Source organism: Phyllostomus hastatus, unplaced genomic scaffold, assembly GCF_019186645.2.
Source record: "Phyllostomus hastatus isolate PE091 unplaced genomic scaffold, TTU_PhHast_1.1 phas_contig_402, whole genome shotgun sequence".
Classification (NCBI taxonomy): Eukaryota; Metazoa; Chordata; class Mammalia; order Chiroptera; family Phyllostomidae; genus Phyllostomus; species Phyllostomus hastatus.
Window position 1 is genome coordinate 17627251 of NW_025333873.1, and position 70523 is coordinate 17697773.

At 45.8% G+C, this 70523-nt stretch overlaps 2 protein-coding genes across 10 annotated transcripts; both read right to left on the reverse strand.

Moving 5' to 3' along the window:
* Nucleotides 1-10913: 10913 nt before the first annotated feature.
* On the reverse strand, nucleotides 10914-49568 carry LOC123822499 (histone-lysine N-methyltransferase PRDM9-like). Of its 8 annotated transcripts, XM_045844514.1 has the most exons (10): nucleotides 49471-49565; nucleotides 23316-23383; nucleotides 22219-22265; nucleotides 21721-21783; nucleotides 20011-20167; nucleotides 19293-19394; nucleotides 18822-19093; nucleotides 18340-18407; nucleotides 17016-17209; nucleotides 10914-14923 (listed from the first exon to the last, which is right to left on the reverse strand). In XM_045844514.1, the coding sequence occupies exons 6-10, from the start codon at nucleotides 19375-19377 to the stop codon at nucleotides 13302-13304; spliced, it is 2241 nt and encodes a 746-aa protein (XP_045700470.1). In that variant the 5' UTR covers nucleotides 19378-19394; nucleotides 20011-20167; nucleotides 21721-21783; nucleotides 22219-22265; nucleotides 23316-23383; nucleotides 49471-49565; the 3' UTR covers nucleotides 10914-13301. The 8 variants fall into 8 exon arrangements, with proteins under 8 accessions (XP_045700470.1, XP_045700465.1, XP_045700463.1 ...); XM_045844509.1 differs by lacking the exon at nucleotides 21721-21783 and having other exon boundaries at nucleotides 23316-23429; nucleotides 49471-49568; XM_045844507.1 differs by lacking the exon at nucleotides 21721-21783.
* On the reverse strand, nucleotides 37385-48284 carry LOC123822498 (histone-lysine N-methyltransferase PRDM9-like). 2 transcript variants are annotated; one of them, XM_045844505.1, is made up of 9 exons: nucleotides 48176-48284; nucleotides 47238-47284; nucleotides 44969-45194; nucleotides 44325-44426; nucleotides 43854-44125; nucleotides 43388-43455; nucleotides 42058-42251; nucleotides 40035-40103; nucleotides 37385-39757 (listed from the first exon to the last, which is right to left on the reverse strand). In XM_045844505.1, exons 4-9 carry the CDS (start codon nucleotides 44347-44349, stop codon nucleotides 37800-37802), a joined length of 2586 nt encoding a protein of 861 aa, XP_045700461.1. In that variant the 5' UTR covers nucleotides 44350-44426; nucleotides 44969-45194; nucleotides 47238-47284; nucleotides 48176-48284; the 3' UTR covers nucleotides 37385-37799. The 2 variants fall into 2 exon arrangements, with proteins under 2 accessions (XP_045700461.1, XP_045700462.1); XM_045844506.1 differs by lacking the exon at nucleotides 44969-45194.
* Nucleotides 49569-70523: the final 20955 nt, after the last annotated feature.

Sequence of the window (70523 nt, forward strand, 5' to 3'; positions counted from 1 at the left end):
TGTCTGCTATAAACTCTCTGTGTTTGGTTGAATCCTTTGTCTGTGATCACCAAGAACCTGGTTACCTGTGCCCACCTGTGACAGGTTGTGGGCCAGGTCCCCAGTTGGGAGCATGTGAGAGGCAAATGATAGATGTCCCAAACAAAAAATAAACCAATAAATTTTAAAAATTAAAGAAACACAGTTTCTATGTGGATCTGCATGTATTAATGGACCTTCTATTCTTTTCCATCAATCTGTCTATTCACAGGGCATTATTCCACTCTTTTACTTACTGTAGTTTAATAATACAATACACCTTTTAATCCTTCCTTATTTTAACAGGTAAACTTAAATTGGTCTTGTTTTACTTTACAAATTTTTGCTGAGCCCTGGCCAATGTGGTTCAGTTGGTTGGAGCCTTGTCCTGCTATGTAGCAAACCAAGGAAAGAAGGAGGGAGACATGTCTCACCCACTTACTCAGCTGTCCTGAGCCTGATCTGACCTTAGTGCCAGGTGTTCAGAACATCACAAGAAACACCATGGCGGCACAGGAAGAGGGAGCCCTTGAAATTCTAGGTATTGTTTCCACTGCCTGGGAAAGAAAGCCTTTGAAACTGTGCGTTAATTCCAAGGTCTGGTTGGTGGGTGGGAGGGGGTCCACAGAGCCCAAAGGAAAAGCCCACAAAACAACTTTGGTTACTTGCCCACCTCTGGTCACCATCTGTTTTTTGAGGGAGTCCCTAATGTTTGCAGAAAGAGCCTGTAAATAACTTTGGGTGACTGCCCCAGCTTTAACTAGCTCCTGTCACTCATCTGTTTTACAAGATGAACAAATGGGGTCTAAGGATTCAGGCTAACAGACCCACACACCTAAGTTTGGATAGTCATGTCTCCCGTGGAAGCTGGCATCACCTCTATCCACCAATCAATATGTAAATTCTTCGCCCCCATCCTGCCAAGTACATAAGTTCTCAGGACCAAGGACCTGAGGCTCTTGCCACCCTTGCCCTTGCCTGTTGCTGCCCTTACCTTGCCCTGCCTGGAATCTATGCCTTTCACACCATCTCAGCAAGGCACGTTCTTTTCCATGAGAACATATCACTAATAAACCCTGCTTGCTCACTAGTACACTGGCTGATCTGTATTTCTTTGTTGTGTCAACAAGGAGAACAGAGTTTCTCCCATAAACTGAAAGGCTATAGTTCAAGCTCTAGTCAGGGCACATGCCTAGGTTACGTGTTCGGTCCCTAGTGGGGACACATACGAGAGGCAGCCCTTCGATGTTTCTCTCCCTCTCTCTCCCTCCCTCCCTTCCCTTCTCTCTGAAATCAATAAACATATCCTCAGGTGAGGATTTAAAATTTTTTTTAATCTAGATCATATTACCTTTATAGATAATTGTGGGAAATGGAGATCATTGTATATTTTTCTATCCAAGAACATGCTGTTACTTTCCTGTCGTCCAAGTGTCTTTTTGAAAAAAAGATTTTATTTACTTTTAGAGAGAGGGGATGGGAGCGGGAAAGAGAGAGAGAGAGTGAGAAACATCTATTAGTTGCATCTTGCATGCGTCCCCAACTGGGGATCGAACCCTCAACCCGAGCACAGGCCAGGACCGGTAATCGAGCTGGTGACCTTTAGGTCTGCGGCACAGCACCCAGGCCACTGAGCTACCCCAGTTGGTGTTGTTCAGGTATCTTTTATTGGGTAGCGTGTTATAAATTGGTTCATACTAATCTTGCACATTCTTGTTAAGTTTTTTCCCAGGCATTTTACCTGTTTTGTTGCTACTGGGTCTTTTTAAAAATTGTGTCTTTAACTTACTCTTTTGTAAATAAAGGATATTTAATTATGCATGTAATTTCTCCTACATATTACTTAATTCTATTATTTGTAATAATGTAAAAGTTTATTCTAATGAGTCTCAAGGTAAGCAAACTATCATGTAATAATAATCACATTATTTTAGTTATATATAACTTAAAAATAACTAAGGCTTGGAAAAAACATGAAGAAATAAGATAATGTGAAGTGTTAGAAAAATTCTTTTTGTTAGTTGTAAGTTCATTAATGATTAAATAAAGTAGTAACAGCATTCTTAGCATTTTAAATGAGTTAGGGCCTAGATGCATGGTGTTCTAGTACTCAGAAATCAGAAGTATCTTGTAAGTGAAGTTGTGCCCCTGGTAGGTAATCTAAGGAACTTATAATATGGCAGATGTGCACATTTCCAAAAGGGAAATTTTAGATGATGAATTCTAGAAACTAAAAGATTCAGATTATTGATTCTAGTTATGTAGTAGAACAGCTATTAATGAGTGATGTATGGGCAATGAAATGAAGCAGTGACCCTCAGATGTGCACCGTGGCGTATCACAGTGTGGTTCCGTCTCCTAAGGTGTCAGACCTTTTTTGCTTCCTGAGAGCAAAGTGACGTGCGGTTTCCATCGTGGTGGACTCTTCTTTGAGTTCCACGCAGAGCAGGGCTTCTCATTCTCAGCACTGCTAAGCAGGATAGGTAGCAAACCAAGGTTGCGGGGGAGGGGGACATGTTCCACCTAGTATTTCAGCTGTCCTGAGCCAGGGTCAGGTAAGATTTTCAGAGGTTCCAAGGTCACAAGAGAGACCAGGATGAGCACACCAGCAGCTGGAGGGGAGCCTTTGAAATTCTGTGTACCGTTTTCTCCAACTGGGAAGGGAAGCCTTTGAGATTGTATGTTAATCCCAAGGTTGGGAGAAGGAGGAGGAGGAGGAGGAAAACCCTGGAGGCTTGCTGCAAGCATGAAAGCCCTGAAACCCCAGCCCGCAGGGCACTCAGACTAGCTCTGTACAAGCTTGCAGGTTCCTGTCAAGTGCATGTCACAAATAAACCTGCTACCTCACTTTCACTGTGCTTGTTGTCCCTTGCCTGAATCCATTCTTTCAGGCAGGACAAGAACTGAGGAGGGGAAGTCCCCTAACCTGGGTCTTCCCAGTAACAGTACTGTGGACCTTTTGGGCCACGGAATTCTTTCTCCTGTTTTTTATTTTGTTTTGTTTTGTTTTGTTTTCTGCATTGCAGGTGCTTGTTAGCACCCATTACCTCTATTCACTGCTTGACAGTTATATCCTCCCTCACCTGCACCCTCACAACAATCTGAAATGTGTCCCTGCTTTACCTAATGTCCCCTTGGGGGCAAAATCACTTGTGCTTGAGAACCACTGACCTAGACCGTTTGTGGAACCTGAATGATCTGGCTTTGGCATGCGGTATTTTTATTATCACTCAGTTTATTTCTAACTCCAATTGTGTTTGTTTTGGGGGGTTATTTAGAGGTGTATTTTGTAATGTACAAATAAAAGGACTTCTAGTTACCCTCTGTTTCTGATTTCTAGATTATCAGCAATGACAGTAAGTAACATACCTTATATAATTTGATTGAATTGAAATTTGCTGGAACTTGCTTTATAGCACAGTATGGTTAATTTTTTTATTTGTGGTATTTTATTTTTGCTCTTTGTAGTCCAAAATTATAACCATGGGCATTTAGAGTTGTCACAGGTGGGCACCGGTAACCGGGTTCTTGGTGATCGCGGACAAAGAATTGAACTGAACACAGAGAGTTATAGCAGACAGAGAGAGCGCAGATTTAGTAAGCGATAATACACTCCACAGAACATGGGAGTGGGCCAACTCTGAGCAGAGGTTGACCTCAGAGGCCAGAGGGATTCTGTTCTTATAGGGCGGATCCTTCTTGGCTAGTTTTGATGGGCTTTTATTGTGCATGTACAAATAGTTGTATTATTTTAAAGCTACTGTGCATGTGGTCTCCCATGATTTTCCTTCATTGGCCACTGCAGAAGGGGGTTGCACAAACCCCCATAATTTATTATAATGCTATTATGATGAAGCAGGGGTCGTGTAGCATCTTCTGTGCAGGTGCATTTATGAATCACCATGATTCAGTGCTTTGCCAGAAAGCACGAACAACCCGTCTTAGAACAGGGTCTCTGTCCTGCATGGATGTTCTTTATCTCAGCCCTGGGGCACCTCCAGAGTTTCCTCCTTCCTGACTATCTCCTGCCTCAGAGTTATACAAATGATACTGACAATGAAAACAAACAATAAAATACCAATACACCCAAGTGAGATGCTTGGTAGAGACAAACCACAGTCAGGGGCATTGGCAGGGGTAGGGCTGGGAGCCAGGGATCAGGGGCTGGGTGGCTTCTCACAGGCTCCTGGCTGACAGTCAGCTTCATCCCATCCCAAGACCCAGAGTCCAGTCAGGCAAGGAGCACTGATCCTCCAGCAGGGGGCGAACACCTCACAGCCCTGATCCCAGGTGGTCCGTTGGCAGAAGGAGGAGGCCGCAGTGTTTATAAGAGGCTGTGCCAAGACTGCACACCCTCAGGCCCCGAGTCTGGCTGTCAGCCCTGCAGGGCTGGGAGTGGAGCCAGAAGTCAGGCCTGGAGTGTCCTCTGCTGCCAGTCCCGCCTACCACCGCCACTACCTTCCTGTCACAGCCCCTCTGACTGTGTTTCCAAGGGGAGCAGATTTCTCCGTCCTGAGCCAGGCCTGTGCAGTTTTCAGGAGAGTCCAGCTGGAATGCCTCACCACCCCAGGTGAGACCCTGACATCCGCCTGTCACCTTGGGGGCAGTGCTGGGTTTACTGCTCGGGACCAGACATGCCTTCACATCTCTGTCACTGGGAATAAGGGCACAAACCCCTGCCGTTCCTGTCTGTGTCCTGGCATCTCTGTCTTGGGATCAAAGGACACAAACAGTGGCTTCATCCAGAGTGGGGAGGGCTTCCCAACTGTAACAAGCCCTGCAGTAGCGACCTCCCAGTTCAAAGAAAACTGGCTTCCACCCTCCTCGCTCCCTGTCTCTGGGACTGGACAAGTGTGACGCTGGAAGTGCAGGAGCCCCTCGCTACAAGGAGGACAAAACTCAGGCCCAGGAAGACAGAGCAGAAAGACAGCTGAAGCTGTGTGCCTGGTGCTGCTGCTGGGCTGCCTGGCAGCCGGGTCTCTGGGCCTGGACCATGTGTTGGAGCCATAGGCCTATAGTGCTCCTGAACCATCTTGCTGGCAGACATTTCTGGGCACGTGGCTGATGGCGTTTCTGCCTCATAGACTTGAGACCATGCAGGTAAAACACACAGCACATGTTGCTCAGTAACCTGGAACTGACGGTTTTTCTTGCTCAGCCAAGGCCCTGAGCAGAGATCTGAGAACTTGGCTGGTCTGGCTGCTGTCTGGACAAGCACTGACCACAGGGAGGCTCACGTGTCACGGTGGCTGGACCATCACAGGAAGGATGCCTGTGCCCATCCCTGATGCCACTATGAGGGGAATTTGTGGTTAGAGTCAGAGCCCCTCGCCTTACCCCAAGACAACCACATCCAGATTTTGTCATGGACTCTGCCTGCTGCTCTTGTCTCCCCATTTGAGTAACTGTCCAGGCCACAGACAGCCACCCTTGCCCTGGGACAGAGGGTTGATCAATGTGTCCCAGTGAGGCCCAGAGGGTTCTAACAAGCCACCTGGCTGAGGACCATGGGCCTGGGTGACACAGCTCAACATAGTTTATGAGAACACAGTTCATGGGACTTAAGTGAACACAGTTTACAGAACATGAGCTGGCCTCTGCTGGACATGGTCAGGCTGGAGATGGGAGGGTGGCTGTTGCCACCAGTGAGTGTGAGTCCAGCTGTCACTGCAGAACTTGACACCTTGGAGGTCGTCACCTTGAACCGTCGGGCTGTACATGGATACGCTCTGCAGACAGACACACGGTACTCTGCCCTGGGGATCAGAGGCCAGTTGGGCTCGTCCACCCAGTGCCACCCAGAGAGCAGATGAGGAGCCCCTGAGGCACCCACCTAGAAGGACCATCCTCTCCGTTAAACGACCAGCTTCTGGGTTGGGTCCTGTGAGGTGTTCAAGGCAAGGTTGACAGGCAGCTCAGCTTCTGCCCTGGCCCCCTGCTCCACAAGGAGGCAAAGTTTGGTGATTTCAGACCATCCTGTCCCAGAACTGACCTGAGGAGACTTTACCTGGATTGGGATCTGACCCTTGTATTCCCAGTCCCAGCACCAGATAGTGGGTTCTGAGACCCCTTCAGTTATGTGTTCCACCCTTATGGCGGTGGGTGATGCTGGGAGTGTTTTCTATTTTCAGGAGAGATTGTGGTCTGATTTTGCGAGAGGCCATTTCATCCTGCTATGTACAAGGCAGTCTTGTGAGCGCATTTCTGATGTACTCTGGTGATTCCTTAGGGCTTACTCTGCTCAGGGCTCTAAGTCAGCCTGTGGGCACCAGCAGGACCCAGTCTGCAGCAGGTGACCCTTCTGACTGGTTTGTGCATGTTCTAATTAAGAGCCTGTTCTGATTGGCTGGTGTCTACTTGATTGGTTGGTGTCTGCTCTGATTGGCTGGTGTCTGTGCCCACCAGCTGGGACAAATATACATGGACCACACCACCCAGTGGCCCCTCCTGGCTCCCACCCTGTCGGTCCAGCCCTGAAGTGAGCACATTGATGATGCCCGTGTGCTGGTTGATGGTGAGCGTGCGGTGCTGAGGCACCAGGATGTGAGCTGTGGCTGCATCGTAGGTGTTCTCATCGTCAGCTGTGTCCATTGCTGTGACTTGCATCCTGGCTGTGCCTGCAGGGAAACGCGGAGGGGAGTTGATATCCCAACAGTGAACAACCAGCATGGCAACAAAATTAGAGCAGAAGTCTGACGTGCAACATTCTCCCGTTTTAGTCCACTCACCGTGCAGACGATAGCACTGCCTGTGAACTGATACAGCAGCATAGTCCACCACATTCCTGTAGCGATTTCAATGTTATTTGTTCACTCATTTGGAAAGATTCAGGGCTTCTTCTGACATGGCTGCAGCTGTGGGAACACTGTCCCTCATTCACCTGAAACTATCAGGGACCTGAGGGAAGGGCATGTGGCTGTCCCAGGTCTCATCCCTCCACCTGTCCCCCTGCTCCCAGGTCCTTGTCCCTCTTTCCCTGACAATGTCAGGAGAGTCCTGTCTGGACACTGGCCCTCACAAGCCAGAGGGGAGAGCTGGGTGGAGGGAGTGAATCCTGATCGTTTAGACCAAGACTTTGGAGTTTGGTCCGTGAATGGACCTGAGGTAGGTATGCCTGTCATGTGGTCATCAGGAGATGGTTGGTGCTGGCTGGTGAGCAGGGGTGTGCTGTGGGGACAAATCCGCCATGACAGAAAAGGAAGGAAAAGGGGGAGAAAACAGCAGTGGCTGCCACTGGAAGGAAAGGGGGACAGGAAATCAGTCCATCAGAATGTCCTTTCATGCAGAATTTTCAGTTTTGTTTATTTTTCAGCTGCTGCTGTCTACTCTGAGCTCAAAGGCTGGCCTGCCGCGTAACCTTCTCGCCCAGTGAGGCCCAGAGCTTGTCCATGAGCACACAGCTCAGATCTGTCCGTGCCCAGCCCTGCCCACCTCCACCCTCTTAACCTTTGTGTGCAGCCCCTGGAATGTGAAAAGGGCCTACAAATGCGTCATGAATAACTTCATAAGACAAGTGGCCATCTGAAGTATCTGGAAAGTAAGGCAGCGACCCCTGGTTCTAGAACCCCCTGAAGCCACACAGGAGATACTTGCAACGTCAAGGATCGCTTCTCCCCATCCAGGGTTGTCGTCCCCTGCAGCCATCGACTTTCCCTTCTTACAACAAACACCAAAGGAGGTTTGTCAGCCTTGGCCACATGCTCAGTTGGTTGGAGCATCGTCCTGTAACTGAAAGGCTGAGGGTTCCATTCTAGTCAAGGCACATACCTGGGTGGAGGGTTCAATCCCTGGTCAGCATGTGTATGGGAGGCAACCAATCATTGCATTGATGTTTCTCTCTCTCCCCTCCCCTCTCTCTAAAAGCAATGACAAAAAAAAAAAGGCCTTGGGTGAGGATAAAGAAAAAGAAAAGAAGTGAGTCAGTGCCTAGGCCAACGATGTTGTAGGAAACCTGGACTTTCTCGTCCTTGTTCGATTTGATCTGAAGATGACACAGAACAGAACCTGCAAAGAACAATCCCCATCAGGTCTGAATTCCCTCAGCGGGGCTCCTTGGATGAGACCAGAACTTGCCCTTTGCCATTCCTGTGAGGTTGGAGTCGTTCAAGAAACCAGACAGATGCAGTGAGCTAGGGAGCAGGGTTTATTAGCAGGAGAAAATGGAGCCAACCCAGGGAGGTTGGGACTTGCTTGGTTGTTCATAGGGCAGGGTTTTTAAGCACAAAAACCAGCAAAGGGTAACTGGTTGGGGTGTCAGAGTCTGATTTGCTAGAGCTGGTGGCTGGGTGCCATTTCTGCTGACCATTGTTCTTGATACATCTTGTCAGCCTCAGGTTAAAGCTGCACCCTGTTATTGCCGGATAGGCCGACCCCAGACCCCAATCTTAGCTGAGCGCCTGTTCATCCTGGGTAGGGTCAGCAGGCAGTTTCCCAGGCACTCAGTTTCCCGCAGTGCAGTTTCCCACCCGGTGATTTTCCATTCCTCCTAGGCCTGCCTAGGTCTGTCAATTCCTGACCTACATTTTTGGGAATGGGCCTCAGTCATTCTCTGGGAAGTAGATGGGAGGGATAGCCCAGTCTCTCTTTTGCCTCTTGAGACCAAGGGGGGCTTTAGGGGACAGCAGTAGTCCATCTGGTGCCCAGAAAGAGCTTCCTAAAAGGACAACAGGAGAGAGACCACAGCACAAGCCTAACTGTCCAGTAAGCCCAGAGGCTGTCAGCACCACACTGACCTGTGGGAAGGGCTTGGTTTTGCTGCGTCCTGACCTTCCATTACCAACCACAGTGTCTGAGGCATCTTGGGGGCCCTCATCAGAAGGCATCACCTGGGCAAAAAGCTGCAAAGCCAAAGAGAAGTAGGCCAGGGCACAGAGGACAATGCCCGTGGTCCCACCTGAGAACCACCACTCAGCGTCGTGTTTCTCCTCTGCTCCCCAGAAAGCAGTGCCCCCACCCCCACCATGGTCTCAAGGATTTTGAAACACCTTCCTCAGCAGAAGAAGGCTGAGAGGAGGAGGTTGACATCCTGCGAGGCCTGAAGGTAGAGTGCACTTTCCCCTTACATGCGGGACACTGGAGAGCTCTCCTGGGCCCCGAGTGCACTGCACACACTGCACACTCACATCTGTGCCGGAACTAGGCTGACATGTGCTATACAGACTCTCCCTGAAAACACCATTTTTGTCCAACAAGGGGGGTTGGTGAAACCTCAGCCCAGCCCGGGCTGTGGGACCCAGTGTAACTGTGGAAACTGAAGGAAGGTGGTCAAGGCATGTGGAAGGGAAAGAGGCTGCTGAGGAGGTCAGACCGGGCTCTGTACTGTTTGTAAAGGAAAGGTGTGTGGGTGTGCCCATGTGTGCCTATGTGTGCAGTGAACAGAAAAGTCTAACTCGCTGTGTTAATTGGTGTGCCTTCTGGATTATGGAATAATGGGTGCTTTTATTTTCTGTATTTCCCAAACTTACTTTTTTAAAACAATAACTCCATATCGTCAGAAAAAAAAATGTTCCCATCAAGCATGAGAGTCTGCAAAAGAAAATCTTAAAGTGTAAATTTCAAAATGTTACAGTTTTCTCCAAGTGATGAGATTAACAATCTCTTACTGTAAAAAAAAAATTATAAAAGCTCTCTTCAGTAACTTTTAAGAGGTCTGATATTTGAGGACAGCACCTGTGGGTAACATACGTCCCCAAGGGCAGCTCTCAGAAGCTGAGTCAGGGACTTTCCAGGGCAGTTAGGACCGGGGCCAGACCAGGGGTCAGACCAGCGACAGACAGGGCAGGGTCTGGATGTCAAGACAAATCTGCCAAATTTGAGAAAGGCTTACCTGACCCCAGCTTGGCGGGCAGGGAGCTGTTCCGTGTTTGTAGCTGACCATTCTGGTGAGTAACCCCCTCAACAACCCAGTTACGGTCCCCAAGCCAGCCCACAGCTCCCCTACCTGGGTGGCATACAGAACATAAACCAGGTAGGGCTGGCCACAGCAGTCAGAGTCAAATGTGTGATGGAGGCAAGTGGCCATGCCGTCCCATCACCTCAGCCACTGATGTCCTTTTTGCCCAAGGTCTATTGACTTGCCCCATCCAGGTTACTCACAGTGTCATGTGGAGGAGTTGGTAAGCCAGCAGGTGCAGCTAGCATGGCCTTGGAGGCATACCAGGTGTCATGGGGACAGGACAGTAGCCTCAACTGCCTGTCAAGGACAAGAGACTCAGAATCCAGCAGATGTTAGGCTGCACTCACTCCTTGGAGCCTCCACTTCAAAACAAGGATGGTGGCTGCCAGCCACTGGCAGGTGGGAGGGAGGGGTGTGTAAACACCTAGCTCCCTGCACAAGGTGGTCTGAGACCGTGTGAACTATGCAAGCAAGGCTGAAACAAAAGGGCTTGTTTATTACTTAGCTTTGAGGGCCACACACCATTTTCACAACACAGAGCAGCCTGGTTGTGTGAAGGAGGGACTGTACAAGGTCAGGGGTGAGAGTGTGTGGACTTGGGGGACAACTTGGAGGCTGGCAACTACACTAGGAATGTGGTTTGCTGCTGAAAGGGAGGGAGAGGGAATAGAACTCTCTCTACTCATCTTGAATTGCTAAGCCTTCTGGGAGAGCTCCAGGGTCTCTCCTGGTGGGGGGTCATGGTGACCATCACATGGCAGTCTGTGGGTTCCCCTTCCCACTGTATTCAATGCCAGCCCCTCTGCCAGCACCTCATAGGACTCTGCCCCTCTCCCATGGGCCATGCTGAAAGCCACAGAATATTGAGTTTATGGTGTTCTCTCTGGGCTGTGGTGGTGGGGGGAGAAACAGGGAAGGGAAACAGAACCCAAGAAATATACCTTCCTTTAAAAAAGCACAAAAGAAAATAATAGTGGATATTTATTATTGAAACCCACATAATTTATATAGACACTCTTCACAAGCCTGGCACTGGGACAGAAAGGTCATCATTTCAGGTCATGGGGGTGGGTGTCCCTGTTTGGTGAACCCACCCCAGCAGGAACAGGGTGGGTCATGCTTAGGTCTCCCTCATGCAGGAGAGGGTACGACAGGGTCCTCATGAGTTGTTCACCATCTCTCTGTATTGAACTCAACTCTGGTTCTAAGAAAAGTGTGACTTCTGGGAGCTGTTAGCACCAGATGTAGGTGTTTACCCTGTTCTCACCCTGAGTCTTGCTGGACTCCCCCGAATTGGGTCCATGGGAATTTTGTGCTCTTGGGCCATTGTGGACATTATCTGTGAATGGGTGGCCAGGAATGACCAACATCGTGCATGTCCATTACCCCATTAGGCTTTAATTTACAAACAAAAGTTTAAAGATACAGTAAGTACTAGTTTCAAGATGGTGTCATTGATGTATGAAGCCCTGTGGGTCCCAGGTACAAGGAAAGTGCATTATGGAAGCTCCTGTGTTGGGGGCTTCATGAATGCCATATGTAGATTGGGTGCACCTGTCACAGGAGAAACTCGGTTCTTCTTGCCAATGCTGTAAAGGATTACAGATCAGCAAGTGTATTAGTGTGCAAGGAGGGTTTATTAGTGATACGTTCTCAAGGAAGAGGACAGGTCTTGCTGAGGTGGGGGTGAAAGGCAACAGCTTGGGTGTCAAGAGCACCAGGTCCTTTGTCTTCAGGACTTATATAGTTGATGGGATGGGGGCGAAGAAGTTACATATGGATTGACAGGTAAAAGTGGTGCCAGCTTCCACAGGGGATGAAACTACCCACACGTAGGTATGGGTGGGGGTCATTAGCCTGAATCCTTATCTGGCTTCAGACACCATTTTGTCATCTTGTAAAATAGATCCATGACAGGGAACAGTTAAAGTTGAGGCAGTTACCCAAAGTTACCTATAGGCTTTCTGTAAACATTAGGGACCCTCTCATAAAAGATAGTAGGCAGAGGCAAACAATTGCCCAATTTTGTTTTATGGGTTCTTTCCTTGCTGTGGACCCCCTGCCATCTTCTAGGCCTTGGAATGAATCCAGTTTGAAAGCCCTTCTTTGCCAGATACTGGAAATGATACCTAGAAGTTCAATGTGTTAGAATAGTTTCTTGTGATGTTGGGCCATCTGGCAATAGAATTGGACCAGGCTCAGGACTGCTGTTAGTGGGTGACACATCTTCCTCATCCTCCCTGCCTTGGCTTACGATCTATCCTACCTAACAGACCAGTGCAGGTATGTGCTGTTCCCAGTGTCAGTTCTCAGCAAGGGATGGGTGAGGGTCTTGTTTCACAGGTCACTCTCAGTAGCACCTGCCTGTGTTGAGGAGGCTGTGAGGATGCCCAGGCTCAGTGAGAGGGTGGTAATCTGGATGGAGGCACATCCCCACCTCATGCTTCCTTCTCAGAGCAGTTGAGTCTATGTGGGGAAAGCAATGGGGTTTGCTCAAAATCTGAATTTGGCTACAGATCCCGACCCTGTCCTTATCTTCCTTTGTCCAGTGCTAAAGACCCAGAAGACAAGGGCACTGAGGACTGTTCACCAGGGCTTGTGATTTCAGTGATCCTCTTGCCAGATTCTGTCTGTGCTGACTCAACTTTGAATGTCAAAAAGGCTGGAGTTCCCATTTCCATTGTACAGACTAGGAAACAGGCAGAGAGGCGTTGAGAATCTTGCCTTAGGTCACACAGCTGGAGAAGACAGAGCTCAGAATCACACCCACCATGCACCGATGTGGAACTGGTATGCTGTGCACCATGAAGTGCTGACCCTGAAGGGGCAGCAAGGAGAGTGAGGAAGACCAGGTGCCCAGACTGAGCCAGGCTCACATCCATGCACAAGCATACATCCCTTGCTGCCGTTCACCTCTGAGGCTCCAGAGGTTGCAGGAAACCAGAAGAGCCAAGGGAAGCCAAGGGAGGAGGGTAGGGAGCCTATTAGGAGAAGAAGGCCCCCATCCCAGGAGTCTGGGGAATTCCCTTCCCTGGTGAATCTGTCTCAAGACTTCCCCATTTGTAGGGGTTGAATTTCTGTGGCTGAGAGGATGAGTTCTTTGTGGCTCTTCCCGAACTCTCTGCTTTCAGTGATGGGGGAATGTGGGATGTGGGTTTCATATTTGTATGGAGACAAAACTGTTAAGAATAAGATGTCAAAAAACCATGGAGATTGGTGCTGACATTCCCATATCACTTATGGAACTGTTTGTCAATCTCATCTCTTGTCCTGAAACTGGAGGGTTTGTTTAACCAGTTACTGCTGTACTAATTAGAATCTTAGGGAGAGTAATGGGCCCTAGACTCCCAGTGGCTGTTGATAATCCAACTTAATGCTAATGATTCACTCAGGTTACCTGCAAACATAGGCTTTCTCCCGAGTGTGTCCTCTGGTGTGTGATGAGAATTGACTTCCGTGAAAAGCCTCGCCCACATTCCCTGCAAACATAGGGCTTCTCCCCTGAGTGTGTCCTCTGGTGTGTGATGAGATTTGAGTGCTGTGTAAAGCCTCGCCTGCACTCCCTGCAAACATAGAGCTTCTCCCCTGAGTGTATCCTCTGGTGTGTGATAAGACCTGACTTGCATGTAAAGCCTTGCCTGCACTCCCTGCAAACATAGGGCTTCTCCCCTGAGTGTGTCCTCTGGTGTATGATGAGAACTGACTTCCTTGTAAAGTTTCGCCCACACTCCCTGCAAACATAGGGCTTCTCCCCTGAGTGTGTCCTCTGGTGTATCATGAGAACTGACTTCCGTGTAAAGCCTCTCCCACACTCCCTGCAAACATAGGGCTTCTCCCCAGAGTGTGTCCTCTGGTGTGTGATGAGATTTGACTGCTGTGTAAAGCCTCTCCTGCACTCCCTGCAAACATAGGGCTTCTCCCCTGAGTGTGTCCTCTGGTGTATGATGAGAACTGACTTGCGTGTAAAGCCTCGTCCGCACTCCCTGCAAACATAGGGCTTCTCCCCTGAGTGTGTCTTCTGGTGTCTGATGAGATGTGAGTTGCATGCAAAGCCTCTCCCGCACTCCCTGCAAACATAGGGCTTCTCCCCTGAGTGTGTCCTCTGGTGTATGATGAGCACTGATTTCTGTGTAAAGCCTCTCCCACACTCCCTGCAAACATAGGGCTTCTCCCCTGAGTGTGTCTTCTGGTGCATGATGAGACCTGACTTGCATGCAAAGCCTCTCCCACACTCCCTGCAAACATAGGGCTTCTCCCCTGTGTGTGTCTTCTGGTGTGCGATGAGACCTGACTTGCATGCAAAGCCTCGCCCACACTCACTGCAAACATAAGGTTTCTCCCCTGAGTGTGTCCTCTGGTGTCTGACAAGATGTGACTGCTGTGTAAAGCCTCGCCCACACTCCCTGCAAACATAGGGCTTCTCCCCTGAGTGTGTCCTCTGGTGTGTGACAAGATGTGACTTCCGTGTAAAGCCTCGCCCACACTCACTGCAAACATAGGGCTTCTTCCCTGAGTGTGTCCTCTGGTCTCTGATGAGATATGACCTATCACTGAAGCCTTGCCCACACCCTCTATGCTTATTTGTTACAATTCTTGACATTCCTACTTTAACAAAGAACTTGCCTGTGTCCTCTGGACTCTCTTTCTGGTCTTTGTGGGGCTCTCCCTCCATCATTTTCTTATGCCCACTAGAGCTCCTCATTCGTTCTTTGGAAGGTTGGAAAAAGGGTCTTGAGATTCTCCTCTGACTGATTGTTTTAAGCAAAGGTTTTGACCTCTCTTTGACCTCTTGACCTTCAGTTTTATCATTCCAGTTGTGTGTGTTAGTATGTTGCTGCTGCTGATTCTCATCCTCTAGGCAGGGTTCCCCCACTTGGAGGCGTTTTCTTGCAGATGTTCCTGGGAGAATCTGAGAGGGATGATTGACTTTCACATGTTGGCTGAGGAACTTCTGACTGGAGAAGGCCAGAGAGCAGGAGGGACATGGATGCATCTCTGGCTTTGGTTTTGCTGAAAGAGAAAGGTTTGGTCAGGACAGGTGTTGATGAGAATGCCTGGGCCCTATGATTAGTTTCCTGATAAGACCTGCCCTGTGAATCATTCTTACTATGGTGACAACACAAGCTCTGTCTCCCACAAAGTGTCCACTTGCCATCTATTTTCCTTTTTTATTTTTATGCAGTGCATCTTCTTCAGAAATCGAGAAAACCCATATCAAGGGTCTTTTCTAATACTGCCCAGACTAGGGACTTATGAGGAGCATGAGAGGCCATTTTACTCCCTGTGTGGATGGAACTGCAGTGACCTTTTCCATTTTTAGGTACCTTCTAAGTCATGTTAGAGAGGAAAACCAGAAGCCCCAACTAGGAATTGCTTCTCTGTTCTCTAAAACAATGAAATAAAATGTCCTTCCTGCCCTTGCTTGTGTGGCTCAGTGGGTTGAGTGCCAGCCTGTGAAGCAAGGAGTCGCTGGTTCCATTCCCAGTCAGGGCACATGCCTGGGTTGTGGGCCAGGTCCCCAGTAGGGGGCGTGTGAGAGGAAACAACGCATTGACATTTCCCTTTCTCCCTCTTCCCCTCCAAAAATGTCCTTCCTAAAGCCTCACACCAAATATTTATGCTTCATTTCATTCAATGTTAGCCCATTTCAAATACACTAAGAAATTATGTTTCAAAGTATTTCTCCAACCACACTTATCACGCCTGACTCCTGTTCCTCTCTGCCCAATCCACCATGTGCTCACACTTGGAAATGAAGTAATCTCAGGGGATTCCCTACTAGGGTTTATTTTCTAAAAAGTAACAAAGCATAATCAGAACAGAGGACACACCACTCTACAGCTGATGACTGCACACTTGTACTCAGGGAACTCCCAAGTGTCTCAACTTGGGCCATCAGCACTGCATGTCCACGTGGGTAAGTATCTGAACTCTGTTCTTACCCTCTGTGCTGAGACTGAGACCTGAGTGACACTCGGCCAATTCAACGCCCCACCTCTTTTCTTCCCTGAACTAGGTCCTCCCTAGGTCTGGGATCCTCTGCCTGCGGGTATTTTTCTAAATGTTATTTCCTGAGGAGCCCTTCCCAGACCACCTGCCACACTATACCTCCCCTCACACTGATCCCTAGGCACTTGTCCTGGACTAGTTTTTATCAAAGCACTAACCACTGTGTAGTGTTATGCACATGCAAGTACATGTGCCTGGGTTTCCTTCCTTTACCTGTCAGCTCCTCAAGAGCAGTGATTCTCTCCTCATGGTAATCTGTATTTCCATGTCCTCTGTGTGCCACAGAGTAGGAGGATTTCACATAATTCACTGAAATGATGAACAAATGTGCTCTGCCTGAATGGTGCAGCTCGGTGGGTTGGGTGTTGTCCCACAAACTGAAAGGTTACAAGTTCGATTCCCAGTCAGGGAACATAGCTAGGGCTGTGGGCCAGTTGGGGGTGTGCCAGAGACAATGGACTGTTTCCCTTGCACATTGACTATTTTTCTCCTTCCTTTTCACTCTCTGTAAAAATAAATAAAATATTCTTTTAAAAGATTTATGTTCAGAAAATGGGGAAGGGAGGGAGAGGGAGAGAAACATCCATGTGTGGTTGCCTCTCATGTGCCCTCTACTGCCCAGCCATGTGCCCTGATGGGAATCAAAGTGGTGATCCGTTGGGTCACAGGCTGACTCTCAATCCTCTGAGCCACACCATCCAGGGCAAAATCTTTAAAAAATAATGAATGCTTATAAAGAAAAAACATTTTATTTAGAAGTATGGAGGAAAATTAAGAAATAGGAATGAAAGTATCAGAAAAAGTGCCTTGGTGACAGAGCTGGTTAGTGCTTGAAAACTTTTCCTTTTTTGCCTCTCAGCATTTTAGCATTATATAAGGTTGTGTATTTTGGGCATGAAATATTTTAAAAATAAAGTATAAAAATGTTGCCTACGAGTCAAAGATATATGAATGCATTGTGAATTTCTGAAGCATTTGATTTGAAACTTTAGTTACTTTAGAGGGGACTTTTCTCTACTTAAAAGTTGGATCATGAATATTTCTATGGAGAATTCTCTCTTTTCTTTCTGTTTTGAAGAACAGTGGTGCCTACCTCTCCTGGCTGCAAGCTCTCTCTTCCACTTGCTGCCCCACTTGCTGCCCAGCTCCTGGCCATACTCGTCCCCAAACCAGACCAGCAGCTCACAGCCCGGCCTGATGACCTGGCAAGTTCGGTAGAAAATCTGCCCGTGGTATTGAAAGGCCACCAGGTTCTGCTCTTCATCATCCCGGGCACAGTTCACATACCTGGGATTGAGGGCAGAGGAAGGGAAAGAAAACCTCAGTGATGAGTTCCCACTACCTGTTACATCCATGTCCAGCTGCTCGCTGATTCTTAAGGCCCTCAGGCTCTGGTGTTGCCCACTGCCCCTCATGCTCCCGGGGAACCTTCTGTTCAGTGTCTGAGCCTGTCAGCATGTCATGTGAATTTCTACCTCCAAGTCCTGCTTGCAGTGCTAATCCTGCCTAATACCATTTTCTAAAACCCAGTTCTAGACTTAACCTCCACCCTGACTGGCCATAATATCCAGTGATCTCTGGCTTCCCCAAGCTCTAAATCAAGTTGTCTCACACAACAGAACCTGGTGCTTGATCTAGGGCTCTGCTTCTAAATCAGCTCACTAATTTCCCAGTACTCAGCCCACATCTGTTTTCTCTTGAGAGGCCTTTGTCCAACCCCCCTACACTTTATTTAGGGTACCATTCACTTGCCTGGCCCAAGGTTACTATAGAAAACTGGAGGTCCTTTTGTCTTAGTAAAATAAAACAGAACAATAGTAGTTGGTTCACATTGTTATCCCTGATAAAAAGAGAGCCCCTCTCAGGAAAGGGGCCCATGACCATTCCTCTGCAGGTTTCAGAGCCCAAATCTAATTAGAAGTGAGGCTGGAATGGTGTGCTGCCCTCACAGGTTTAGGCCACACTTGGTTTATGCTATTTTGACACTGTGTGCCTCGTGGAAATGATAGTTAAATGTTTCTAAAAGCAATTGTTTTGTGTCTGTCTGCAAGAAGTCCTTCATAAGGACATGGGTTGTGTGATCTGTGTAAGTAATGTATTCCTTCACCTAAACTGGAATATAGTCAGTGCTTAATTAATGTTCATTTCATAAATTCAAGTGTAATCCAGTGTCCCTGGTGAATCTAGGCTCTTCAAGGTCCTTTCCAGAGCACAAGTTGTTTCTAGTAGAGTTTTATATTTTGAAGACATATGTTATACTTTTTTCCTAAATGTCCCCTGAAATGAAAAAACACTATATAGAGAAAAAGAAGAAAAAAGGATGGAGGGAGAGCACTGAGCAAGGCATGAGAGGGAAAGATTTATGGGCTTGGGGGGATGAGTGTCCCCTCTGGCACCCAGAGACCTGTTGACCTCACCTCATCCAGTTGGCCCAGGATCTGTCCTTTCCATCCACATACTCATAGCAGTTTCTTGCTTTGGCGATCTGTGTGTCAGAAAAGAAGTTAAAGACCTTTTATTTCTTTTGTGGGGAGGTAGTAGTCAGAAGAATTATTTTACTCTATTGTCATTAAAGCTCTTCCAGCGTGCATGGGGATTCAACTGCCAGTTGTCACCACATGATGTTTTTCTTACTCACCATCTACACATTCGAGTCTACCTGTCCAATCAGAGTGGGAGCCCCACAAAGGAGGAGCCACTCTTTTGTGTCTGCACCACTTTGCTCCCACTCACCTTCTGATCCTTAAACAGGAGCTCTGTGTTTATGTAAAGTCCAGTCAGTATACAGAGCTAATCATATTGTCCCCTCCATGACTAGCACATAAGAGGAGAGTTCCCTCCAAGCCTCACTAGGAATGTGGGAAGCCAGAGGGCAGTGGTAGAGGTAAACAGTTCTCACCAGCCAGGAGTATCTGCTCTTGGCTGCCTCTCCATCTTCTGTGATGTGTCCTTCATAAGGGCCAAAGTGCAGACCCACTGGCAAGTCTGCTGCCTCATTCCACACTCCAAGCCCAGCCTCAGGGATGCCTGATGGCCCAATTCTCAACCCAGAGGGCAAGGTGAGGGCTGAGTGGTGGGGATGTCCCTTGTCCACTGCAATGTCCTTTACAAATGTAGGGGGTCCGTGCACCGCACAGCTGTCGATGAAGAAGTTCTGACACTTCTCACAATCTGCAGGCGAGAGGAACAGGGGTTAGGGAAGGTATAGCACATGTTCGTGGACACAAAGAACTTCAGAGGGAGTCCGGCACTGACATCATTGAGACTCAATCCTGTACTCCAGGTCACTAGAGGAAAGGAATGATTTGGAGACCAAAGGATCAGATGAAATTATTGTAGCATAATATACTTCTTAGTGAGGGTCACTTACAAAGGTAGTCATCATCCTGGGGCTTGTTGACCTCTTGGTACACACGGCCCTTTCTTTCTCGTAGGCTGTACATCTTCCCGTCCATTTCCCTTCTCCTGAGTTCTAAGTTGGAGAAGGGCAGGTGAGCGAAGTTGGTGGGGTCTGGAGTGTTAGTTCCCATTTTGTCAGATAACACAATCTCCTCCCATCAAATTATTACCCATCCTTTTGCATACTGTGATATTTTACTCCATCAACTATTGATTCAGAAGACTAAGACTCCACACTAACTACAGATGACTGATTCAATTTTAGTTTCTAGATCTCCCCATTACCAGGTTTACTTGCCAACCTTTAATCATTCATAACATATTTACTGAGTGCACTTTGTGTGTTAGGCATTGAGGAAAGGCCTGGGCACACAACACCAATAAAGTGTGGTTGCTATTATCACAGATGGATTTATTGGACAAGTTGCATGTGTCAATTGTTTCAAATTTAATTTAACATTTTCAAGTGATATATGAGTGAAGTATCCTTATCTTCACTTTACACATTAGCATTCAGGAGCTCAGAGAATTTATAGGATTTGTCCAAAGCTCCAGTGATAACTTCAGTCTCGGCTTAGCCCAGCTTAAATCCAGGCCCATCCAAAGTCCTCCCCACATACCTAGGTCATACTTATCAGCCCTTCCACAGGACTTAGAAGAATGAAAGTTTCCACATTTTTTCTCTTAACCTGATTTTCATCTAGTGTGCTTTCCAAAGGCACATGCTTCTCCAGGAGAGGACACTGGTTTCTGGGAATGCTCTGAGTCACTTGCAGTCATCAAATTTGTTGTTCCTGACAATTCCTTCAAACTATATTCATTGCTTAATGGCAACCTGGATGTTGCCTTCAATGTAAGAGTGACATATTAAAAGAAAACATGTATTTAAATTTTTAAGGCTTATGATACATTTTACAGGCATGCCTTTAAAACTTTAACCCTTGGAAATACCTAGGGAGTATGAATATAGAGGGGAGAGGGCCAATGTGGGTAATGAATCCAAGATTATAACTCTTGCCTTATGGCTCTTTTCTTTAAACTGTGTCTACAGTATTGAGAGTGAAGGATATTTGGAAGAGAATAAAGAAATAGTTGGCAGAAACATCTAGACAATAAATAAAATGGTGATAAAATTTGAAATACCTTAGAAAGAATATTTGTACTTAGATCAGCTGGTTCCCACCAATTCTGTTTGAATAATGCTGTATCAGTAGCTAGTTGTTTTCAGTTTCATGATCTATAACATGCTAATTTTCAATATTCTAGTGAACGTGCAATTAAATAACACTCACAAAAGTGTTCTGTGAATTGTGTAATACAGTATGAAGTGAGATTACAGTCCTGCTATCAATTTACCCCTTAGCTCTCTCCATATTTCAAAATTCACTGAAATTACCTTCAGCGTTCATCAATCATCTTCTAGTTTAATTTGTAATTGTGAAATCATCCATTTAGCAAACATTTGGGGGCCCCCAGGGGCCCTGACCTGGGCCTGTGACCTCTGAGAAGACTCAGGTATGGACCAGCCTCTCAAAGAGGTCACAACGCAGAGGTAGGAAGGCTGAACAAATGATTCTAAACAGAATAGAGTGGCCTCATTGGTCATTGGTACTAAGAGAAAGAAGCCGTTACTTCACCTTACAAGAAACAGCATTTGAAATGAGTTCCAGACAGATGCGTTTCTGCTGAAGAGTATGTAACCTATATGAAGTCCTTAAGTCATGTTATTATTTTTTGTTTCTCAATCAGCAAACCTGAAGCTCCTCAGGGCTGAGAGATGCTTTCTTTGATTAGAGTGGGAGGCTGTGATCCTGGACATTTTACATTCCTCTTCATCTGGGACCATCCATTATACAAACTGCCTAGACAGTGTACACTGTCCTTAGTCAAAGGGTCTTCGTGCATCTCTTACTTCAGCACAGCAGAGAAGAACTTCAATTGAAATATCAGTCAGATGAATGATGTAATGACATATGGATAAGACAATGTAAACTTGAGAAAACTATGAAAGTTTATTTTTTCTAATTTTTAAAAAATGATTTTGTTTATTTTCTTGAGAGAAAGGGAGGGAGAAAGAGAGAGAGGGAAACATTGATGTGAGAGAGAAACATTGATCACTTGCCTCTCCCACACATCCCAATTGGGAACCTGGCCCACAACCCAGGCATACGCCCTGACCAGGAATGAAACGAATGATCTTTTGCTTTGTAGCATGTCACCCAACCGAGTCATGTTGGCCAGGGTACAACTATGCAAGTTTCAGTGAGTTAGTAAGTGGTTTAGAGAAGCAACTATGGGTTAGATTGCACTACCACTGATCTTAGACATCTAGTCAAACTTTTCTATATCTCTGAAAGGTTACTTCCTCAATCAGAAATGGTGACAGTTATAGTACGTACCTCATCGAGTTGTTGTAATGTTTAAGTGAGTTTATTCACACAGAATTCTTAAAGTCTGAAACACTGTGATAATGAAACAAATGGTAGTTACTATTGTTGCTGTAGTTGTTAACTATTAAGATGATGATGAGCCCTGGCTGGTGTGGCTCTGTGGATTGAGCGCTGGCCTGCAGACTGAAAGGTCAGCAGTTCCATTCCTGGTCAGAGCACATGCCTGGGCTGTGGACCAGATGCCCCCGCTGGGGAGAGTGTGAGAGACAAGATATATATGTGTGTCTCCCACATGCTTCTCTCCTCGCTTTCTCCCTCCATTCCCCTGTCTAAAAAATTCGATAAATAAATGTTTAAAAAAAAAGGATGATAATGTCGCACAATGTATTAAAAGACCAGCAAAGGAAGGTGGCAGTCCCTAAGATATTTTCTGCATTTTCCTACTCTTACCTGCATTTCTATCCACGAGGAAAACTTTCTTGTCAACAGGACTTGAGACATACTCACCTTCCGGTGTTTACTGTGTTCTCTTCTGAAGGCCACCCAGGATTTCACTGAAAGATGATGGGAAATCAGTGTTTTGGTTGGTAAATGTTTCCCAAACCTGGAGATTCTTATTAGGGACACAATTCTGAATGAGAGTAGTCCAAGACCAATCCCAAGATGACTGGAAAATGTTTTCTGAGGTATCATTAAGGCCTAGACTTCTATTTGGGCCATCCAGTAATTTCATTAGAATGATAAAAATATAGGCAAAGTGTCATCTATGCTTCTTCACCCTATGTTCATAAAGCATCTATTGCACTTATTAAATAAATTGGCCTCTCCTGACAAAAATGTAATACAAGTAACTGCACAGAAACTCCATGTCTTCAACATAACCCTTTCTCTTTCCTGTTTTCGTCACTCAAACTAGCCTTGTTCGGGCTGAGGGCACCTCGACCACCCGGCCTCCTTTCTCTGGTATCCTCCCCCCTGGGCACATACCGGCCACCCACGCCCTTCCTCAGTCATTCGACTCTGGTCAGTATCAATACTCTGTTGACCACAGAAACAGAATTCCAGTGAAGTTGAAGATCACATCTTGACTTCAGCTGTGTGTCAACCCCAGACCCATGAAAGTGGACCGACCCCACCCTCCGAACACTCACGATACTGGACGGAACATGGGGCCGACATCAGGAAACCATACGGTGACAACCCCTCCCGACCCTGGCCCTCCCCCAGCTCCCGCCATCACCACGTTAACACTGTTCCCTGTCCCGGTCTCCATGCAGGCCACCGCGCGGCCAGGTGTGGGGACCCTCCTCACCGGCCAGACCCGCCTCCCTCTCTTGTGCTGACGACTCTTCTGAATTAGCTACTTCTCGCTCACTTTATGTTCTTACACATTCACTGCTTACTAATGTGTCTATAAATACATATGATTACGTCGCCCACGTGAAAGTTGACGGGAACAGCCCCTCACTGTACGACACACTGTTGTGCCTCTTGCTCGTCCCGCTGCACCAGCAAACCTGTTCCCTGGTGACGTCCTGAGATGCCGCCTCGACCCACACCAGGTCCGAGCCGGGAGGGCAGCGCTGGCTCCTCCCGCCGCTCACCGTGCTGCCTCGGGGCCCGTTCTTCATCGGAGTCCTCAGGGTCGTCCTCCTGGAGCTCGGTGGCCCGCCTGCCTGCGGCGGTGACACAGGAAAGCGAGTCGTGGGCTCAGAGACCTGGGAAGAGACGAAACCTCTGTCCTGAAGCAGAGAGCGTGGGGGAGGGAGAAGCCCAGGAAACCCGTCGGACTGGCCCCGAGGGGATGGCAGAGTGAAGTGAGTTGCCGTGAGCCCCGCACCCTCGTCAGCGCCGCCCCGCTCTGACTGAAGGAGCAAACTCCCCCCGATCCGTGTCCGTGCGGGAGGGAGCTGCAGGCGGATGGAGCCCCCTGAGCCGGGGCCAGCCCAGCGCCTGCGGGGTCTCCCGGTCGCCTGCGCGCTACCTGGGCTGGTGAGCGCGTCCAGTTCCTCTTCACGTACCCAAACGGCCTTTCTCCCAGGGGGCAGGGCGTCAGGCGAGGGGGACGGAGGCGCCCGCAGACACGCTCGCGGGGCGGGGTGGGGGCCTGTTCCCGCCCCTCCCCCCACGCGCCTCCTCAGCGCGGGCTCTGGAGGCCGCGGCCCGGGGCGTCTGAGGGGCCCCGTGGGCCGGGCGGGCCTGTGGCCGCGCAGGAAACGCGCTTCTCCCTGGGAAGGGCCGGGAGGCGCCCCCGGGGTCCGGAGAAGCCCGCGCGAGGCGCGGGCGCAGTGTCCGGCAGGCACTCCGCCGTCTCTCGGGCTGAGAGGCCCGGGGTCCCTCAGGACTCTATCTGCGTCTTCCGGGCGGAGGACACTCAGCGTCCCCGGGGGAGAGGGCCAGACCGCCGCGGCTGAGGGGGGGTTGGGGCGTCTCACGAGGGGCTTCCGGGTCCCCTCCACTGAGTCGGTTTCCAGGACGACGGCATTCGGGGTCTCTGCGTTTGGGGAGGTTTGGTCTTCCCGGGCGGGCGAGCTGCAGGAAGGGCGCCCCGAGCTGAGGGGACCTGGGGTTCCAGGCTGTTTGGGGGTCTGAGCGTTGGGGGTCAGGAGACGTGGGGTCCTCCGGGTTAGCGGACGCGCCCCTCGGTGCTGAAGGGGCTTGGGGCCCCTCGGGATGAGGGCATCTGGGGTCCCTCTGGCTGGACTTGGGAGGTCTCGGGCTGAGGGTTCCCCAGGGCAGGGCTCCCCGCTTACCGGTCGTCTCCCGGGGCCCCTGCCGCGCTACCCACCTCAGCGGACTGTCCGCTCCCAAGTCCCTGGGTTCCCGCGTAGGGAGGAGTGAGGGCGGGGCAAGGTTCCTTCTTGGATAAGCAGGTGGGATCAATCCGCCAATCAGTGCTGCGATCCCAGGGCCCTCCCCGCCAATGGGCGGTCAGAAGAAGTTGAAAGGGCGGGACAGAGGGGCAGAGCCCCCTGGGTTGGAGACTAGCCGGCGGAAGACCCGCCCCACCCCGCCGCGATTGGCTACTCTGGGTCTCCCGAGCGCCTGTCAGTCTGCAGCCAGGACGGGTGGGCGGTTTCCGTGGCCCCTTTGCCTGGGGATGAGGAGGGACCCGCCCCCGCAGGACCTGGAAGCCGCAAGCTGGGTCGGACCCTGGGGTGGATGTGGCCCTCCTGCCTCCTGACAAAGTGTCTTTGTTCCTTCAGACTGTGGTCAGGATCCCCGACTTTCGTCTAGGCTCGTCTGTGCCCTCTCTTATTAAACCCGCTTTCAGCAAACGCTGCATAAGCAGTGAGGACCCGGTCAAGACTGCATTGCATTCCGTGGAAACTTAAGTCAGTAAATCCTGACCATGCAATCCATAGACACAAAATAAGTTCCAGATATGTAAACACAACATGACGTAATAAGTATACTGGGAAACACACTGGGAGAATTTGATGTTTCAGAGAAGTGGTGTTATGATTAATAGGTATGTTTAAGTAACTCAGGTGTAAAAACATTTCAGGAATAGGAAGACAGGATAAAACCAAACAAAACTAAATAAATTTAGAAATGCTGGACAAACCTACAAGTATTTTGCATAAAAATAACATCAAATCTGAGGGCAGGGGTCCACAGAACAGGTCCCCTGTTTAGGGTCAGTTTAGCTGCTACTGGCTTTCACGGGATAAAGTGGGAAGAGTGTTTCTGGTCCTTACCTCGTTTTCAGCACGTAAATATAACTTGATTTCCATGGATTGGAAATGCGCCAACTAACTGTAATTATTACTGTGAAACTGCATAAAGGGAAACCTCACTGAAATGGAGTTGGGGGTCAGTGGGGGAGCTGTCACATAGCATCACCTGGGGTCAATTACAGGAAACATTGTCTGTCACAGGCCCCAACATATAGATGGTACCCTGTGCTCCCAGGAGAAACCGACTCCCCAGCAACTCAGCCAGAGAGAAACCATCGTCCCCCTGAACTGACGCTTCCCTCCTGCGCACATTCGTTTGAAATGACCCCTCCCAACTTCCTCCTTTCTCCCTGTAAAATACATTCCTCTCTTTTTCTTGTGGAGCTGGCCTATGGTTTTTGCTACAGCTTGCTTGTCCTAAACTGCACTTTTTTACTGCTTGTGAATAAACCCCTTATCTGCTGGTAAAATAACTGACTCATATATTTTTAAGGTCAACATAATTTGGTTGCCTGTATGGGGATCCAGAGGACTCCTGAAATCTGTGAGGCTGACAAGCAAGCAGGCGCAGTGTCCTTGCTCTGGAAGACTAGGGGAAGGGTCTTTCACTGGTGCAGACTCCCCAATGATCAATTTAAGAACAGCCATCCAGAAATAACATCCTCATACCCTCTGACCCAGAAATTCCACTTTTAAAAAATTTCCCCCAGTAGCCCTGAGTTGGTAGCTCAGTTGGTTAGAGTGTCCTGCCTATATGCCAAGGTGGTCAGGTCATTCTCCAGTCAGGGCACATACAAGAAGCAATCAATGAATGACTACATAAGCAGAACAACTAACTCTCTCTTTCTCTCTTCCAAATTAATAAATGAAATGAAAAGAAAAAAATTAAAAATTTCCCCCTAGTTATGTTTCCCTGTGTATGAAATGAAGTATGTTTAATATATTTTATTCAAAACTTATATAATAACAGATATAATTTTAAAGTTTTCAGTAGAAGAGAATTTGTTAAGTTATGGTTTGCTCACACTGTGAAATATTATAGAACATTAAAAGTGGATGAGAATATATGATATTTCATTCAAGAAACAGAATGTAGTAAGGTGGTTCTAATGGATTTTAACAGAGAATAGTTTCTAAGTAATGTTGTCATGTGAGAAAAGTATCCTGCAAAACAAACTGTGTTAAAAAAAAAAGAAACCCAGGCAGAAGACATGTGCTGAGGGAGACACAAGGACTAGTCACAGGGATCAGGGTCTGGGCAACATGCAGGGGAAAAGTTGCTTTTCCTTCATGTCATTTGGAATGTTGTGTCATTTGTTTTCTCCTTTACTTAAAATAAACCTATCTATAAATATTTTTGTAGATAAAAGAATGGATGAGAAGTAGTTGATTGTCTATGTATGCATTTATAAATGACTCAACAAAAATTCTGCACACCCTCAGTAAATCCAGGGGCACATGCTGCCTTCCTTATCCGAATAGCACCTTGGCCACCCAAAGTGTCCAATTTGCATCCAAAACTCTATTCCAGGAGGAACATTTCCATACTGCAAAATATACTGTGTCACACAGTTACTGTTTGTTTGAGAGATGAAAACCATTTATTATCAAAACAATGAATTTTATATTTAAGTATTGGATCCAAGGTCATTTATGGAAATATTATTAAGAATATTTTCAGCCCTGACTAGTGTGGTTCAGCTTTTGTGTCTGGCATCTGGCAACTAGGGTTCCTTGTCCAGCTCCAACTCTGGAGTCTGGTTGTGGAGTCTTGGTTACAGATTTGGGTCCTGTCTCCAAGGTCTGTGGCCTGGGTTTGAATCTATTTGGCCTCGGGTCTGGGGTCTCTTTGGGTGTGGCTTTGGGGTCTCTGGGTTTGTATATGATGTCAATGTGCATGTCTATAAATTTATAGTCATTAGCTCTAAGTCAATGCCAAGAGGAGTCCCAGAGTTGGGGTGTGGTGAAGAAGGAAACTTTAGTGCAAATACCTGAATTTTAATACAGAATGGCCATGAGTGCAGAAGGGTTGTGAAGAAGCTCAGTATTGTCACAGGTGAATTATGAAGCAGCACACCATGTATCTACTCAATAGTGCTGCTTTTAGTTACTTGGCATCAGGGCTGTGAGAAGACCCTGAAGTGAGGCAGCCCTGGGGTTAACTCCCTCTCTGGTTGTGCTGCCTAGGCCTTTTCTGCTCATCTACATGACTTCTGGTCTAGGCCTTTCATTTCCGCTTTGCTGGGCTGCATTTGCACATGAAGAAGTGAAAATTGGAAAAGGAGCCCCTCTGAACGACGAGATGAGGCTCTGGTGTTGTCACAACAACATACTAGATTATTATTATTTTTAAGTTATGCCATGTTTTCCTCTAGTACTTTTTAAGTCCAAACTGACACGGCCTTTTTGTTGTTGTTGTTGCCGCTTACTTAAATTATATAGAAAAATTAAAAATAATTGAAAATCCTACCCAAACAGGTAATAACTGCTATTATATTAAGTATATATGCTTCTAAACAAGGTGGGGGTGTGTGGGGTGGGATGGGCGGAGGAGGGCAAAGGGGAAAAATTGGGAAACTATAACAGCCTAACAATAAAAAATCATTCAATAAAGAAAAGGTATATACCCTTCCAGACATCACTACCTGCATATTTCCATTCTTCCACTTCTTCTGGATTTAATTTATTGTTCCAGATTTGTAATATGATGCAAAATTTGTGAATTTTCAGGCTTTCTCCCTAATGTGTGTATTTATCAACACATTTTCCCAGAGTTTTTTTAATGTACAATTTTGGTATTATTCAGTTCAAATTATTTTTAACTGCAATTGTTATTTAATTTGAGTGTTTTTTAGAAGTGTATTTTATAATTTTTAAATATAAGGACTTTCTAATTATCTTTTATTACTGATTGCTAGATTAGCTGCAATGAAAGCAGTGAAAGCAAGAAACATACTTTATATAATTTCAATCCTTTGATATGTTTTTTTGAAACTTGCTCCACAATACAATATGGTCAATGTAAAAAAAAAAAAAGAAAGAAAACAAAAAAAGTTCCAAGCGTGGTTCTCTGCTGCTATCTGTTGTTCATTTTGGGAATAACACCTTAGTGCTGGTCAACAAGAAAAGTGGTTGATTCTGGTTGAATGTCAATGGCTGTTGATGGCATGGTATTTAGAAGTGTGTTTTTAAAATATTTCAAGGTATGGACTGTCCAGTTTCCTTCTGACTGGTTTCCAGATTAGGGAAAAGGAGGCCATAAATGTGTCTTATGTGCCATTTGTTGGAACTTGCTGTATAGTATAATAGAGTCAGGTTTTTAGAAGTTCCCAGTGTGCTTGAAAATCATTTGTTATTTGCTTTGTTTATTGCAGCTTCCTTAAACAATGAAGAAAGTAGAATATATTTAAAATAAATTTTAACCCAAGAGGTTAAAAAAATAAAATCACTATCATTTTATAAGTGAAAATCAAATGAACAATTTGGCCAAGTCACTAATACGTATCCCAAGTATACATCTCTGCTGCCATCTCATCGGAATTTTGGGGAATAACATCTTAGTTCAGGTCAGCAGGAAAAGTGGTTCATTATAGTGGAATATCAGTGACTGTTGGGTTTTTTTCAAGACTGTTTTGAGGTACAAGTCTCAAGTCCCAATGTCAGTGACCACCAGTTCCTTGGGATCACGTTTTTTTTTTAAGATTTATTTATTTATTTTTAGAGAGGGAAGGGAGGGAGAAAGAGAGAGAGAGAAACATCAATGTGCGGTTGCTAGGGACCATGGCCTGCCACCCAGGCATGTGCCCTGGCTGGGAATCGAACCTGCGATGCTTTGGTTCTCAGCCCAAGCTCAATCCACTGAGCTATGCCAGCCAAGGTGGGATCACTTTTTATGAGCACATCATCTAGACCAGACACTGGATTTGGGAGTGCATCATTGGTTCTTTTCTTTGAATATATTTTTAAATTACTCTTTGTGTATATAAAAGATATTTATTTCTGCATGTTATTTACCACACAATTTACTAAGTTGTATTATTTATAATAACTTTCAGTTGATATTCATGAGTTGTCAAGGTAAATAAGATATCATGCAATAATAAAATTACATTAATTTAGCTGTATAAAGCATGAAAAATTAGTTAAAGCTTGGAATAAAACATGAAGACAAGAAGAGTTAAAAATGTGTTAGTTATAAGTTCATTAATAATTAAAGAAAATAGCAACATGATTCTTAGCATTGTAAATGAGTTCAGGACCTGGAGCAGTGGTGTTTTAGAAATCAGAAGTATTTTGTAAGTAACATTGTGCCCCTTGTATGTTATCTGAGGAACTCACAGTATGGCAAAGGTCTACATTTTCAAAGAGAATGTTTGATGGTGAATTTTGGAATGTAGAAGAGTAAGATTATAGATTATAAGTAATTTTAATAAGCAGTTATTGAAGGGTGATTTACGGGCAATGCAAGAAGACAGTGACCCTCAGCGCTGTGGTTTATCACAGTGTGGTTCAGTCTCTTAAGGTGTCACATCTTCCTTGGCTTCTGAGCTTTCATGGGTGTCTTCTTAGCCAAGGCCATTCCTCCCATCTTTCCAAGACGGCTGGCACTTTTATTTATTTTTTGTTGTTGTTCTTCATCTCTCAGCCTCCAGGCTGCCTGTCCAGAGAGAGGCATGATTTCAGATCTAGGGTGCAAATTCACATGCTGTTTGTATTCTAATTGACTCTTCATCCTGCTTCATATAGAGTATGGTTTCTTATTGCTATGAGATTGGGGGATTTGTCTCCACATTGTAGGTGCTTATTAGCAATCATTATCTCTATTCAATGCGTGACAGTAACTTCTACCTTAACCCTCCCTAAGGACAACCTGAAAGGTCTTCATACAATGTGCCAAATGATCCCCTGGGGGCAACATCAACCTTAGGTTGAAAACCACAGATTTTTTTAAAAAATTTTATTTACTTATTTTTAGAGAGAAGGGAAGGGAGAGAGAGAGGGAAAGAAACATCAATGTGTGGTTGCCTTTCATGTGGCTCCCACTGGGGACCTGGCCTGCACCCCAGCATGTGCCCTGACTGGAAATCAACTGGCAACTCTTTGGTTCCCAGCCTGTGCTCAATCCATTGAGGTACACCTGCCAGGGTGAAAACCACTGATCTAAGTTCTTTAGCTTCTTCATCTCCCATACTATTCTTACCCTCCCCCTGTCTATTTTCTACCTACCATCTATGCTACTTATTCTCTGTACCTTTTCCCCTTTTCTCCTCCTCCCACTCCCCTGTTGCTAACCCTCCATGTGATCTTCATTTCTGTGGTTCTGTTCCTGTTCTAGTTGTTTGCTTAGTTTGTTTCTCGTTTTGTTTTAGGTGTGGTTGTTAATAATTGTGAGTTTGCTGTCATTTTACTGAACATGTTTTTTTTTTATTTTCTTTTTCTTAGATAGGTCCCTTTAACATTTCATATAATAAGGGCTTGGTGATGATGAAGTCCTTTAACTTGACCTTATCTGAGAAGCATTTTATCTGCTCTTATATTCTAAAGGAAAGCTTTGCTGGACAGAACAATCTTGGATGTACGTCCTTGCTTTTCATGACTTGGAATACTTCTTTCCAGCCCTTTCTTGCCTGTAAGATCTCTTTTGAGAAATCAGCTGATAGTCTGATGGGAACTCCTTTGTAGGTAACTATCTCCTTTTCTCTTGTTGCTTCTAGGATTCTCTCCTTCATTTTAATCTTGGGTAATGTAATTATTGTGTCCCCTGGTGTGTTCCTCCCTGGGTTGAACTTCTTTGGGACTCCCTGAGCTTCCTGGACTTCCTGGAAGTCTATCTCCTTTGCCAGATTGAGGAAGTTCTCCTTCATTATTTGTTCAAATAACTTTTCCACTTGTTGCTCTTTCTTTTATCCTTTTGGTAATCAAAAGGAGAAAAGAAATTCAGATGTTGGAACATTTAAAGATGTCCTGGAGGTTCCTAAGCCTCTCCTAATTTTTTTGAATTCTTGTTTCTTCATTCTTTTGTGGCTGAATGTTTCTTTCTTCCTTCTGATCCACACTTGATTTGAGTCTCAGTTTTCTTCTTATCACTATTGGTTTCCTGTACATTTTCCTTTGTTTCACTTAGTGCAGCCTTCATTTATTCATGTAATTTGCAACCAAATTCAACCAATTCTATGAGCATCCTGATAACCACTGTTTTGAGCTGTGCATCTGATCAATTGTCTATCTCTTTGTGGCTTAGTTGTATTTTTTCTGATGCTTTGATCTGTTCTTTTGTTTGGGCAATTTTTTTTTGTCTTGATGAGCCTGTTACATAGTAAGGGGTAGAGCCTTAGGTATTTCCCCAGGCTGGGCAACCCGCATTTCTGCCATGTGACCCTGTATGTGGGGGAGGAGTCCGAGATGGTACAATGGCCCTTGCTCCACTCTCTGATAGATTTCAGTCACTTCCCCCATTTCCCACAAGCAAATTGGGCCCTTCTGGTGCTAATTCCCATGTAGGTGGGCTTGTGTACGTTCTAGGACCCTGTGGGCTTCTCCAATGAACTCTCCTGTGCAGCCTCAACCCCCACAGGTCTTTTTAATCAGAGGTTTGAGGCTTTATTTCCCCATGCAGGAGCCCTGGGTTGCCTGGTCTGTCTCTTTCCCCAGGTGTTTCTCCTGGTTTATATGCGCTCAAATGTGGAACTGCCGGGTCCACAATTCACTGCCTTGCCGGCTAACTTCAGTCTTGTGCACCCCATTTCACAATCCTCCACCTCCCTGGGTCTGCCAGCCGCTGCCTTGCCAGGAGTCCTCTCTGTCCAGCTGCCCATCTCTGCCCCTCTTACTGGTCTGGATGAATGTGACTTCTTTAACTCCTTGATTGTTGGACTTCCATACAATTCAATTTTCTGCCAGTTCTAGTTGTTTTTTATTTTAAATTGTTGTTGTCCTTCTTTTGGTTGTGTGAGGATACACAGTATGTCTGCCTATGCCTCCATCTTGGCCAGAAGTCCAGGGTGAAGATATCCTTCTGAAGTTTTGGTGTGTAATGTTTTTAGAATCATTCAGCTCAAATTATTTTGTAACTCAAATAGTGGTTCATTTTGGGGGTTATTTATTAGTCTGTTTCATAAGTACCAAACGACAGAACTTTCAAGTCACCCACTTTCAGTGAATTCCAGTTTAAGTGCTATGAGAACAAAACACACACTCCACATAATCTCACTGCTGCGATGCTGGGTGAAGCCTGTTTTATACCTGGTTGGCCAAAAAGTTAGTTTGGTCCCCACCATTCCTTCCTTCATCCCCATCTCCCCACCCCTGTCACGTGGCTCTGGTTCACGTACTTGTCTTTAAATTCATTCAAAACCATTTTGTTATACTGTACCATGACAAATGTCATATCAGCATGAATTAAGAAAAACTCATGAAAATTGTCACGTGTTTGTGTGGCCATTTTCATATTGAAGGTGGACGAACATAAGTAATATTTTCAGCACATTAGGCTTTGGTACTTTTTTTTTCTTTAAAGATTTTATTTATTTATTTTTAGAGAGGGAAGGGAGAGAGAGAAAGAGAGAGAAACATCAATGTGCATTTGCTGGGGGTCATGGCCTGCAACTCAGGCATGTACCTGACTGGGAATCGAACCTGTGATGCTTTGGTTTGCAGCCCACTCTCAATCCACCGAGCTACGCTAGCCAGGGCAGGTTTTGGTATTTCAAGAAGGATGAGAATGTCAGTAAACAGAAGAAAAGATTTGTGGCGTGTACGAGAAGGTGTTGTGACAGATCAAACATGTCGGAAGTGGTTTGCAGCGTTTTGTGCGGGAGGTTTCTCAGATGAAGATGCCCCAGGGAAGAACAGACCAGGTGCAGTGCAGAGCCATCAAGTCCAGATGTTCACTGAGGATAGACCATGTGAGGCCACACAGGACACAGGACACATAGTCGAAGTACCCAAATCAATTGTCGGAAATCATTTGTACCAGGATAGTTATGATAATTGTTTTGGTGTTTGTGTTCCACACTAGTGAAGTGTGACAAAAAAGCAACCACCATTCTTGACAGCATTTCCATGTGGAATTTTCTTCAGAAACATAAGGAAAGTCTGTTTCTGTTTCCAAGACAAATTGTGAGGGTGGATGAACAGTTGACACTACAATAACGTGAAGCTGGAGAGATCATGGGGCAAAAGAATGTAATCATCATCTGACACTCAAAAGGGCGGTCTTCATCCAAAGAAAGTGTTGTGTAAATGGTAGGTCAGGGTTAGGTTTAGGGTTAGGGACCCTGTCTGTACGCCCACACTTACCCTGCCCTTAGTGTCAAACCAACTGTCAGGTTGAAGTGAAATGTCCAGGGTAAGGCCAGCCCATGGAAAATTAGGTGAGTGGTGGGTGTATGAAGGGTTGTGGGAGGGAGTGTTTGAAGTGAGCGGGAGCAGGGAGCAGCTGCAGCTCGTCTGGGAGGAGTTGCAAAGGGTGCTCAGACTCTGTGCAGTAGGAGTGTGAGGTCTCTATGTAGTTGAGCCATTCCTGTGGGACCACTTCTTGTGAGCACATTATGTAGACCACAGACCAGCTTTGGGAGCGCATGACTTCTGGTCCCAGTTCACTGAGCATTGCTAGGTGCAGCCTCACAAGCTCTCAAGAGGCAAAGCCAAGTCTGAAGTTTCAGGGGTAAATGTTGTAAGCTACAAAAATGAGAAATGTTACATGTGACAAAGCAAAGACCCTGGGAGCGTTCTTCCGTGTTCAAAAGAATGTAGCTTATAAATGGCAGACCCAGGCTCACATCACTATTAGAGACCAAAAGGTTAGAAGTTCCTCCATCAGAACTGCTGCAATGTATATGAAGAAGTGCAAATAACAAAAGGAGCCATTTTGGGCTAAACAGTTAGAATTTTTCCCCTGCGGACTGTCAAGAGACCCCACTGGATGAGTAAAGAAAAGGCTTCTGGTGTCCTCACAGCAGTCTAGATTATTATAATTCAATTGTTACAAATATTCTATAAAACGATTCCACATTTTTCTGTGGTACTTTTTCCCTAAAATAGAAATGGCTTTGTTTGTTGCAGGTTACTGAAACTATACAGAAAAATGAAGTTAATTAAAATCCTATCCCAAGGAACATTAACTGCCACCACTTTAAGTGTATCCCTCCCAGATATCTGCATGTGCACATTTCCTTTCTGCTAGTTTCTCTGGATTGGACTCACTACGCAGGGGTCTTTGTGTGGGTTCAGAGCCATTGGAGTGCCAGCTTCTGTCCTTTCCTGCTGTGCGAACTGAAGACTGCCCATTTCCCTGTAGCTTGTGGTATGTAGTGCCTTTAAGTTCAAATTCTTTTCCGACTGCAATAGTGATTTATTTGGGGGTTAATTAGAAGTGTGTTTCATAACTTCCAGATATAAGGACTTTCCAGTTACCTTTTGTTACTGAATTCTAGATTAATTGCAATGAGAGCAAGAAATGTTACTTTCTATAATTTCAGTCCTTTGAAGTGTGTTGAAACTTGCTTCATAGTACCAGTGTGCTTCTGTGCTGCCATCTGGTGTTCAACTTAGGAATAATGCAGTGCAGGTCCGCAGGAAAAGTGCATTATAGTGGATCATCTAGGAATGTGGAATCCTATGTTATTTAGATGTGTGTTTCATCACTTTTAAAAATAAGGACTTTTTAGTAACCTTTTGTTACTGATTTCTAGATTAAGTGCAATTAGTTCTAACAATATGCTTTACATAGTTTGAATTTTTTGAAGTTTGTTGGAACTTGCTTTACAGTACAACATGATCACTGAAAATATGTCCCCTGTGCGCCTCTCTTCTGCCATCTGGTGTTCACGTTGGGAAAACACCTTGGTGCAGATCAGAAGGAAATGTTGGGTAGAGTGGATCATCCCTAAATGTTGAATCCAATTTTACTGCTCATGTTAAGTTTATTTTTTTTAAAGATTTTATTTACTTATTGGTAGAGAGAAGGGAGGGGAGGGAAAAAGAGAGGGAGAGAAACATCGATGTGTCCATGTGTATAAGAGATACATCAATCGGTTGCCTCTCACACACCCCAAACTGAGAATCTGGCCCCCAACCCAGCCATGAGCCCTGACTGGGAATCCACCCATCACTGTTCGGTTTGCAAGCTGGTGCTCAGTTGTCTGATCCACACCAGCCAGGGTTCATGTGAAGTTTTTTATATCTCTACAGGTTTTTTTTTTGGGGGGGGCGGGGGGGCTTGGAAACCAGTTTGCAGATTTGATCCCTGGTCAAGGTACCTGCAAGAAGACTCAAGCAATGGCTCTACTGGTGTGGCTCAGTGGGCTGGGCACCCACCTGCAAACCAAAAGGTCTCCAGTTCCATTCCGTCAGAGCACATGCCTGGGTTTGAGGCAGGAGATAGTCAGAAAACTCTGGAGGTGCTCCAGAGCTAAGATTAAGGACATTGATACAGGACACAGACCCTGTTCTGAGACTGGTTGTTTATTAGTGATACATTCTCATGGAAGAGGACGGGTCTTGCTGAGATGGGAGTGAAAGAGCACCAGGTCCTTTGCCCTGAGGAATTATATACTGGTAGTTGCTGGGATGGGGGAGAAGTTACATACTGATTGGTGGGCAAGGTGGTGTCAGCTTCCATGGGGAATGTGATTACCCAAATGTAGGTAATGTGTGGGAGTTGTTAGCCTGAATCCTTACCTCGCTTCAGACCCCATTTGGTCATCTTGTAAAATACATCTGTGACAAGAGAGTTAAACTTGAGGCAGTTACCCAAAGTTACCAGTGGGCTCTTTCTGTAAGCACTAGGGACCCTCTCATAAAACAGATAGTGACCAGAGGAAAGCTATTAGCCAAATTTGTCTTATAGGTCTTTTCCTTGAGTGCTGTGGACCCATTCCCATCTTCTAGGCCTTGGGACAAATACAGTTTGAAAGCCTATCTCTGCCAGATACTGGAAATGATACCTAGAATTTCAACATGTTAGCATGGTATTTCTTGTGATATTGGAACATCTGGCAATAGGATTGAACCAGGCTCACAACTGCTGAGCTACTGGGTGAGACATGTCCTCCCTGCCTTACCATCTTTCCTAACACACCAGTGCAGGAACTGTTCCTAATGTCAGTTCTCAGCAAGGTGTGAGCTAGGGTCTTGTTTCACAGGTCACTCTCAGTACGACCTGCCTGTTGAGGAGGCTCTGAGGGTGTGCAGATCAGTGGGAGGGTGCTGACCTGGAGGGAAGCGAATCCCCCTCCTCCGGCCTCCTCAGGGCAAATGAGTCTATGTGGGAGTGGTATCTGCTCAAAATCTGAGTTTGGCTACAGATCCCTACCCTGTCCTTATCTTCCTTTGTCCAGTGTTAAAGACCCAGAAGACATGGGCACTGAGGACTGTTCACCAGGGCTTGTGATTTTAGTGATCCTCTTGCCAGATTCTGTCTGTGCTGACTCAACTTTGAATGTCAAAAAGGCTGGAGTTCCCATTTCCATTGTACAGACTAGGAAACAGGCAGAGAGGCGTTGAGAATCTTGCCTTAGGTCACACAGCTGGAGAAGACAGAGTTCAGAATCACACCCACCATGCACCGATGTGGAACTGGTATGCTGTGCACCATGAAGTGCTGACCCTGAAGGGGCAGCAAGGAGAGTGAGGAAGACCAGGTGCCCAGACTGAGCCAGGCTCACATCCATGCACAAGCACACATCCTCCCTGCCATTCACCTCGGAGACTCCAGAGGTGGTAGGAAAACAGAAGAGCCAAGGGAAGCCAAGGGAGGAGGGTAGGGAGCCTATTAGGAGAAGAAGGCCCCCATCCCAGGAGTCTGGGGAATTCCCTTCCCTGGTGAGTCTGTCTCAAGACTTCCCCATTTGTAGGAGTTGAATTTCTGTGGCTGAGAGGATGAGTTCTTTGTGGCTCTTCCCGAACTCTCTGCTTTCAGTGATGGGGGAATGTGCGATGTGGGCTTCATATTTGTATGGAGACAAAACTGTTTAGAATAGGATGTCAAAAAACCATGAAGAAGATTGGTGCTGACATTCCCATATCACTCATGGAACTGTTTGTCAATCTCATCTCTTGTCCTGAAACTGGAGGGTTTGTTTAACCAGTTACTTCTGTACTAATTACAATCTTGGGGAGACTAACGATCCATGGACATCGTAGGGCTATTGACATGTGATTTAATGGTAATGATTCCCTTCACCTGCAAATACGGGGCTTCTCCCCACAATGAGTCCTCTGGTGTCTGAGATGTGACTGCTGTGTAAAGCCTTGCCCACACTCCCTGCACAGAGTTCCTCTCCTGAGTGTGTCCTGTAATGTATGATGAGAACTAACTTCTGTGTCAAGCATCACCCACACTCCCTGCAAACATAGGGCTTCTCCTCTGATGTCTGATGAGATCTGACTTTTCAATAAAGCCTCACCCTACCACCTGCAGATATAGGGCTTCTCCCCAGAGTGTGTCCTCTGGTGTCTGAGGTGATGTGATGGGTCCGTAAAGCATCGCCCACACTCCATGCAAACATAGGGCTTCTCCCCTGTGTGTGTCCTCTTGTGTCTTATGAGATGTGACCGCTGTGTAAAGCCTCGCCCACACTCGCTGCAAACAAAGGGCTTCTCCCCTGAGTGTGTCCTCTGGTGTCTGAGGAGACGTGACTGGTCTATAAAACCTCGCCCACACTCCCTGCAAACAAAGGGCTTCTCCCCAGAGTGTGTCCTCTGGTGTGTGATGAGACCTGACTTGTCTATAAAGCCTCGACCACATTCCTTGCAAACATAGGGCTTCTCCCCAGAGTGTGTCCTCTGGTGTATGATGAGAGCTGACTTCCAGGTAAAGCCTCGCCCACACTCCCTGCAAACATAGGGCTTCTCCCCTGAGTGTGTCCTCTGGTGTGTAATGAGAACTGACTTCCGTGTAAAGCCTCTCCCACACTCCCTGCAAACATAGGGCTTCTCCCCTGAGTGTGTCCTCTGGTGTGTGATGAGAACGGACTTGTCTGTAAAACCTCGCCCACACTCCATGCAAACATAGGGCTTCTCCCCTGAGTGTGTCCTCTGGTGTGTGATGAGACGTAACTTCTGTGCAAAGCCTTGCCCACACTCCCTGCAAACATAGGGCTTCTCCCCAGAGTGTGTTCTCTGGTGTGTAATGAGACCTGATTTGTCTGTAAAGCCTCGTCCGCACTCCCGGCAGACATAGGGCTTCTCCCCAGAGTGTGTCCTCTGGTGTCTGATGAGATGTGACTTGTCAGTAAATCCTCGCCCACACTCCTTGCAGACATAGGGTTTCTCCCCAGAATGTGTCCTCTGGTGTCTGATGAGACCTGATTTCTGTGCAAAGCCTCGCCCGCACTCCATGCAAACATAGGGCTTCTCCCCAGAGTGTGTCCTCTGGTGTATGATGAGACGTGACTTTCGTATAAAGCCTCGCCCACACTCCCTGCAAACATAGGGCTTCTCCCCAGAGTGTGTTCCCTGGTGTGTGATTAGACTTGACTTGTCTGTAAAGCTTCGGCCACACTCCCTGCAAACGTAGGGCTTCTCCCCAGAGTGTATCCTCTGGTGTGTGATGAGATGTGACTTGTCTGTAAAGCCCCGCCCACACTCCCTGCAAACATTGAGCTTCTCACCAGAGTGTGTCCTCTGGTGTCTGATGAGACGAGACTTCCAGATAAAGCCCCGCCCACACTCCCTGCAAACAAAGGGCTTGTTCCCTGAGTGTGTCCTCTGGTGTGTGATGAGAACTGACTTCCAGGTAAAGCTTCGGCCACACTCCCTGCAAACGTAGGGCTTCTCCCCAGAGTGTGTCCTCTGGTGTGTGATGAGATGTGACTTGTCTGTAAAGCCCTGCCCACACTCCCTGCAAACATAGGGCTTCTCCCCTGAGTATGTCCCCTGGTGTGTAATGAGATGTGACCCATCACTGAAGCCTTGCCAACAGCTTCTGTGCTCAATTGCTACAATTCTTGACATTCCTACTTTCACCAATACCTTGCCTGTGTCCTCTGGACTCTCTTTCTGGCCTCTGTGGGGCTCTTCCTCCATCATTCTCTCATGCTCACTAGAGCTTGTCATTTGTTCTTTGGAAGGTTGGAAAAAGGGCCTTAAGATTCTCCTCTGACTGATCGTTTTAAGCAAAGGTTTTGACCTTTCTTTGACCTCTTCACCTTCAGCTTTATCATTCCAGCTGGGTGTACTAGTATGTTGTTGCTGCTGATTCTGATCCTCTGGACAGAGTTCCTCTGCTTGGAGGTGTTTTCTTGCAGATGTTCCCGGGAGAAACTGGGAGGGATGATTGAATTTCATGTGTTGGCTGAGGAATTTCTGACTGGAGAAGGCCAGAGAGCAGGAGGGACATAGGTGCATCTCTGGCTTTGATTCTCCTGAAAGAGAAAGGTTTGGTAAGGGTGGATATGCTGATCAGAATGCCTGGGCCGCACAACTTGTTTCCTGGCAAGACCTGCCCCATGAATAACTCTTACTGTCGTGACAACACAAGCTATTTCCCAGTGACCACTCACAGTCTATCTTCCTTTTTATTTTTATGCAGTGCATCTTCAGAAATCCAGAAAACCCGGCTCTGGCTGGTATAGCTCAGTGGATTGAGCGCGGGCTGCGAACCAAAGTGTCACAAGTTCAATTCCCAGTCAGGGTACATACCTGGGTTGCAGGCCATGACCCCCAACAACCGCACATTGATGTTTCTCTCTCTCTCTCTCCTTTCCCTCTCTAAAAATAAATAAATAAAATCTTAAAAAAAAAAAAAATCCAGAAAACCCCTATCAAGGGTCTTTTCTAACACTGCCCAGACTAGGGACATTAAAGTAGCATGAGAGAAAGTTTCACTCCCTGAATTTCAGTGACTTTTCTCAAGTACAGGTATCCTGAGGAAATCTAGGAATTGCTTCTCAAGTTTTCAATACTATAAAATAAAATGTCTTTCCTGCCCTTGATTGTGTGGCTCAGTGGATTCAGTGCCAGCCTGCAAAGCAAGGACTCACAGGTTAGATTCCCAGTCAGGTCACATGCCTGGGTTGTGGGTCAGGTCCCCAGTAGGGGGTGTGTGAGAAGCAACCACGCATTGATGTCTCCCTGTCTTTCTCCCTCTTCTTCTCTAAAAGTAAATAAATAAAACCTTAAAAGTCCTTTCTCAAGCCTCACACCAAATATTTATGCTTCATCTCATTCAGTGTTAGTCCATTTCAAATATCCTAAGAAGTCCTGTTTCAAAGTATTTCTCCAACCACACTTCTTACAGGCCTGACTCCTGTTCCTCTCTGGACAATCCACCATGTGCTCTCACTTGGAGATGAAGTAATCTCTAAGGGGATTCCCTACTGAAGTTTATTTCCTAAAAATTAACAAAGCATAATCTGAACAGAGAACATACCCCTCTACAGCTGATGACTGCACACTTCCACTCATGAAAGTCCCCAGTGTCTCAACCTAGGTCATCAGCACTGCATTTCCAGTGCTAAGCATGTGTGATTCTTACCCTCCGTGCTGAGACGAGACTTAAGTGACCCTCAGCCAAGTCAATGCCACACCTCTTTTATTCCCTGCACTAGCTGCTCCCTCTATCTGGGATCCTCTGCCCGCAGGTATTTTTGTAAATGTTATCTCCTGAGTGAGCCCTTCCCGGACCACGTGCCACACTGTACCACCCCTCACACTGATCCCTAGGAACTTGTCCTACATTAGTTTTCTCCAAAGCAGTATCTGCCATGTAGTGTTATGCACAGGCAAGCACGTGCCTGGGTTTTCCTCCTTTATTGGTCAGCTCCTCAAGAGCAGTGATTCTCATCCTCATATTGATCTGTTTTTCCAGGTCCCAGGATCCTCTGTCCCACAGAATAGAATCTCACCTGACAATTCACTGAAATGGTGAATGTGCCCTGCCTCAATGGTGTGGCTTGGTGGGTTGGGTGTTGTCTCACAAACTGAAAGGTTACAAGTTCGATTCCCAGTCAGGGAACATGGCTAGGGTTGTGGGCCAGTTGGGGCGTGCCACAGATAACCGATTAATGTTTCCCTTGCACATTGATTTTTCTTTCTCCTTCCTTTCCACTCTCTGTAAAGATAAATAAAATCTTGGTTAAAAATGTTTGATTTATGTATTTATTTATTTTCGGAAAAGGGGGAAGGAAGAGAGGGAGAGACATATGGTTGCCTCTCACATGCCCCATACTGGGGACCTGGCCCAAAACCCAGGCATGAGACCCAATTGGGAATCAAACTGGCAACCCTTTTGTTCACAGGCCAGCACTCAATCCTCTGAGCCACACCAGCCAGGACAAAATCTTTAAAAAATAATGAATGCATATAAATAGAAATGTTTTATTTAGAAGTATAGAGGAAAATAAAGAAGAAACAGCTATAAAAGTATCAGAAAAACTGCCTCAGTGAGAAAACTGGTTAGTGCTTGAAAATTTTTTCCCTCTCAGTCATCCAGCACTATATTCAGCTGTACATTTTGTTCATGAAATATTTTAAAAATAAAAAATATAAAAATTTTGCCTAAGAGTCAAAGGAATATGAATGAATTGAAAATTTCTGAAGCATTTGATTTGAAACTGTAATGACTTTAGCGTGGATCCAACTCTACTTAAGAGTTGGATCATAAATATTCCTTTGGAGAATTTTCTCTTTTCTTTCCGTTTTGAGGACGAACACTGGTGCCCACCTCTCTCAGCCGAGAGCTCTCTCTTCCACTTGCTGCCCCACTTGTTGCCCAGCTCCTGGCCATACTCGTCCCCAAACCAGACCAGCAGCTCACAGCCTGGCCTGATAACCCGGCAGGTTCGGTAGAAAATCTGCCCGTGGTATTGAAAGGCCACCAGGTTCTGCTCTTCATCATCCCGGGCACAGTTCACATACCTGGGATTGAGGCAGAGGAAGGGAAAGAAAACCTCAGTGATGAGTTCCCACTACCTGTTACATCCATGTCCAGCTGCTCGCTGATTCTTAAGGCCCTCAGGCTCTGGTGTTACCCACTGCCCCTCATGCTCCCGGGGAACCTTCTGTTCAGTGTCTGAGCCTGTCAGCATGTCATGTGAATTTCTACCTCCAAGTCCTGCTTGCAGTGCTAATCCTGCCTAATACCATTTTCTAAAACCCAGTTCTAGACTTAACCTCCACCCTGACTGGCCATAATATCCAGTGATCTCTGGCTTCCCCAAGCTCTAAATCAAGTTGTCTCACACAACAGAACCTGGTGCTTGATCTAGGGCTCTGCTTCTAAATCAGCTCACTAATTTCCCAGTACTCAGCCCACATCTGTTTTCTCTTGAGAGGCCTTTGTCCAACCCCCCCTACACTTTATTTAGGGTACCATTCACTTGCCTGGCCCAAGGTTACTATAGAAAACTGGAGGTCCTTTTGTCTTAGTAAAATAAAACAGAACAATAGTAGTTGGTTCACATTGTTATCCCTGATAAAAGAGAGCCCCTCTCAGGAAAGGGGCCCATGACCATTCCTCTGCAGGTTTCAGAGCCCAAATCTAATTAGAAGTGAGGCTGGAATGGTGTGCTGCCCTCACAGGTTTAGGCCACACTTGGTTTATGCTATTTTGACACTGTGTGCCTCGTGGAAATGATAGTTAAATGTTTCTAAAAGCAATTGTTTTGTGTCTGTCTGCAAGAAGTCCTTCATAAGGACATGGGTTGTGTGATCTGTGTAAGTAATGTATTCCTTCACCTAAACTGGAATATAGTCAGTGCTTAATTAATGTTCATTTGATAAATTCAAGTGTAATCCAGTGTCCCTGGTGAATCTAGGCTCTTCAAGGTCCTTTCCAGAGCACAAGTTGTTTCTAGTAGAGTTTTATATTTTGAAGACATATGTTATACTTTTTTCCTAAATGTCCCCTGAAATGAAAAAAAACACTATATAGAGAAAAAAGAAGAAAAAAAGGATGGAGGGAGAGCACTGAGCAAGGCATGAGAGGGGAAAGATTTATGGGCTTGGGGGGGGATGAGTGTCCCCTCTGGCACCCAGAGACCTGTTGACCTCACCTCATCCAGTTGGCCCAGGATCTGTCCTTTCCATCCACATACTCATAGCAGTTTCTTGCTTTGGCGATCTGTGTGTCAGAAAAGAAGTTAAAGACCTTTTATTTCTTTTGTGGGGAGGTAGTAGTCAGAAGAATTATTTTACTCTACTGTCATTAAAGCTCTTCTAGCGTGCATGGGGATTCAACTGCCAGTTGTCACCACATGATGTTTTTCTTAGTCCTCATCTACACATCTGAGTCTACCTGTGCAGTTCAGGATGTGGACTCTTTTCTGTCTGCACCACTTTGCTCCCACTTACCTTCTGATCCTTAAACAGGAGCTCTGTGTTCATGTAAAGTCCAGTCAGTACACAGAGCTAACCATATTATCCCCTCCATGACTAGAATCTAGGTGAGGTGAGGTTCATCCAAGCCTCAGTAGGAATGTGAGAAACCAGAGGGCAGTGGAAGAGGTAAATAGTTCTTACCAGCCAGGAGTATCTGCTCTTGGCTGCCTCTTCATCTTCTGTGATGTGTCCTTCATAAGGGCCAAAGTGCAGACCCACTGGCAAGTCTGCTGCCTCATTCCACACTCCAAGCCCAGCCTCAGGGATGCCTGACGGCCCGATTCTCAACCCAGGGGGTAGGGTGAGGGCTGAGTGGTGGGGATGCCCCTTGTCCACTGCAGTGTCCTTCACAAATGTAGGGGGTCCGTGCACTGCACAGCTGTCAGTGAAGAAATTCTGACACTTCTCACAATCTGGAGGTGAGAGCAAAAGGGGTTAGGGAAGGTATAGCACATGTTCGTGGACACAAAGAACTTCAGAGGGAGTCCGGCAGTCACATCATTGAGACTCAATCCTGTACTCCAGGTCAGTAGAGGAAGGGAATGATTTGGGGACCAAAGGACTAGATGAAATTATTGTACCATAACTTGGTTCTTAGTGAGGGTCACTTACAAAAGTAGTCATCATCCTGGGGCATGCTGACCTCTTCGTACACACAGTCCTTTCTTTATTTCAGGCTGTACATCTTCACATCATTCTCCTTTCTCCTGAGTTCTGAGTTGGAGAAGGGCAGGTAAGCGAGGTTAGTGGGGTCTAGAGTGTTAGTTCCCATTTTGTCAGATAACACAATCTCCTCCCATCAAATGATTACTTGTCCTTTTGCATACTCTGATATTTTATTCCATTAACTATTGGTTGAGAAGACTAAGACTCTAACTACAGATGACTGATTCAATTTTAGTTTCTAGATCTCCCCATTACCAGGTTTACTTGCCAACCTTTAATCATTCATAACATATTTACTGAGTGCACTTTGTGTGTTAGGCATTGAGGAAAGGCCTGGGCACACAACACCAATAAAGTGTGGTTGCTATTATCACAGATGGATTTATTGGACAAGTTGCATGTGTCAATTGTTTCAAATTTAATTTAACATTTTCAAGTGATATATGAGTGAAGTATCCTTATCTTCACTTTACACATTAGCATTCAGGAGCTCAGAGAATTTATAGGATTTGTCCAAAGCTCCAGTGATAACTTCAGTCTCGGCTTAGCCCAGCTTAAATCCAGGCCCATCCAAAGTCCACCCCACATACCTAGGTCATACTTATCAGCCCTTCCACAGGACTTAGAGGAACGAAAGTTTCCACATTTTTTCTCTTAACCTGATTTTCATCTAGTGTGCTTTCCAAAGGCACATGCTTCTCCAGGAGAGGACACTGGTTTCTGGGAATGCTCTGAGTCACTTGCAGTCCTCAAATTTGTTGTTCCTGACAATTCCTTCAAACTATATTCATTGCTTAATGGCACCCTGGATGTTGCCTTCAATGTAAGAGTGACATATTAAAAGAAAACATGTATTTAAATTTTTAAGGCTTATGATACATTTTACAGGCATGCTTTTAAAACTTCAACCCTTGGAAATACCTAGGGAGTATGAATATAGAGGGGAGAGGGCCAATATGGGTAATGAATCCAAGATTATAACTCTTGCCTTATGGCTCTTTTCTTTAAACTGTGTCTACAGTATTGAGAGTGAAGGATATTTGGAAGAGAATAAAGAAATAGTTGGCAGAAACATCTAGACAATAAATAAAATGGTGATAAAATTTGAAATACCTTAGAAAGAATATTTGTACTTAGATCAGCTGGTTCCCACCAATTCTGTTTGAATAATGCTGTATCAGTAGCTAGTTGTTTTCAGTTTCATGATCTATAACATGCTAATTTTCAATATTCTAGTGAATGTGCAATTAAATAACACTCACAAAAGTGTTGTGAATTGTGTAATATAGTATGAAGTGAGATTACAGTCCTGCTATCAATTTACCCCTTAGCTCTCTCCATATTTCAAAATTCACTGAAATTACCTTCAGCGTTCATCAATCATCTTCTAGTTTAATTTGTAATTGTGAAATCATCCATTTAGCAAACATTTGGGGGCCCCCAAGGGCCCTGACCTGGGCCTGTGACCTCTGAGAAGACTCAGGTATGGACCAGCCTCTCAAAGAGGTCACAACGCAGAGGTAGGAAGGCTGAACAAATGATTCTAAACAGAATAGAGTGGCCTCATTGGTCATTGGTACTAAGAGAAAGAAGCCGTTACTTCACCTTACAAGAAACAGCATTTGAAATGAGTTCCAGACAGATGCGTTTCTGCTGAAGAGTATGTAACCTATATGAAGTCCTTAAGTCATGTTATTATTTTTTTGTTTCTCAATCAGCAAACCTGAAGCTCCTCAGGGCTGAGAGATGCTTTCTTTGATTAGAGTGGGAGGCTGTGATCCTGGACATTTTACATTCCTCTTCATCTGGGACCATCCATTATACAAACTGCCTAGACAGTGTACACTGTCCTTAGTCAAAGGGTCTTCGTGCATCTCTCACTTCAGCACAGCAGAGAAGAACTTCAATTGAAATATCAGTCAGATGAATGATGTAATGACATATGGATAAGACAATGTAAACTTGAGAAAACTATGAAAGTTTATTTTTCTAATTTTTAAAAATGATTTTGTTTATTTTCTTGAGAGAAAGGGAGGGAGAAAGAGAGAGAGGGAAACATTGATGTGAGAGAGAAACATTGATCACTTGCCTCTCCCACACATCCCAATTGGGAACCTGGCCCACAACCCAGGCATACGCCCTGACCAGGAATGAAACGAATGATCTTTTGCTTTGTAGCATGTCACCCAACCGAGTCATGTTGGCCAGGGTACAACTATGCAAGTTTCAGTGAGTTAGTAAGTGGTTTAGAGAAGCAACTATGGGTTAGATTGCACTACCACTGATCTTAGACATCTAGTCACTTTTCTATATCTCTGAAAGGTTACTTCCTCAATCAGAAATGGTGACAGTTATAGTACGTACCTCATCGAGTTGTTGTAATGTTTAAGTGAGTTTATTCACACAGAATTCTTAAAGTCTGAAACACTGTGATAATGAAACAAATGGTAGTTACTATTGTTGCTGTAGTTGTTAACTATTAAGATGATGATGAGCCCTGGCTGGTGTGGCTCTGTGGATTGAGCGCTGGCCTGCAGACTGAAAGGTCAGCAGTTCCATTCCTGGTCAGAGCACATGCCTGGGCTGTGGACCAGATGCCCCCGCTGGGGGAGTGTGAGAGACAAGATATATATGTGTGTCTCCCACATGCTTCTCTCCCTCGCTTTCTCCCTCCATTCCCCTGTCTAAAAATTCGATAAATAAATGTTAAAAAAAAGGATGATAATGTCGCACAATGTATTAAAAGACCAGCAAAGGAAGGTGGCAGTCCCTAAGATATTTTCTGCATTTTCCTACTCTTACCTGCATTTCTATCCACGAGGAAAACTTTCTTGTCAACAGGACTTGAGACATACTCACCTTCCGGTGTTTACTGTGTTCTCTTCTGAAGGCCACCCAGGATTTCACTGAAAGATGATGGGAAATCAGTGTTTTGGTTGGTAAATGTTTCCCAAACCTGGAGATTCTTATTAGGGACACAATTCTGAATGAGAGTAGTCCAAGACCAATCCCAAGATGACTGGAAAATGTTTTCTGAGGTATCATTAAGGCCTAGACTTCTATTGGGGCCATCCAGTAATTTCATTAGAATGATAAAAATATAGGCAAAGTGTCATCTATGCTTCTTCACCCTATGTTCATAAAGCATCTATTGCACTTATTAAATAAATTGGCCTCTCCTGACAAAAATGTAATACAAGTAACTGCACAGAAACTCCATGTCTTCAACATAACCCTTTCTCTTTCCTGTTTTCGTCACTCAAACTGGCCTTGTCCGGGCTGAGGGCACCTCGACCACCCGGCCTCCTTTCTCTGGTATCCTCCCCCCTGGGCACATACCGGCCACCCACGCCCTTCCTCAGTCATTCGACTCTGGTCAGTATCAATACTCTGTTGACCACAGAAACAGAATTCCAGTGAAGTTGAAGATCACATCTTGACCTCAGCCGTGTGTCAACCCCAGACCCACGAAAGTGGACCGACCCCACCCTCCGAACACTCATGATACTGGACAGAACATGGGGCCGACATCAGGAAACCACACGGTGATCAACCCCTCCCGACCCTGGCCCTCCCCCAGCTCCCGCCATCACCACGTTAACACTGTTCCCTGCCCCCGTCTCCATGCAGGCCACCGCGCGCGCGGCCAGGTGTGGGGACCCTCCTCACCGGCCAGACCCGCCTCCCTCTCTTGTGCTGACGACCCTTCTGAATTAGTTATTTCTCGCTCACTTTATGTTCCTACACATTTACTGCTTATTAACGCATCTATAAATATAGACGATTACGTTGCCCACGTGAAAGTTTACGGGAACAGCCCCTCACTGTACGACACACTGTTGTGCCTCTTCCTCGTCCGCTGCACCAGCAAACCTGTTCCCTGGTGACGTCCTGAGATGCCGCCCGACCCACACCGGGTCCGAGTCGGGAGGGCAGCGCTGGCTCCTCCCGCCGCTCACCGTGCTGCCTCGGGGGCCCGTTCTTCATCCGAGTCCTCACGGGTCGTCCTCCTGGAGCTCGGTGGCCCGCCTGCAGCGGTGACACAGGAAAGCGAGTCGTGAGCTCAGAGACCTGGGAAGAGACGAAACCTCTGTCCTGAAGCAGAGAGCGTGGGGGAGGGACAAGCCCAGGAAACCCGTCGGACTGGCTCCGATGGGACGGGAGAGTCTGCAGTGAGTTGCCGTGAGCCCCGCACCCTCGTCAGCGCCGGCCCCGCTCTGACTGAAGGAGCAAACTCCCTGAGATCCCTGTCCGTGCGGGAGGGAGCTGCAGGCGGGATGGAGCCGCCAGAGCCGAAACCAGCCCAGCGCCTGCGCACGCGCTACCTGGGCTGGTGAGCGCGTCCGAGTTCCTCTTCACGTTCCAGTGCCCGCCTTTCTCGCCGAGGGCAGGGCGCCCGGAGAGGGGGACGGAGGGGCTGGAGGGGCCGCCTGCGGGGGCGCCCTTGTTCCCGCCCCTCCCCCCACACGCCTCCTCAGCGCGGGCTCCGGAAGCCGCAGCCCGGGCGTCTGAGGGGTCCCATCCGCAGGGCGGGTCCGGGCGGCGCCAGGAAACGCGCTTCTCCCGGGGAAGGGCCCGGAGGCGCCCCGGGGGTCCGGAGAAGCCCGCGCGAGGCGCGGGCGCAGTGTCCGGCACTCCGCCGTCTCTCGGGCTGAGAGGCTCGGGGTCCCTCAGGACACGATCTGCGTCTTCCGGGCGGAGGACACTCAGCGTCCCGGGGGGGAGAGGGCCAGACCGCCGCGGCTGAGGGGGGGGTTGGGGCGTCTCACGAGGGGCTTCCGGGTCCCCTCCACTGAGTCAGTTTCCAGGACGACGGCATTCGGGGTCTCTGCGTTTGGGGGGATTTGGTCTTTTCCCGGGCGGGCGAGCTGCAGGAAGGGCGCCCCGAGCTGAGGGGAACTGGGGTTTCCAGGCTGTTTGGGGGTCTGAGCGTTGGGGGTCAGGAGACGTGGGGTCCTCCGGGTTAGCGGACGCGGGCCCCTCGGTGCTGAAGGGGCTTGGGGCCCCTCGGGATGAGGGCATCTGGGGTCTCTCTGGCTGGACTTGGAAGGTCTCGGGCTGAGGGTTCCCCAGGGCAGGGCTCCCCGCTTACCGGCCAGTCTCCCGGGGTCCCTGCCGCCGCGCCGCCCACCTCGGCCGAGCGCCCTCTCGGAGCTCCTGGGCTTCCTGCCCTGGGAAGGAGGTTCCACCCTGGATAGCCGCGTGGGCACAATCCGCCAATCAGTGCTGGGATCCCAGGGCCCTGCCCGCCAATGGGCGGTCAGAAGAAGCTGAAAGGGCGGGGCAGAGCCCCCTGAGTTCGGCACAGGCCAGCAGCAGACCCGCCCCGCCCCGCGGGGATTGGCTACCCTGGGTCTCCCGAGCACCAGTCACGCAGCCTGCAGCTCGGTGGCTCGTTTTCCCGCAGCTGGTGAGGGGTCCGCCCCGCAGGAGCTGGGAGTCCCGAGCCGGGTTGGACCTTAGGGTGGACGTGGCCCTCCTGCCGCCTGGCAAAGTATCTTTGTTCCACCAGACTGTGGTCGGGATCCCCAACTCACACCTAGGCCCGTCCGTGCCCCCCACCCCCACCTTTTCAAACCCACTTTCAGCTAGGTCTGCCGAAGCAGTGAGGACGCCGTCAAGACTGCATTGCGTTCTGTGGAAACTTAAGTCAGTGAATTTTGAGCACGCAATTCATAGACACAAAATAAGTCCCAGAGGGCTCAAGTATGTAAACACAACCAATAGAATAATAAGTATACTGGAAAACACACTGGTAGAATTTCATGTCTCAAGGAAGTGGTGTTACGATTGATAGGTGTGTTTAAGTAACTCAGGTGTAAAAACATTTCAGGAATATGAGTGTAACCGGAAAAGACACCGGCGTTCCGGCTGCCTGTCACTACCAAATCCAACAAGCAATGACAGTGATTGAATCTTTTATAGGCGCTTTATTCAGATGGCCGGCGATCCGAGAAGATGGCGGGTTCATACCCTAACAAACCATCTTACTCTTTCTTTCCCGGCCAGATCTTTTATAAGGGGGTTGTAGGAGGGCAAACAAGGTGTCAGCGAAAGCCTTTCAAATTCAACAGTTGCCTCCAAGGGGGAAGGGTGGTCGCTTGCTTCTTCCTGGTACAGATGTCTCCAGGAGGTCAGCTGCTTATTCTCAGGCGCCAGGATGGGCCTGATCTGTAGTTACTGAAACAAAAACTTAACATACACATTACTTGCTAGATTTATGACTATTTACCTTAAACTAAATTTTCCCAAGTCTTAAGCCCCTATCAGGAAGACGAGATAAAACCAAACAAAACTAAATAAATGTAGAAATGCTGGACAAACCTACAAATATTTTGCATAAAAATAACATAAAATGTGAGTACAGGGGTCCACAGAGCAGGGTCAGTTTCGCTGCTACTGGCTTTCACGGGATAAAGTGGGAAGAGTGTTTCTGGTCCTTACCTCGTTTTGAGCACGTAAATATAACTTGATTTCCATAGACCTGAAATGAGCCAACTAATTATTACTGTGAAACTGCATAAAGGGAAACCACACTAAAGTGGAGTTGGGGGTCAGTGGGGGTGCTGTCGTATAGCATCACCCAGGGTCAATGACAGGAAAAATTGTCTGTCACAGGCCCCAACATGAAGATGGTAATGTGTGCTCCCAGGAGAAACCGACTCCCCAGCACCTCAGCCAGAGAGAAACCATCGTCACCCTGAACTGACACTTTTCTGCAATGCACTTTCACTTGAAGTCACCCCTCCCAACTTCCTCCTTTTTCCCTGTGAAATACATTCCTCTCCTTTACTTGTGGAGGTGGCCTGTGAGTTTTGCTACAGCTTGCTTGTCCTAAATTGCATTTTTTTTTACTGTTTCTGAGTAAACCCCTTATCTGCTGGTAAAATAACTGACTGCTCTATTTTTAAGGTCCACATAATTTGGTTGCCTGTATGGGGATCCAGAGGACTCCTGACATCTCTGAGGCTGATGAGCAAGCAGGTGCAGTGTCCTTGCTCTGAAAGACTCTGGGAAGGGTCCTTTGGTACAGACTTCCCAGTGATCATTTTGAACATAGCCATCCAGAAATAACATCCTCATACCCTCTGACCCAGAAATTCCACTTTTCAAAATTTTCTCCTAGTAGCCCTGGCTTGGTAGCTCAGTTGGTTACAATGTCCTGCCTATATGCCAAGGTAGTCAGTTCGCTCTCCACTCAGGGCGCCTACAAGAAGCAACCAATGAATGAATACATAAGAGAACCAACTAAGTCTCTCTCTGTCTTTCAAATTAATAAATGAAATGAAAAGAAAAGCATTAAAAATTTCCCCCTAGTTATGCTTCCCTGTGCATGAAATGAAGTATGTTCAATGTATTTTATCCAACACATATAATAACAGATATAAAGTTTTCAGTAGAAGAGAAATTGTTAACTTATGGTTTGCTCACACTGTTGAAGCAGGAGACAGCATAGGAAGAACTCTGAGACTGCAGTACTGTCACTGGCCAGCATTTATCAGCCTGGTTGCCAGGAAACACCTTTTACCAATTAGGTAGAATAAATAGTAAACCGAGGCAGGGAGGAGGAAGGAGACAAGTCTCACATGCTAATTCAGCAGTCCTAAGCCTGTTCTGATAATATTGCCAGGTGTTTCTGTAGCATCCAGCGAACGCAAGAACAATTTCGGAGACTTTCAGGGTTTCAAAGATGTTACTTTATTGGCCAAGTTTTAACCTGCGCAGGGGCGAACTCTCAGAGTGTCCGGAGACACAGTACCCACAAGGGCTGCAGACGAGAGTCGCCCTGAGCACTTATAGTTAGGTCCTTATATAGGGTTTTTGGCATGAGCAAGCAAGCGTTATCATAGAGGCTGATGTGGCAGTTAGCTATTTGCTTACAGAGATTGCGCATGGGAACAGGGTAAAATTCATATTTTTAAAACTAAACAAAGCATTGCTTATCTGGCCTACCCAGGGGAGAGCATCTGCCCGACATAGGATGTTTGCTTAACTACATCCTGCACTCTGTCTCCCTTATTAGTTCCTTTTAGCTACATTGTGGTTCCTGTTTACTAAGGTCATATTTAGTTCCTAATTTTCTTGTTCCCAACATTTCAGTATCACAAGAAACACTATTTTAGCAAGAAAGAAAGTCCTTGAAATTCTATGTAACATTTCCAGTATCTGGGAAAGAAAGCCTCGAAACTGTGCTTTCATCCCAAGGCCTGAATGTGGGAGAGGGTCCCCGGTGCCCACAGAAAGAGCCCATAAAACAACTTTGGTTAATTGCCTACCTCTGGTCACTATCTGTTTTATGAGGGAGTCCCTGATGCTTACAGAAAGAGTCCATAAATAACCTTGGAACGTGCCCCAATTTTAATTAACTGCCTCCTGTCACATATTTGTTTTACAACAAGGTGAAAAAATGGGGTCTGGAGCAAGATAAGAATTGGGGGCTAACAGACCCCCCACACATACCTAAGCGTGGGTAGTCACATTCCCCCGGGAAAGCTGGCACCGCATTCACCCGTTAATCAATTTGTAACTTTTTTTCCTCCCATCCCACCAACTATATAAGTCCTCTGAACAAAGCAATCTCCACCGCCACCCCCGCCCCCTCTTGAGCTCCGGGTGCTCTTGGCTCTCAGGCCATAAGGCTTTTGGCCACCTGGCCTCAGGCTGCCCAGGGGCTTGCCACCCCGGTCTTCAGCCGCTCTTGCTTTTGTCCCCTTGCTTTGCCCTGAAACTTTGCCTTTCACCCCCTACTCTATCCAGTCCTGTTCTCTTCCATGGGAACAGGCCACTAATTACATACTGATTACATACTACTAAATTTGCTGATATATAATTCTTTCCATGCATCAGCAAGAAGAACCAGGACTCTCCCATCAACAACACTGTGTATCAGCTCAGTAGTGCTGTTTCTTAGCATCAGGGTTGTGAGGTGGCCCTGAAGTGAGGCAGCCCTGGGGCAAACTCCCTCTGCTGCTGTGCTGCTTAGGGCTTCTCTGCTCATCTACAGGACTTCTCATCTAGACCTTCATTTCCTCTTTGCTCGGCCGCATTTGCACATGAAGAAGTGAAAACTGGAAAAGGAGCCCCTCTGAACAATGAGATCAGGCTGGGCGAGCAAAGAAAAGGCCTCTGGTGTTGTCACCACAACAGACTAGATTATTATTATTTTTAAATTATGCTGTGTTTTCCTGTAGTACTTTTTAAGCCCAAACTAAGATGGCCTTTTTGTTGTTGCTGCTGCTTACTTAAATTATATATAAAAATAAAAATAATTGAAAATCCTACCCAAACAGGAAATATCTGCTGTTATATTAAGTATATATGCTTCTAAAGAAGGTGGGGGTGTGTGGGCTGGGATGGGTGGAGGAGGGCAAAAGGGAAGAGTTGGGAAACTGTAATAGAATAACAATAAAAAATCATTTCATGAAACAAAGTGTATACCCTTCCAGACATCACTACTTGCATATTTCCATTCTTCCACTTTCTCTGGATTTAATTTATTATTCCGCGTCTGTAAGATGATGCAAAATTTGTGAATTTTCAGGCTCTGTCCCTAATGTGTGGATTTATCAATACAGTTTTCCCAGAGTGTTTTTTATGTACTATTTTTATTACCATTCATTTCAAATTATTTTTTAACTGCAATTTTAATTTAATTTGTGGGTTATTTAGAAGAGTATTTTATAATTTTTAAATATCAGCACTGTCTAGTTATCTTTTATTACTGATTGCTAGATTAGCTGCAATGAGAGCAAGGAACATACTTCATGTAATTTCAACCCTTTGATATATTTTTTTGAAACTTGCTCCACGTACAATATGGTCAATGTAAAAAAACAAAACAAAAAAAGCTCCAAGTGTGATTCTGTGCTGCCGTCCCTTGTTCATTTTGGGAATAATACCTTAGTGCTGGTCAACAAGAAAAGTTGTGTATTCCAGTGGAATCTCAATGGTTATTGATGGCAATGGTATTTAGAATCATATTTTAAAATGTCTCAAGGTATGGACTGTCTAATTACCTTGTGACTAGTTTCCAGATTAGGGCAAAGGAAGCAGTAAACATATTGTATGTGCCATTTGTTGGAACTTGCTTTACAATGTAATAGAGTCAGGTTTTTAGAAGTTCCAAGTGTGCTTGACAATCATTTGTAATTTGCTTTGTTTGTTGCTGCTTCCTTAAACAATGAAGAAAGTAAAATCTATTTGAAATAAATTTTAACCCAAGAGGTTAAAAAAATAAAACAACTATCATTTTAAAAGTAAAAATTGAATGAACTCTTTGGCCAAGCCACTAATGTGTCCCAAGTGTGCATCTCTGCTGCCATCTCGTGGGAATTTTTGGGACTGACATTTTAGCATGGGTCAGCAGGAAAAGTGGTTGACTTGACTGCTGATTTTTTTCTTAAGACTGTTTTGAGGTACAAGTCTCAGGTTCAAATGTCAGTGATCAGTTCCTTGGGATCACTTTTTATGAGCACATCATCTAGAGCAGACACTGGATTTAGGAGTGTACCATGGGTTCTTTTCTTTGATTATATCTTTAAATTACTCTTTGTGTATTCAAGATATTTATTTCAGCATGTCATTTACCACACAATTTACTAAGTTGTGTTATTTATGATAACTTTAAGTTGATATTCATGAGTTGTCAAGGTAAATAAGATATCATGCAATAATAAAATTACATTAGTTTAGCTGTATAAAGCATGAAAAAATAAAGCTTGGAATAAAACATGAACACAAGAAGAGTTAAAATGTGTTAGTTATAAGTTGATTCATAATTAAATAAAATGGTCACATGATTCTTAGCATTGTAGATAAGTTCAGGACCTGTAGCAGTGGTGGTTTAGAAATCAGAAGTATTTTGTAAGTAAAATTGTGCCCCTTGTAGGTTGCCTGAGGAAATGACAATATGGCAAAGGTCCACATTTTCAAAGCAGAGAATGTTAGATGGTGAATTCTGGAATGTAAAAGAGTAAGATTATAGATTCTAAGTAATTTTAAGAAACAATTATTGAAGGGTGATTTACAGGCAATGCAAGAAGACAGTGACCCTCAGCGCTGTGGTTTATCACAGTGTGGTTCAGTCTCTTAAGGTATCACATCTTCCTTGGCTTCTGAGCTTTTATGGGTGTCTTCTTAGCCAAGGATATCCCTCCCCAGTCTTTGTAAGATGGCTGGCATTTTTATTTATTTTTTGTTGTTATTCTTTAGCTCTCAGTCTCCAGGCTGCCTGTCCAGAGAGAGGTGTGATTTCAGATCTAGGGTGCAAAGGCACATACTGTTTGTATTCTAATTGACTCTTCATCCTGCTCCATATAGATTAGGGTTTCTCACTGCTATGAGATTGGGAGGTTTTTCTCCACATTGTAGGTGCTTATTAGTAATTGTTATCTCTTCAGTGCATGACAGTAACTTCAACCTTAACACCCCTAGTGTCAACCTGAAAGGCCTCCATACAATGTGCCAAATGTTCCCTTGGGGGAAAGTCAACCTAAGTTTGAAAACCACTGATCTTGTTTTGAAAATTTTATTTATTTATTTTTAGAAACAGAGGAAGGGAGGGAGGACGAGAGGGAAAGAAACATCAATGCGTGGTTGCCTCTCACGTGGACTCCACTGGGGACCTGGCCTGCAACCCAGGCATGTGCCATGACTGGAAATCAACTGGCAACCCTTTGGTTCCCCAGCCTGTGCTCAATCCACTGAGGTACACCAACCAGGGCGGAAGCCATTGATCTTGAAGCTGTGATCATCTTTGGAACCTGAGTAATCTGACCTTCATATGCAGTATTTTTACTATCATTCCATGCAAATTATTTTCTAACTCTAATTGTGATTTATTTTGGGGTGGTTATTTAACAGTATATTTCATAATTTGTAAATATAAGTATTTTCTAGCTATGTGTTGTTACCGATTTCTAGATTAATGGCAGTAAGAGCAAGAAACACACACACACACACACACACACACACACACACACATTTTAGTCCTTTGCAATTTGTTGGAACTAGCTTTATATCACTATATGGTCAGTGTTTAAAAAAGTTTCCAGGGTGCTTGGGAAGCATCTGCAATTTGCACTTTGGTGTGTAGGGAAGTACTTATGCACATTGAATGCAATTTGCTTCTCATGTTATTATTTAAATATTTTTACTATTTTTCGTGGGCTTTATTGCTTCTGAAACAGAACCTGAATGATGGAGGTTTGTTAAATCACCTGTTATGATTATTATTTTATGTACTTTTCCATATAGAGCTCTGTTGTGTATAATTTTGAGTTGATGTTATTAAGTGAATAAAAATTTGGAGCTCACTGGTAAATTGAACTTTCTGATATGAAGTACTCCTGTTTATGTGTAGTTGTCAGTTTTTTTGGCTTCAAGTCTACTATATGTTATATAATTTTCATTTGGTTAATGTTCATATAGTATATTTTCCTGATGTGGATCCTGGCTGTCAGAATCTGTGTGTGTTGTGGCTGCTAGTGAACAAATACACATGGACGACAGAAGTCCTGTGGAGAAAAAAGGACAGCATAGCCACTCTCTGACAGAGAGAGAGAGGGTGAGAGGGACCTGGCCTCTGCGTGGACAGGCTTTTATTGTTTTTCTGGGTATGTTACATGGAGGGTAGTTCTCATTTACTATGCACAGGTTCACTGCAGGGGACTGCCTTTTACACATAACAAAGGAAAGAATGCTGCTAACAACTTCAAAGAGAGGATGTTACAGACCCAGGGGAAAAGTGGTTGAACGGGTCACACTCCATACTTGGGAGGTTTAGCTCAGATTTTAGGAAGTTGCAGTAAGCCCTTGCTGCCTCAATTCAGGGTGAGGGAGTTTTAGCAAAAGCAAGTCTCATAGCAGTCTAGGTACAATGCAGGCCCGATTCCCCAGCGGAAAACCTGTCTGTGGGCATGGCCCTGTGTGCCAACTCGCTCCTCACTGGTTTTCCACATGAGTTCTGAGCTACATTTCCATGCCACTCGAAACACTTCCCTACATTTTCCCAACTTTTTCACTTTAGATATTTTTGCATATTTCAGATAGCTCTCAGTGTTTTATATTAGTTATGAGTGGCTATTAAAATCAGTCGAAGAATTGATTTTGCAGAGGATGTAATGTAGGGGGACCAATATTTTCCTATTCAGTTGTTCCAATACCTTTCATTATATTACAAATATTTTCCCACAGATCTAAGGAGAGATCTTTGTCACAGAAAATGTCCATGTGACTTTGCATTTACTATTGGGCTTTGTATTCTGTCCCCTTGATTTGTCTATTCAAAGGCCATTATCCCCCTGTTTAGATTAATGTAGATTTATAACACATATAACACAACACATAGTTATGTTTGGTTGGGCTAGGTTGTGTTTATTAATTTGCTTTTCCAGAATTCTATTTTCATTCCTCATTTTAACAAGTGTACTGAAAATGAGTTTGTTTTAGTTTTTAAATGTTGATATTTTAAGCTGTATGACAATAAATTTATAAGCAACTTTGAGAAATTGATGTCCTTTTGTTTTTTTATCAAAGAATACGATGTTACTTTCCAGTTGTTCAAGTGTCTTTCTTTGGGCATCATTTTAACATTTTGTTCACACAGATCATGCACATTCTTGCTAAGGTTAATGTTAGCCACTGTATCTGTTTTGTTGCTATTGGTTCTTTTCGATTCTATCTTTAACTTAGTGTTTATATAAAGGTTCTTATTTCTCTGTGTTATTCCCCCTCACTGTAATAAATTCTATTATCTGTAATCATTATATTGCTTTTCATGATTCATCAAGGTAAATAAGCTATGGTACAATAATAAAATTGTATTACTTTAGTTATGTAAAAACATGTGAAAATAGACAACGCTTGAAAGAAAATATGAAGAAATGAGGTAATGTGAGAAGTCAGAAAAAACTTTGTCCGCGGTAAGTTCATTAATGATGAAATAAAATAGAAACAGGAGACTTATTTTTAAGTGAGTTCAGGGTTTGGACCCCTGGTCTTGTAGAAAGAAGTGGTTTGTAAGTGAAATGGCGCCCCCTCTAGGTTATCTGAGGAACTCACGATACAACAAATTTGTGCATTTTCGATAAGGAAGATTTTAGATGGTGAATTTTGGAATGTACAAAGCAAAAATATTTACTTTCAGTGACCTGACAGAACAGTTATTAAGGAGTGACGTGTGAGCAATGACAAGAAAGCCGTCATCGTCGCACGCCTGCAGCGTTTCAGCACCGTGACTCAGTTTCCCCAGGCGTGCGATCCCCTCTGCCTGCTGCGCTTGGGCAGGTGCCCACTCAACCTGGACGCTTCCACGCGGCTCGGCCGCACGACGGGACAGGGAGCTCCACGAAGGCACGTTCGTCCCTCTCACCAGAGTGTGTCCTGCATTACAGACGAGGTGCCCGTCCCGGGGCCTGACACCAGCAAATGCTTCTGCGCAGGCACTTACCGCGTGAACGCGCTCCCTCCCGCGCCGAGACCGCCCTTTGGCCCGTGTCCTCCGCATCCCGTCCGGGCGGGGCCGCACCTGCCTGGCGCTGGGCTCGGCCTCCCTGCGGTCCTGACCGTCCCGACGGTCCCAGAGCCCCTGTCCCCTCTCTTCCCTCCCAGCGGTCGCAGGGCGGGACTCGCCGGCCAGGAGCCCGCGTGGGCGGAGGGGCATCAGCGGGATCCCGCGGGGGTGAAGGTCTCAGGAAGGAGAGCGGAGCGGGGCGCGGGTGATGCGGTCCCCGAACTTCGAGAACTTTGGGAGGAGAAGTGAGCAGAACGCTGCCCGGTGAGGCACGGAGGGGTCGGGGACGGGTGTCCGGATCGCGGAGGTGAAGCCGGGGTGCGAAGGGAAGGGTGGCGAGGGTCTGGAAGGAGGACTGGACCTGCTGGGAAGCGCCGGGTCCTCAGAGGGCTGGACTGGAGCCGGCTGGGGGAGCTTTGAACCGGTTACATTGGGGGCGGGACGGGGAAGGGCCCCCGCAGATTTCGGGTGGAACCGAGAGAAGGGAGGTTTGGGGGCGGGGCCCTGCGCGTGGGCAGAGGTGCCGGAGGGAGACCCTGAGAGACTGCGGGAGGGTTTGGGAGAAGGGCGACGGGGCCGGGAGCCGGACAGTGGGCCGCGCGCTGGTGCGGGTTTGGGGGGTCCTCTCCCACCCCCGTGGGCAGGAAGGGAGAGCAGAGTGGAGCGGCCTCACCGCGAGCAACGCTGCGCGCCCGGCCTGCGGCCTCTCACCGGCGGGCAGGGCGCAGCGCGAGTCCGGAGTCGGCTGAGGGTTCACATGGATGCGCTCTCCAAGGCCGCCGAGCTCACCTCTCTCTTTCCTGCTCATGAAAGACGAAAACCCGGGAAAATCGGCGTCTGGGGAGCGTGGTGACGGGGTAAAGGTCTTCTTCCCTTGTCCGCGGCGCGCGAACAGGGAGAGGGTCGCTGGACCCCACGTGCGGACGCGGAGGCTCGGGACGCCTGAGCCGGGGACCTGCGCACAGGAGGGTTGTTACACGCGCGTCTTTCTCCCCAGACATTCGGCCTGTTTGGGCGCCAGCAGGGAGAGTCAGCGTTCATGCGTCAGAAATGCCCCTGGGGAGACAGATGTCCCTGTCCGAGCCGCCGCCGCCCCGTGGACGTCTGGTTCTCACTGTGCCCGGCCAGGGAAGGGCCGAGGTAGAGTTTGGGGACAGTTCTGGTCCCGTAAGCGAAGTGGTTGACCGAGAGGGTCTTCCTTGCTGTAGCCACTGTGAGCGGTTCTCCCTAAAGGTGAAAGTGAACTTCGCGATTGCAACAAAACGAGGCGGGCGGCGGACGGACTGGCGGAATCGGGCAGAAGGTGTCCGAGCCAGCCCCGTTGCTGAAGTTGGGACCGTTCTTGCCAGGAGTCACTGCGTCCGGGAGTCCTCGGGGTCGGGGCTGGTCTGTGACTCGCATGGCTCAGTAACTGGGGCCACAGCCTTGGCTGCCTTCCTCTGCCCTCTACCGTGTCCGGTGTGACCCGACCCCAGCGTCACAGCACCCAGAGCCGATGTGACAGGACCCCCTGCGCTCTCTGGTGAGGACCCAGAGCGCGTGCCACGAGGCTCCATCCTCTCTCCGGTAACAGTACTTCTCCCAGCAGTCGGAGGACCCAGGGCTGGCTCGGCAGGACCCCTGCTCTCTGGGGGTGGGACCCTTTTTCACACTCTGCTGCACACCGCCATCTGGTGTGCATCTTTGGAATAGCATCTGAGTTGAGGCCAGCAGGAAATGCTCTTTTTGTCGCCACTGTGTGGACATCTTGGGAATAGCACCTTCTTCATAGCATCTGCTGCTGTCATTTTGCGAGGTCACTTTGAAGCCCCCTGGCACCTCACACCATCACAGCCTCAGTGCATTTTGTGTGTCTACGTTTCCATTCTAGCCCTGATGCTCTTCTGCATGTGGGGTTCCTGACTCAGTCATGCGAGTGAGGTTCCCATGCCTATGCTCGTCTCAAATTTGGTGGTTTCATTTGGTGGTCTGTGTCATACCTGTTGAATTATTAGACCAGCCCAAAGATCCTTGAGGCTAGAGGAAGGACTGTTTCTCCACCACATAAGCAAACAGTCAGATATTTAATAGGAAGTTAATTTGGGGAGTACATGTTTGTAACCTTTTACTTAAGTAAGATTTAACAATTTAACTGAAGTAACTTATTCTCAAAACTGAATGATTATCTCAATGAAATATGGAGCAACATACTAATTTAGCTTGTTGATATAAAACTTCTATGTAACCTTTCAGAGGTGGTCATGAAGAGGGCCAACATTTTGCATTTGGCACGTCGATTTTAAACAGGCTGTTAGGAAAGGGGAGACTGGGAAATTACTCAGGATTGACATCTCATTTATTCCTGAGAGATTTAGTTGCCAACACTGGGTTTAGGAAGAGAGCTTCAGCACAGCTTTAGATGGTAATACTCCTAGCAAGAGCTTGTCGACCCTCTTACCTTACTCCCTGTGTCTTAGAGGTTTTGGGAGATAAAAAATCTCATCACAAGTGGTGAATGTGTGTGTGGCCCTTTTCCCACTGAAGGTGCATGAACATAAGCAACATTCTCAGCCCCTTTGGCTTTGTCACTTCAAGAAAGGTACAAGCACAACTGCAGGGCAGCAAAAGGTTTGTGGGGTGTGTGGAGATGTTGCTGTGAGTGATGGAATGTGTCAGAAGTGGTTGTGAAGTTTCATGATGGAGATTTCTCACATGCAGTTGCCGCTCGGGTAGGCAGACCTGTGGCAGCGGAGAGCCATGGAGGGGAGACATTCACTGAGGACAGACCACGTAATGGCATGTGGGAGACAGGTGACCTACTCAATGGGTCCAGATCAAACATCAAGAATTCTTTGCACCAGCACGGTGACGTTCACGGCTTTGATGCTGTGTTCCACAGAAGTTAAATGGGGTGCTGGAGGGTCCCTTTTGACTGTATTTCTACAAGCCATTCTCCACCAAAACCTAAGGAAAACATTCTGCTTCCAAGACACATTTTGAGGGGGGATGCACTGTTGATATGTTAGAATAACGTGGAATGGGAGAGTTGAGGGAAAGAAAGGAACCACCACCAGCAGCCCCTCCAAAGGGTGGTCTTCATCCAAAGGAGGTGATGTTGTGTATGTGGTGGATTCCTGAGGGTGTTGTGCAGTAGGAGCTCCTTGCAGAAACCCAGTGGGTTACTCCCATCAGAGCAACTAAAAGCTGCCTGTGAGAAAGTGTTCAGAATCTGCCAGCAGAAGACGCAGAAGGTGCATGACCATTTAGTTCAGTCTTTCCGAATTTCTCTTATTGGAGAGAGACTTCCATTCCCTGGAAGACTGCAGAAGGCACCTGGAAGAGTTCTCTGCTCCGAAAGAGAACAATGCTGTGGGATGATGGAATGAATGGTGAAGTTGCCTGAAAAGTGGCAGAGGGCAGTGGAACAAAGTGGTAACTACATTGTCCAGTCATTGTTCAGTCACGTTTTTGGGGGAAAAGGAAAAGTGTGCCTGTCATGGCACCTGATGGTAAAAAGTGAACTAACCTTTCTGCCAAGCCAGTAAATGGTTTGGTGTGTTCCAAGTGTCGGTCTCTGCTGCCATCTAGTGGCAATTTTGGGGAATGATGCCTCAGTACAGGTCAGCAGTGAAAGTGGTTGATTTCAGTGGAATATAAATGACTTTTGATGGCAGGGGTTTTTACAAGTACATTTGAAAACGTCTAAATGTCAGGGCTGTCCATTTACCTTGTCATTGGTTTCCAGATTAACGGCCAGGAGAGCAATTAGTGTGTTTTATGTGTCATTTCTTGGATCTGGCTGTGTAGTGTGATGGAGTCGGGTTTCTACAATTTCCAGGTGTGCTTGAGAATTGTAATTTGCTTTGTTGCAGCTTTCTTAAACAACACGGAGGTAAAATTCATTTAAAGTTCTCCATCAAGAGTTAAAAGAAAGTAAAGTAAAACACAAGCACCCTCATTTTATGTATGTGCCCCTACAGACATGTTTATGGGCTCATTTCCTCAGCTTTGCCTAAATTGACTTTACTATTTTAGGTTCATTGTACCGGTAAAAAGCAAAGGAACCTTTTTGTGAAGGCAATACTAACAATGTGTTTCCAACTGTCGGTCTCTGCTGCCATCTGGTGGTCATTTTTTGGGAATGACACCTCAGTTCAGGTCTGCAGGAAAAGTGGTTGATTTCAGTGGAATATCAATGGCTTTTGATGGCAGTGCTATTTACAAGATCATTAGAAAATGTCTAAATATCAGCACTGTCCAGTGCTGATTTGCAGGCTGGCTGGTTTGCAGGCTAAGGGCAAAAGGAGCAATGAATGCGTTTCATGTGACGTTCCTTGGAACTGGCTTTGTAGTGTAATAAAGTCAGGCTTTGAGGAGTTGCAGGCGTGCCTGAAAATCTTTCGTAATTTGTGTTGTCTCTTGCAGCTTCCTTAAACAATGAGAAAAGTAAAGTTTATTCAATTTTCTCTACCATGGTGTAAAATACAAAATAAGGACATGTCTTGGGGCTCGTTTTCTCTTTTTTGTGTGTGTGTCTGGACATCCTTTACTATTTTAGTTTCCTCATATGGGGGCAAAAACTGGTACATTTTCAGTTTCTGTTTCTAACATGTATTTCTGCATGAAAATTTCTTTCTCAAGTTTCAGTGTGTAGTATGGTAAACATATTTCAGATCAAGTTATTTTGTATCTGAAATGGTGGTTCATTTTGGAGATTATTTAGGTGTCTGTTTCATAAATACCAAACAACAGAACTTTTTAGCCACCCACTTTCAGTGAATTCTAGCTTAAGTGATATGAGAGTAAGAAACTCACTGTATATGATTGCAGTGTATGATGCTGGTTGAAGCCTGCTTTATACTGGGTTGGCCAAACACTCAGTTCAGTCCCTCATCACCCCTGCCTTCACTCTGCCATCATGTGACTCTGGTTCACGCACTAGTCTTTAACTTTATTTGAAACCCTTTGGTTAAACTGTATCATGACAGATGTCCTATCAGCATGTGTTTAAGAAAAACTCATCAGAACTAATGAGTGTGTGGTCATTTTCATATTGGAGATGGATGAATAGAAGTAATATTTTCAGTACATTACACTGCGGCACATCAAGAGGGTTAAAAGGCCAGTTAAATGGAATACAAGATTTGTGGCTTGTGGAAGAAGGTGGTATGATGGATTGAACATGTCAGAAGTGGTTTGTGAAGTTTCTCATTGGAGATTTCTCGTGTGAGGGCTCCCCACACATTGGATGGACCAGTCACAGTCGATAGCCATGCAGACCAGACGTTCATCAAGGACAGAACCTATTGTGCCACGCAGGAGACAGGTGACATACTCAAAAAACCCAAATCAAGCATCAAAAATAATTTCCACCAGTACAGTTACATTAATCACTTTGATGTTTGGGTTAAGGGGGGAAGGGGAGGGATCTGTCTGACCACATTTCCACATCAGACTGTCTGCTGATACACAAGGAAAATGTTGTATTACCAAGACAAATTGTGGACAGGGGGATGAATCATTGATATTGGACACTAATGGGGACCGGGAGAAATTGTGAGCACATGAAGAGAACCACCAGCAGCCACTCCAAAGAGTGGTCTGCACCCAAAGGAGGCGATGCTGTGGACATGGTGGGATCACTGGGGAGTCCTGTACTAGGAGCTGCTCACCGGAAACCAGGCAGTTACTTCCACAGTACTGCTCCCCATTGAACCAATGGAACTCACTGCCCCAGGGAAAGAGTCCTGAATTTGTCAGAAGACGCGTAATCGTCCATCAGGAAAAGGTGAGAGAGCATGTTTCTCTTTGGTGACCAAGGGATAACAGCTCCAGCCTGGCTGGGCACTCCGATTCGTCTGCAGTGCTCATAAGATGTTGTATCCTTGGACTGCCAGGTATTTCAGCCTTTCCTAAATTCTCTTAGTGAAGAGAAATTTCTGGTCTGTGGAATACTGCAAAAGGCACCTGGAAGAGTTCTGTGCCCCAAAGATAACAATGTTGTGGGCAGATGGAATGGTGAAGTTGACCGAATGATAGCAGAGGACAATGGAAGTAAATGGTGAAACCGCTGTCCAGTCACATTGTTCAGGAAAATGAAAAATGTGCCTGTCATTGCATCTTAGTGGAAAGCCTGGAGGAACCTTGCGGCCAAGCCCATAGTAAATTGTGTTCCAAGCATTGGTCTTTTCTGCCATCTCGTGGCCATTTTGGTGAATGACATATTAGTTTAGGTCAGCAAGGAAGTATCAACGACTTTTGATGGGAGTGGTATTTACAAGTGCATTCGAAAACATCTAAATGTCAGGACTATACAGTTACCTTGTGACTGGTCTCAAGAGTAGTGGCCAGTTGAGGAATAAGCGTGTTTCATGTGACGTTTCTTGCAACTGGCTTTGTAGCATAATACAGGCAGGTTTTTACAAGTGCCAAGTGTGCTTGAAAGTTGTTTGCAATTTGCTTTGTCTGTTGTAGCTTCCTAAAACAATGCAGAGGTAAAACGTATATATAATGCTGCTACAAGAGATACAAAAAAAGCAAAATAAAATATAAGTGCCATCATTGTATGTACCTGCCCTTTGGGACATGTCTATTGGCTCGTTTTTCCACTTTGTCTGGAGTTCGTTTACTATTTTAGGTTTCTCGTACGGGTGCCAAACATGTGCATTTCCAGCTTCTGTTTCTAAGCCTTTCCTAAATTCTTCCACAAGGGTGCGTTCAAGGGTGAAGATTTCTTTCTCAAGTTTTGCTATGAAGCACCTTTACCCTCACTCAGGTCCAGTTATTTTGTAATTCCAATGGCAGTTTATTTCAGAGGTTCTGTAGGAATTTATTTCAGAAGTTCCAAACAACAGAACTTTCTAGTCATCCATTCTCAGTGAATGCTAGCTTAAGTGGTGTGAGGGCAAAAAACATATTGTATAGGATTTCGAGGCTGTGATGCTAGTTGAACCTAGCTCTACACGGGGCTGGTGTAAATGTCAGTTTAGTCCCCCCACCCTCTCCCACCCCCCACACCCCCCACCCCCATCCCCTGGCTCTGGTCTCACATACTTGCCTTTATGTCATTCAAAACCATTTTGTTAGACTGCATCGTGACAGCTGTCATACCAGCTTGCATTAAAAAAATCTCATCACAACTGCAGAATGTGTGTGTGGCCATTTTCACACTGAAGATGGAAGAACATGAGCAACACTTTCAGCCCCTTAGGCTTTGTCATTTCAAGAAAATGACAAAGTGCAACTGCAAGGCAAAGAAAGATTTGTGGTGTGTATGGTGACATTGCTGTGAGTGATGGAACATGTCACAAGTGTATTTTCAAGTTTAATTCCAGAGATTTGTGGCGTGCAGTTGCCCTACTGGTCTGGCAGACCAGTTGCAGTGGAGAGCCATCAAGGGCCGATGTTACCTGAAGACAGACCATGCTATGGCGCATGGGAGATAGGCAACATACTCCAAGTATCCTAGTCAAGCATCGGAAATCATTTGCACCAGCACAGTTAGGGTAGTTGCCCTGACGTTTGGGTTCCACTGAAGTGAAGCTGGTAGGAGGGGGGGCCCATCTTCACCGCATATCCACATGTGGTTCTCTACTGAAACATAAGGAAAACATCTCATTTCCAAAATAAATTGTGAGGGGGGATGAATTATTGATACATTAGAATAATGTGGAGTGGAGGAGATTGAGGGCCAGCAAAGGAAGCACCACCAGCCCCCTCCAAAGGGTGGTCTTCATCCGAAAGAGGTGATGTTGCCCTGTGGTGGTTTCTGGAGGGGGTCCTGCAGAAGGAGTTCCTTGTGGAAAGCCAGCAGGTTACTTGCAACAAGTACCGCTCCCCATCAGACCAACTGAAAGCACCGCCTGAGGGAAATGGTCTGAAATTTGTCAGCAGAAGACACATACGCTTCATGATAAGGTGAGAATGCATGTTTTTCTTTGGTGACCAGTGAAAAATGGTTCCAGCCTGGCTGTGAAGTCCCAAGTCATCCACAGTGCTCACCAGACCTGGCACCTTAGCATGGGCAATTACTTTGGTTTGTCTGAATTTCACTTATTGTAGAGAAATTTCCATTCCCTGGAAGACTGCAGAAGCCACCTGGAAGAGCTCTCTGCTCCAAAAGATAACAAAGGTGTGGGGCCATGGAATGGTGAAATTACCTGAAAGGTGGCAGAAGGCAGTGGAACAAAAAGTGGTGACGACCTTGTGCAGTCACCGTGTTTGAGGGAAAATGAAAAGTGTGCCCGTCATCGCATCTCACAGTAAAGAGTGAAGGAACCTTTCAGCCAAGCCATTTGTGGGACATGCGTTCCAAGTGGCGGTCTCTTCTGCCATCTTGTGGCCATGTTTGGGAATGATACCTTAGTGCAGGTCAGCAGGAGAAGTCCTTGATTAGTTATAGTGGAATATCAGTGACTGTTGATTTTTTTAAAAGACTATTTGGAGGTACAAGTCTCAGGTCCCAATGCAAGTGACCAGTTCCTTGGAACCACTTTTTGTGAGCACATCGTCTGGACCAGATACCGGATTTGGGGGTGCACCATGGGTTCTTTTCTTTGATTATATCCTTAAATTATTCTTTGTATATATAAAAGATGTTTATTTCTGCATTTTATTTACCACACAATTCACTAAGTTGTGTTATTTATGATAATGGTAGGTTGATATTCATGAGTTCTCAAGGTAAATAAGATATCATGCAATAATAAAATTGCATTAGCTTAGCCGTATAAAGCATGAAAAATAGAGCTTGGAATAAAGTATGAAGATATGAAGAGTTAAAAATGTGTTAGTTGTAAGTTCATTAATAATTAAATAAAATAGTGATATGATTCTTAGCATTGTAAATGAGGTCAGGACCTGGAGCAATGGTTTTCTAGAAATCAGAAATTTCTCATCAGCGAAATTGTGTCCCTTATAGGTTATCTGAGGAACTCACAATATGGCAAAGATCCACATTTTCAAAGAGGAGAATGTTTGGTGGTGAGTGCTGGAATCTAAACGAGGAAGATTGTGGAGTCTAAGTGATTTTAAGGAACAATTATTGCAGAGTGATTTATGGGCAATGAAAAGGAACAGCGACCCTCAGTGCTGCGGTTTATCACAGCGTGGTTCAGTGTCTGAAGGTGTCATATCTTCCTTGGCTTCTGAGCTTTTGCAGGTGTCTTCTAGCCAAGGACATCCCCCCGCCCCCAGTCTTTGCAACATCGTCAGCATTGTATGTATGTATGTATGTATGTATGTATGTATGTATTTCTGTTGTTGTTCTTTAGCCCTCAGCCTGCAGGTTGCCTGTCCAGAGAGAGGCATGATTTCAGATCGAGAGTGCAAAGTCACATGCTGTTTGTATTCTAATTGACTCTTCATCGTGCTCCATATAGAGTAGGGTTTCTCATTGCTGTGGATAATTCCTTCTCTTGGGAGATTTTTCCTCTGCATTGTAGGTGCTTATTAGCAATCCTTACCTCTGTTCAGTGCATGCCAGTAACTCCCACCTTAACCCCACCCCAAGGACAACCTGAAAGGTCTCCATAAATGTGCCAAATGTCCCCTTGGGGGGAAAAGTAGACCTGAGGTTGAAAACCACTGATCTTGAAGCTGTGATCATCTTTGGAACCTGAGTGATCTGGCCTCGGTAAGAAGTGTTTTGACTATCATTCCCTGCAAATAATTTTCTAACTCCAATTGTGGATTATTTTGGGGTGGTTATTAGAAGTGTACTTCATAATTTGTAAATATAAGTGTTTTCTAGTTATGTTGTTACTGATTTCTTGATAAATGGCAGTGAGAGCAAGAAATATATATATGTGGACATATAAACATATATGTGTATATATACATTATATATATATGCAAATTTCAGTCCTTTTCAGTTTGTTGGAACTTGCTTTATATCACAGTATGGTCAGTTTTTTAAAAAAAATTCCCAGGGTGCTTGGAAAGCATCTGTAATTTGACATTTTGGGGTGTAGTGAAGTATTTATGCACATTGAATGCCATTTGCTTATCATGTAATTGTAAAAATATTTTTACTATTTTTGTGGGCTTTATTGTTTCTGAAACAGAACCTGAATGACAGAGGTTTGTTAAATCTCCTATTATGATTATTATTTTGTGTATTTTTCCATGTAGCTCTGTCCTATATAATTTTGAGTTTATGTTATTAAGTGAATAAAAATTTGGAACTAAGTGGTAAATTGAATTTTCTGAAGGAGTACTTTTATGAAGTACTCCTGTTTATGTGTAGTAGTGGTTTACATTTTGCCTTCCAGTCTGCTGTATGTTGTATAATTTTCATTTGGTTAATGTTTGTATAGTGTATTTTTACCATTCTTTCACTTTAGAGCTCTTGGTATGTTGTAGATAGCTCTCAGTGTTTTATGGTAGTTATGAGTGGCTATTAAAATCAATTAAAGACTTGATTTTAGTGGAGGATGTAAGGTATGGGGCCCAACATTTTTCCCATTTAGTTGTTCCAACACCTTTTATTCCATCTCAAGTATTTCCCCACAGATCTAAGGAGATATCTTTGTCCTAAAAAATGACCACGGTCCCTCACATCATGGTTGCCTCATTTATGCTCTTCTGCGTGTGGGGTTTCTCACCCTCTCCTGTGAGTGAGGTTCTTTTGCCTGTGTAGGTCTGACATTTGGCCATTGTCATTTGCTAATCTGTGTCATAACTATTGGATTGTTAGACCAGCCCAAAGATTCTTGAGGTCACATAAAAGATTGTTTCTCAGCCACATAAGCAAACAGTCAAGTGTTTAATACGAGGTGAATTTGGGGAGTACATGTACATCACCATTTACTTAAGTAAGATTTAAGAATTTTAGTAAAGTAAGTTATTCTCAAAACTGAATGACCATGTCAGTGAAATATGGAAGAATGTAGTAATGTAGCTCGTGGATATAAATCTTCTATGTAAAGTATCACAGGCGGTCATGAGAGGGCCAGCATTTTGTACTTGGCATGTTGATGTCAAACCGTCTGTTAGGAAAGGGAAGAGTGAGAAATTACTTAAGATTGTCATCTCATTTCTTCCTAAGAGGTTTAGTTGCCACAATTTGCTCTAGGAAGAGAGCTTCACCTCAACCTCAGACAGTAAGACTCCTAGCCAGAGCTTGTTGACCCTCTTACTGTACAACTTGCATCTTGAAGTTGTGGGAGTTGCCCAACAGACATGAACGTGCCAGGTATGCTGCCTGTTTTTCTAAATTACCTGCATGTCCCCCACTTCACCTTTGAAATCTAAGACTCTGTTCTTCCATTTTCGAAGATACCCCATATACTCAATATTACCTCATTATGTTTGGTATTCATGTGAATATGAATTTTCTTTGTCCATGTAGTAGATGTTGAATTCCTCCTTTAATCAGATTGTGTGAATTTGATTGTTATCTCAGCTGTTATAATTTAGAAGGTATGACAAAAATAATTTTTTTTATCACCCATGGTGTTGGTGAAGTGGCCATATGACATTCATGGGCAGGACACTAACTTCTGGAAAGTGCAGCTTCTGAGAGATCATGAACATCTGCTGGCAATGATAGGGGCTTAAGACTTGGGAAAATTTAGCTCAAGGTAAGTAGTCATCAATCTAGCAAGTCATGTGTATGTTAAGTTTTTGTTTCAGTAACTACAGATAAGGCCCAT

Coding starts and splice junctions, on each gene's coding strand:
- LOC123822498 (XM_045844506.1), bottom strand. CDS start 44,349: ATGCCCCAGGATGATGACTACTTTT. Junction 44,126..44,324: donor CCAGGATGATGACTACTTTT/GTAAGTGACCCT, acceptor TCTCACCTCCAG/ATTGTGAGAAGTGTCAGAAT. Junction 40,104..42,057: donor AGAGCTCTCGGCTGAGAGAG/GTGGGCACCAGT, acceptor ATTTATTTTTAG/AGAGGGAAAGGAGAGAGAGA.
- LOC123822499 (XM_045844509.1), bottom strand. CDS start 19,377: ATGGACGGGAAGATGTACAGCCTACGAGAAAGAAAGGGCCGTGTGTAC. Junction 19,094..19,292: donor CCAGGATGATGACTACCTTT/GTAAGTGACCCT, acceptor TCTCGCCTGCAG/ATTGTGAGAAGTGTCAGAAC. Junction 14,924..17,015: donor AGAGCTTGCAGCCAGGAGAG/GTAGGCACCACT, acceptor TTTCTCTTTCAG/CAAAACCAAAGCCAGAGATG.